Source organism: Salvia splendens, chromosome 1, assembly GCF_004379255.2.
Source record: "Salvia splendens isolate huo1 chromosome 1, SspV2, whole genome shotgun sequence".
Classification (NCBI taxonomy): domain Eukaryota; kingdom Viridiplantae; phylum Streptophyta; class Magnoliopsida; order Lamiales; family Lamiaceae; genus Salvia; species Salvia splendens.
This window is the reverse complement of record NC_056032.1, coordinates 35,042,404-35,108,879: the sequence shown is the minus strand read 5'-3', so window position 1 is coordinate 35,108,879 and position 66,476 is coordinate 35,042,404. Positions and strand designations below refer to the sequence as shown.

Sequence of the window (66,476 nt, the reverse complement as noted above, 5' to 3'; positions counted from 1 at the left end):
TAGAATGATACTATGAGTTGATAAAATGATACTTTTGACTAACTAATAAAATGATAAAATGATATATGTTAGGTTTATTGCATAGAATGATAGTTTTTCCGGATAGAATAATACTCTGATTTGATAAAATGATACTTTTGACTAACTAATAAAATGATATATGTTAGGTTTATTGCATAGAATGATAGTTTTGCCGGATAAAATGATACTCTGAGTTGATAAAATGATACTTTTGACTCACTGATAAAATGATATATGTTAGGTTTATTGCAAAGAATGATAATTTTGCCGGATAGAATGATACTCTGAGTTGATAAAATGATACTTTTGACTGATAAAATGATATATGTTAGGTTTATTGCATAGAATGATACTCTAAGTTGATAAAATGATACTTTTGACTGACTGATAAAATGATATATGTTAGGTTTATTGCATAGAATGATAGCTTTGCCGGATAGAATGATACTCTGAGTTGATAAAATAATACTTTTGACTGACTCATAAAATGATATATGTTAGGTTTATTGCATAGAATGATAGTTTTGCCGAATAGAATGATACTCTGAGTTGATAAAATGATACTTTTGACTGAGTGATAAAATGATAAAATGATATATGTTAGGTTTATTGCATAGAATGATAGTTTTGCCGGATAGAATGATACTATGAGTTGATAAAATGATACTTTTGACTAACTAATAAAATGATAAAATGATATATGTTAGGTTTATTGCATAGAATGATAGTTTTGCCGGATAGAATAATACTATGAGTTAATAAAATGATAATTTTGACTAACTGATAAAATGATATATGTTAGGTTTATTGCATAGAATGATAGTTTTGCCGGATAGAATGATACTCCGAGTTTATAAAATGATACTTTTGAGTGACTGATAAAATGATAAAATGATATATGTTAGGTTTATTGCATAGAATGATAGTTTTGCCGAATAGAATGATACTCTTAGTTGATAAAATGATATTTTTGACTGGCTGATAAAATGATAAAATGATATATGTTAGGTTTATTGCATAGAATGATAGTTTTGCCGGATAAAATGATACTTTGTGTTGATAAAATGATACTTTTGACTCACTGATAAAATGATATATGTTAGGTTTATTGCATAGAATGATAATTTTGCCGGTTAGAATGATACTCTGAGTTGATAAAATGATACTTTTGACTAACTAATAAAATGATAAAATGATATATGTTAGGTTTATTGCATAGAATGATAGTTTTGCCGGATAGAATGATACTCTAAGTTGATAAAATGATACTTTTGACTAACTAATAAAATGATAAAATTATATATGTTAGGTTTATTGCATAGAATGATAGTTTTACCGGATAGAATGATACTATGAGTTGATAAAATGATACTTTTGACTAACTGATAAAATGATAAAATGATATATGTTAGGTTTATTGCATAGAATGATAGTTTTGCCGGATAGAATGATACTCCGAGTTTATAAAATGATACTTTTGACTGACTGATAAAATGATAAAATGATATATGTTAGGTTTATTGCATAGAATGATAGTTTTGCCTAATAGAATGATACTCTTAGTTGATAAAATGATATTTTCGACTGACTGATAAAATGATATATGTTAGGTTTATTGCATAGAATGATAGTTTTGCCGGATAAAATGATACTCTGAGTTGATAAAATGATACTTTTGACTCACTGATAAAATGATATATGTTAGGTTTATTGCATAGAATGATAATTTTGCCGGATAGAATGATACTCTGAGTTGATAAAATGATACTTTTGACTGATAAAATGATATATGTTATGTTTATTGCATAGAATGATACTCTAAGTTGATAAAATGATACTTTTGACTGACTGATAAAATGATATATGTTAGGTTTATTGCATAGAATGATAGCTTTGCCGGATAGAATGATACTCTGAGTTGATAAAATAATACTTTTGACTGACTCATAAAATGATATATGTTAGGTTTATTGAATAGAATGATAGTTTTGCCGAATAGAATGATACTCTGAGTTGATAAAATGATACTTTTGACTGAGTGATAAAATGATAAAATGATATATGTTAGGTTTATTGCATAGAATGATAGTTTTGCCGGATAGAATGATACTATGAGTTGATAAAATGATACTTTTGACTAACTAATAAAATGATAAAATGATATATGTTAGGTTTATTGCATAGAATGATAGTTTTGCCGGATAGAATGATACTATGAGTTAATAAAATGATAATTTTGACTAACTGATAAAATGATATATGTTAGGTTTATTGCATAGAATGATAGTTTTGCCGGATAGAATGATACTCCGAGTTTATAAAATGATACTTTTGAGTGACTGATAAAATGATAAAATGATATATGTTAGGTTTATTGCATAGAATGATAGTTTTGCCGAATAGAATGATACTCTTAGTTGATAAAATGATATTTTTGACTGACTGATAAAATGATAAAATGATATATGTTAGGTTTATTGCATAGAATGATAGTTTTGCTGGATAAAATGATACTTTGAGTTGATAAAATGATACTTTTGACTCACTGATAAAATGATATATGTTAGGTTTATTGCATAGAATGATAATTTTGCCGGTTAGAATGATACTCTGAGTTGATAAAATGATACTTTTGACTAACTAATAAAATGATAAAATGATATATGTTAGGTTTATTGCATAGAATGATAGTTTTTCCGGATAGAATGATACTCCGAGTTTATAAAATGATACTTTTGAGTGACTGATAAAATGATAAAATGATATATGTTAGGTTTATTGCATAGAATGATAGTTTTGCCGAATAGAATGATACTCTTAGTTGATAAAATGATATTTTGACTGGCTGATAAAATGATAAAATGATATATGTTAGGTTTATTGCATAGAATGATAGTTTTGCCGGATAAAATGATACTTTGTGTTGATAAAATGATACTTTTGACTCACTGATAAAATGATATATGTTAGGTTTATTGCATAGAATGATAATTTTGCCGGTTAGAATGATACTCTGAGTTGATAAAATGATACTTTTGACTAACTAATAAAATGATAAAATGATATATGTTAGGTTTATTGCATAGAATGATAGTTTTGCCGGATAGAATGATACTCTAAGTTGATAAAATGATACTTTTGACTAACTAATAAAATGATAAAATTATATATGTTAGGTTTATTGCATAGAATGATAGTTTTACCGGATAGAATGATACTATGAGTTGATAAAATGATACTTTTGACTAACTGATAAAATGATAAAATGATATATGTTAGGTTTATTGCATAGAATGATAGTTTTGCCGGATAGAATGATACTTTGAGTTTATAAAATGATACTTTTGACTGACTGATAAATGATAAAATGATATATGTTAGGTTTATTGCATAGAATGATAGTTTTGCCTAATAGAATGATACTCTTAGTTGATAAAATGATATTTTCGACTGACTGATAAAATGATATATGTTAGGTTTATTGCATAGAATGATAGTTTTGCCGGATAAAATGATACTCTGAGTTGATAAAATGATACTTTTGACTCACTGATAAAATGATATATGTTAGGTTTATTGCATAGAATGATAATTTTGCCGGATAGAATGATACTCTGAGTTGATAAAATGATACTTTTGACTGATAAAATGATATATGTTATGTTTATTGCATAGAATGATACTCTAAGTTGATAAAATGATACTTTTGACTGACTGATAAAATGATATATGTTAGGTTTATTGCATAGAATGATAGCTTTGCCGGATAGAATGATACTCTGAGTTGATAAAATAATACTTTTGACTGACTCATAAAATGATATATGTTAGGTTTATTGAATAGAATGATAGTTTTGCCGAATAGAATGATACTCTGAGTTGATAAAATGATACTTTTGACTGAGTGATAAAATGATAAAATGATATATGTTAGGTTTATTGCATAGAATGATAGTTTTGCCGGATAGAATGATACTATGAGTTGATAAAATGATACTTTTGACTAACTAATAAAATGATAAAATGATATATGTTAGGTTTATTGCATAGAATGATAGTTTTGCCGGATAGAATGATACTATGAGTTGATAAAATGATAATTTTGACTAACTGATAAAATGATATATGTTAGGTTTATTGCATAGAATGATAGTTTTGCCGGATAGAATGATACTCCGAGTTTATAAAATGATAATTTTGAGTGACTGATAAAATGATAAAATGATATATGTTAGGTTTATTGCATAGAATGATAGTTTTGCCGAATAGAATGATACTCTTAGTTGATAAAATGATATTTTTGACTGACTGATAAAATGATAAAATGATATATGTTAGGTTTATTGCATAGAATGATAGTTTTGCTGGATAAAATGATACTTTGAGTTGATAAAATGATACTTTTGACTCACTGATAAAATGATATATGTTAGGTTTATTGCATAGAATGATAATTTTGCCGGTTAGAATGATACTCTGAGTTGATAAAATGATACTTTTGACTAACTAATAAAATGATAAAATGATATATGTTAGGTTTATTGCATAGAATGATAGTTTTTCCGGATAGAATGATACTCCGAGTTTATAAAATGATACTTTTGAGTGACTGATAAAATGATAAAATGATATATGTTAGGTTTATTGCATAGAATGATAGTTTTGCCGAATAGAATGATACTCTTAGTTGATAAAATGATATTTTTGACTGGCTGATAAAATGATAAAATGATATATGTTAGGTTTATTGCATAGAATGATAGTTTTGCCGGATAAAATGATACTTTGTGTTGATAAAATGATACTTTTGACTCACTGATAAAATGATATATGTTAGGTTTATTGCATAGAATGATAATTTTGCCGGTTAGAATGATACTCTGAGTTGATAAAATGATACTTTTGACTAACTAATAAAATGATAAAATGATATATGTTAGGTTTATTGCATAGAATGATAGTTTTGCCGGATAGAATGATACTCTAAGTTGATAAAATGATACTTTGACTAACTAATAAAATGATAAAATTATATATGTTAGGTTATTGCATAGAATGATAGTTTTACCGGATAGAATGATACTATGAGTTGATAAAATGATACTTTTGACTAACTGATAAAATGATAAAATGATATATGTTAGGTTTATTGCATAGAATGATAGTTTTGCCGGATAGAATGATACTCCGAGTTTATAAAATGATACTTTTGACTGACTGATAAAATGATAAAATGATATATGTTAGGTTTATTGCATAGAATGATAGTTTTGCCTAATAGAATGATACTCTTAGTTGATAAAATGATATTTTCGACTGACTGATAAAATGATATATGTTAGGTTTATTGCATAGAATGATAGTTTTGCCGGATAAAATGATACTCTGAGTTGATAAAATGATACTTTTGACTCACTGATAAAATGATATATGTTAGGTTTATTGCATAGAATGATAATTTTGCCGGATAGAATGATACTCTGAGTTGATAAAATGATACTTTTGACTGATAAAATGATATATGTTATGTTTATTGCATAGAATGATACTCTAAGTTGATAAAATGATACTTTTGACTGACTGATAAAATGATATATGTTAGGTTTATTGCATAGAATGATAGCTTTGCCGGATAGAATGATACTCTGAGTTGATAAAATAATACTTTTGACTGACTCATAAAATGATATATGTTAGGTTTATTGAATAGAATGATAGTTTTGCCGAATAGAATGATACTCTGAGTTGATAAAATGATACTTTTGACTGAGTGATAAAATGATAAAATGATATATGTTAGGTTTATTGCATAGAATGATAGTTTTGCCGGATAGAATGATACTATGAGTTGATAAAATGATACTTTTGACTAACTAATAAAATGATAAAATGATATATGTTAGGTTTATTGCATAGAATGATAGTTTTGCCGGATAGAATGATACTATGAGTTGATAAAATGATAATTTTGACTAACTGATAAAATGATATATGTTAGGTTTATTGCATAGAATGATAGTTTTGCCGGATAGAATGATACTCCGAGTTTATAAAATGATACTTTTGAGTGACTGATAAAATGATAAAATGATATATGTTAGGTTTATTGCATAGAATGATAGTTTTGCCGAATAGAATGATACTCTTAGTTGATAAAATGATATTTTTGACTGACTGATAAAATGATAAAATGATATATGTTAGGTTTATTGCATAGAATGATAGTTTTGCTGGATAAAATGATACTTTGAGTTGATAAAATGATACTTTTAACTCACTGATAAAATGATATATGTTAGGTTTATTGCATAGAATGATAATTTTGCCGGTTAGAATGATACTCTGAGTTGATAAAATGATACTTTTGACTAACTAATAAAATGATAAAATGATATATGTTAGGTTTATTGCATAGAATGATAGTTTTTCCGGATAGAATGATACTCTGAGTTGATAAAATGATACTTTTGACTAACTAATAAAATGATAAAATGATATATGTTAGGTTTATTGCATAGAATGATAGTTTTAACGGATAGAATGATACTATGAGTTGATAAAATGATACTTTTGACTAACTGATAAAATGATAAAATGATATATGTTAGGTTTATTGCATAGAATGATAGTTTTGCCGGATATAATGATACTCCGAGTTTATAAAATGATACTTTTGACTGACTGATAAAATGATAAAATGATATATGTTAGGTTTATTGCATAGAATGATAGTTTTGCCGAATAGAATGATACTCTTAGTTGATAAAATGATATTTTTGACTGACTGATAAAATGATATATGTTAGGTTTATTGCATAGAATGATAGTTTTGCCGGATAAAATGATACTCTGAGTTGATAAAATGATACTTTTGACTCACTGATAAAATGATATATGTTAGGTTTATTACATAGAATGATAATTTTGCCGGATAGAATGATACTCTGAGTTGATAAAATGATACTTTTGACTGATAAAATGATATATGTTAGGTTTATTGCATAGAATGATACTCTAAGTTGACAAAATGATACTTTTGACTGACTGATAAAATAATATATGTTAAGTTTATTGCATAGAATGATAGCTTTGCCGGATAGAATGATACTCTGAGTTGATAAAATAATACTTTTGACTGACTCATAAAATGATATATGTTAGGTTTATTGCCTAGAATGATAGTTTTGCCGAATAGAATGATACTCTGAGTTGATAAAATGATACTTTTGACTGAGTGATAAAATGATAAAATGATATATGTTAGGTTTATTGCATAGAATTATAGTTTTGCCGAATAGAATGATACTCTGAGTTGATAAAATGATACTTTTTTACTGATAAAATGATATGTTAGGTTTATTGCATAGAATGATAGCTTTGCCGGAAAGAATGATACTCTGAGTTGATAAAATGATACTTTTGACTAATAAAATGCTAAAATGATATATGTTAGGTTTATTGCATAGAATAATAGTTTTGCCGGATAGAATGATACTCCGAGTTGATAAAATGATATTTTTGACTAATTGATAAAATGATAAAATGATATATGTTAGGTTTATTGCATAGAATGATAGTTTTGCCGGATAGAATGATACTCTGAGTTGTTAAAATGATACTTTTGACTTATTGATAAAATGATATATGTTAGGTTTATTGCATAGAATGATAGTTTTCCCGGATAGAATGATACTCTGAGTTGATAAAATGATACTTTTAACTGATAAAATGCTAAAATGATATATGTTAGGTTTATTGCATAGAATGATAGTTTTGTCAGATAGAATGATACTTTGACTGACTGATAAAATGATAAAATGATATATGTTAGGTTTATTGCATAGAATGATAGTTTTGCCGGATAGAATGATACTCTGAGTTGATAAAATGATACTTTTAACTGATAAAATGCTAAAATGATATATGTTAGGTTTATTGCATAGAATGATAGTTTTGTCAGATAGAATGATACTTTGACTGACTGATAAAATGATAAAATGATATATGTTAGGTTTATTGCATAGAATGATAGTTTTGCCGGATAGAATGATACTCTGAGTTGATAAAATGATATTATGACCCAGTGTATCGAGTAATGTTCATCGCATGGGCTATCGTCTACAAGAAACAAGAGGAAACATTCAAAGGTCATTGTAATGGAATTTTTTCTCATCTTATAGATGAAACAGTATATAGTACCAATGACATCCAGCCGCCGTATAAACATGATTCAAAAACAAGAGAAATACTATCTTTAAAGAAATGAACAAAATGTTTCACTAATTTAAGTTACGACATAACCATTTAGCGAGATCCATAGTTAGCTATCATATTTTCTACGTTGATCTTTTTTTTCTTGTTGTCCTTTGCATAATGTTTAGATTCCGCCTCTTTATTCAGTAACGCACTATGATTATTTCATGCCACCATTAACACACGGTTGTATTTAGCTCTTAAATACTGAAGCACACCTTTGTTTTTAGTCGATAGTCCACAATTCCATTGACCCTCTCTTTCACTCATGTAGACTTCAAGGTGTCTAAGCAAATAAACCCTGTTGTCATCAACATTGTTTGTCATTCTCCAACTCATCTTCAACCTCTGAATAGGTACGTTGATCACTGATTTGCATTGATTGTGACAACCAATCATTGCTAAATATTTACAAAAGAACCTCCTATGTAAAACATGCAATGTGTTAGATCTGTTTACGTATGTCATAGATCTGCAATAATAATTTCTACATATCGTACGATAATACCATTATAGAACCCTATTTATAGCATTAATCAATAAACGTAAAGAATTATTACACAAGAATTACCTTGTTTCCTCCAGCATGTGGTGTAACAACACAATTTTGTAATTCATTTATGTTAGTTCTGTTTCCTTGTTTCGCTCTGATTCTTCTTGCGAGACCACCTTGCAATTCACTATGTTTGTCGAACCGAATACTTTGGATAATGGTATCAAACATCAAACTAAAAAAGCAATTATATAATATATATCAGATAAGCTGGTCATGGGTTCCAAATAGTAGTACGACTGAAGAATACACTGACAATAACCACAAACATAAAATATGCTTTTGGGTCATACTAATCGAACATTTGAGTCATGGAAACATATGGTTAAATCGGGTCATAACAAGCTGGAACTAGGTCATACGACCAAAGCATACATCCAAAAACTGGATGGTGAAATCTATTTACCCGTATGAGCTTTAGGGATCCGCTGTGGTTTTTTTGCAGTGTTTGTTCTCTGATACACTAGGTCAACAAAAAAATGAAGTTAAAATTTTGATTGATTTTGTGGGATGTAGGTCATGGTTACAACATAGAACTAACCTTTTCCGTCATGAGTTGAACTTCCAGATGCTCTAGTATTCACCATTGTTGAATTTGATTGTTGGCTCCCTTTGTTCGTCGCCTTCAACAAACGGGATAGGTTTTACTGGGATGAACCGATTTTTGTGAGTGGGCGATTTTATGTGAAGGACTCTATGAATCTGTGGTCGATACGATTAATTGTTGGAGTTTTGTAGATTTTTGGCGATTCAGATGCCCAGATTTTGTGGGTGATTTAGTGCCTAGGGTTTTTGTTTTTGAGTGAATATTTTGGGGAGAGAGATATATTCAATGGAGCGGGAGCCGAAGAATCAGGTTGATGGCGTGTGGAGTAATGATCCTAGGAATTCCGCGATTAAAAATGAAACGGCGGTTTCATTACTTTTTCTTTACCTAAATTACCCTTGTATGCCTCAAATTGACCTTATTATGACCCATAAAAATCGTTGACAAGCTCAAATCGTGGCCGTTTAGAATCAGATCGTACGGTCCAATATTGGTCTGTATTTTTATACTTAAGGGCTTCCTTTGGTAGATGAAGACCCCATCCCTAGGGTTTTAATCTATCAAAAGAAGTCCCTAAGTATAGAAATACATACCATATATGGGTCGTTAGATATGTAGATGAATGGCCACGATTTGGATTGCAAACTGAATCTTTTGGGGCATAATAAGAACGATTTATGTCATGAGAAGGATAAATTAGGAATAGAAAAATTCATGAACCGCCGTTCCATTTTTTAAGAGCGGATTAAATGGGAGTCATTACTCCACACGCTAAGTTGGTGCTTGGGTTCTGGCGCCGTTCAATTTAACTCTATTTCACCAAAAATTCATCCCATTTTTCATCAAAAACCACAAAATCAGCTGTGACAAAAACCATAATCTATCAAATCAACGAAGAACAAATCACAGTTGATGATTCTGAAATCAACGAGAACGATAAACCTAGCGCCTTCTTCAGCAATGGTCGACACACGATCTTCTGGAAATGCGAGCATGTCGGAAAAGGTTAGTAAGATTGTGTATATCGATTGTCTGAAACTTAACTCAAATCTGACCCAATTTTTACTTCAATTGGTTGGATGTAACCTACTCTATCAAAGAATGACTGTGAAGAATAAGGTACCGCCAAAACCCAAAGCACAGAAAGGTATGTCGACTACATTTTCTAGGTTTTATTTGAAGGATTGTAGTTTTGGTTCTTTATGGGCACTCTGTTATTTAATTGTGGTTTGTTTTCATCAGCAATAGGTCAAAGTTCCACTCAAAACTCGACTGAACTGAGACATGGTATCGATGACCCAAAACAAGGTTAAAGTTATATGTATTTACCTTCTGAACCTCTGCTTTTGAAGTACTCATGAATTGAGATGGGATATGCTTTTATAATAGGAGACATATGGGAAACATGCTATGGAAAAAACTCATATTTTTTATGCTTTGTTTGTGTTAATGTTATACACTAATTTAATGTTCTTTCAGATACAACACTACATAAATATATTTGTGTAGAAGGTGAAAGAGGGAAGGGAACTGCTGAAGATGTTCCTATTTCTGGAAAAGGTCCTTACATTAAACAGAAATCATAACTTGATATGATTGTGATACTATCTCTATTACACAATTGTTATTTTATGACACTTATGTCTCTGTATTAACCTCGTTCTTATGCACAAATGCATTGATAGGGGATTTTGAGTATTTAAGAGCTAAATACAATCGTGTGTTGATGGTTGCAAGAAATAATCATAGCGCATTATTGAATAAAGCGGCGGCATCCAAACATTATGCAAAGGAGAGCAAGAAAACAAAGATCAACGTAAAAAAGATGATAGCAAACTACTGATCTTAATCAATGGTTATGTCATACCTAAAACTAAACTACTGAAACTTCTGTTCATTTCTTTATAGTTTACCACTATTTTAAGTAAACGATGTTTAGACCTTCTAATTCTCAAATTTTGAACCATGTTTTATAAATGTCAGCTGGATGTTAATGTTACTTCACTATATATATTATTTCATCTGTATTTATTTTGGAGTCTCTATGTACTAGTAATCCACTGTAATTTACCAATTAATAAAAATACAGAGCAATCAAAGCTCTTCGTCTGTCAAATTATTCTATCCGGCAAAACTATCATTCTATGCAATAAACCTAACATATATCATTTTATCATTTTATCAGTTAGTCAAAAGTATCATTTTATCAACTCATAGTATCATTCTTTCCGGCAAAACTATCATTCTATGCAATAAACCTAACATATATCATTTTATCATTTTATTAGTTAGTCAAAAGTATCATTTTATCAACTCAGAGTATCATTCTATCCGGCAAAACTATCATTCTATGCAATAAACATAACATATATCATTTTATCATTTTATTAGTCAGTCAAAAGTATCATTTTATCAACTCAAAGTATCATTCTATCCGGCAAAACTATCGTTCTATGCAATAAACCTAACATATATCATTTGATCATTTTATCATTTTATCAGTCAAAAGTATCATTTTATCAACTCAGAGTATCATTCTATCCGGTAAAATTATCGTTCTATGCAATAAACCTAACATATATCATTTGATCATTTTAGCATTTTATTAGTCAAAAGTATCATTTTATCAACTCAGAGTATCATTCTACCCGGCAAAACTATCATTATATGCAATAAACCTAACATATATCATTTTATCATTTTATCATTTTATCAGTCAAAAGTATCATATTATCAATTCAGAGTTTCATTCTATCCGGCAAAGCTATCATTCTATGCAATAAACCTAACATATATTATTTTATCATTTTATCAGTCAAAAGTATCATTTTATCAACTCAGAGTATCATTCTATCCGGTAAAACTATCATTCTATGCAATAAACCTAACATATATCATTTTATCATATTATAAGTCAGTCAAAAGTATCATTTTATCAACTCAGAGTATCATTCTATCCGGCAAAACTATCATTCTATGCAATAAACCTAACATATATCATTTTATCATTTTATCAGTCAAAAGTATCATTTTATCAACTCAGAGTATCATTCTATCCGGCAAAGCTATCATTCTATGCAATAAACCTAACATATATCATTTTATCAGTTAGTCAAAAGTATCATTTTATCAACTCAGAGTATCATTCTACCCCGCAAAACTATCATTCTATGCAATAAACCTAACATATATCATTTTATCATTTTATTAGTCAAAAGTATCATTTTATTAACTCAGAGTATCATTCTATCCGGCAAAGCTATCATTCTATGCAATAAACCTAACATATATCATTTTATCATTTTATCAGTTAGTCAAAAGTATCATTTTATCAACTCAGAGTATCATTCTACCCCGCAAAACTATCATTCTATGCAACAAACCTAACATATATCATTTTATCATTTTATTAGTCAAAAGTATCATTTTATTAACTCAGAGTATCATTCTATCCGGCAAAGCTATCATTCTATGCAATAAACCTAACATATATCATTTTATCATTTTATGAGTCAAAAAGTAGCATTATATCAACTCAGAGTATCATTCTATCCGGCAAAACTATCATTCTATGCAATAAACCTAACATATATCATTTTATCAATCAGTCAAAAGTATCATTTTATCAACTCAGAGTATCATTCTATCCGGCAAAGCTATCATTCTATGCAATAAACCTAACATATATCATTTTATCATTTTATCAGTCAGTCAAAGTATCATTTTATCAACTTAGATTATCATTCTATCCGGCAAAACTATCATTCTATGCAATAAACCTAACATATATCATTTTATCAGTTAGTCAAAAGTATCATTTTATCAACTCATAGTATCATTCTTTCCGGCAAAACTATCATTCTATGCAATAAACCTAACATATATCATTTTATCATTTTATTAGTTAGTCAAAAGTATCATTTTATCAACTCAGAGTATCATTCTATCCGGCAAAACTATCATTCTATGCAATAAACATAACATATATCATTTTATTATTTTATTAGTCAGTCAAAAGTATCATTTTATCAACTCAAAGTATCATTCTATCCGGCAAAACTATCGTTCTATGCAATAAACCTAACATATCATTTGATCATTTTATCATTTTATCAGTCAAAAGTATCATTTTATCAACTCAGAGTATCATTCTATCCGGCAAAATTATCGTTCTATGCAATAAATCTAACATATATCATTTGATCATTTTAGCATTTTATTAGTCAAAAGTATCATTTTATCAACTCAGAGTATCATTCTACCCGGCAAAACTATCATTCTATGCAAACCTAACATATATCATTTTATCATTTTATCATTTTATCAGTCAAAAGTATCATATTATCAATTCAGAGTATCATTCTATCCGGCAAAGCTATCATTCTATGCAATAAACCTAACATATATTATTTTATCATTTTATCAGTCAAAAGTATCATTTTATCGACTCAGAGTATCATTCTATCCGGTAAAACTATCATTCTATGCAATAAACCTAACATATAAAATCATACTTTTACTTGATAAAATGACAGTAACCTTATAAAAATGATACTCTGAGTTGATAAAATGATACTTTTGCAGATAGAATGATACTCTAGGTAGATAAAATGATACTTTTGGCTTATAAATGTTAGGTTTAATGCATAAAATGATAGTTTTGACGCATAGAATGATACTCTGAGTTGATAAAATGATACTTTTTCCGATAAAATGATAGTCTGAGTTGATTAAATGATAGTTTTGCTTGATAGAATCATACACTGAGTAGATAAAATGATACTTTTGGCGATAGAATGATTGTTTTGCCGTATAGAATGATACTTTCAGACGATAGAATGATACTATCAGCCGATAGGTATTTTTGGTGTATAAAATGACATTTTTGTTTAAGAAAATGATACTTTTACCTTATAAAATGATAATCTAAGCGGATAAAATGACAGTAAGCTTATAAACTAATTTTGTCGGGTAGAATTATACTCTGAGTTGATAAAATGATACTTTTGACTAACTGATAAAATGATATATGTTAGGTTTATTGCATAGAATGATAGTTTTGCCGGATAGAATAATACTCTGAGTTGTTAAAATGATACTTTTGACTGACTGATAAAATGATAAAATGATATATGTTAAGTTTATTGCATAGAATGATAGCTTTTCCGGATATAATTATACTCTGAGTTGATAAAATGATACTTTTTGACTGATAAAAAGATATATGTTAGGTTTATTGCATAGAATGATAGCTTTGCCGGATAGAATGATACTCTGAGTTGATAAAATGATACTTTTGACTGATAAAATGCTAAAATGATCAAATGATATATGTTAGGTTTATTGCATAGAACGATAGTTTGCCGGATAGAATGATACTCTGATTTGATAAAATGATACTTTTGACTGATCAAATGATATATGTTAGGTTTATTGCATAGAACGATAGTTTTGCCGGATAGAATGATACTCTGAGTTGATAAAATGATACTTTTGACTGACTGATAAAATGATAAAATGATATATGTTAGGTTTATTGTATTGAATGATAGCTTTGCCAGATACAATGATACTCTGAGTTGATAAAATGATACTTTTGACTGACTCATAAAATGATAAAATGATATATGTTAGGTTTATTGCATAGAATGATAGTTTTGCCGGATAGAATGATACTCTGAGTTCATAAAATGATACTTTTGACTGACAGATAAAAAGATAAATTATAAAACGATATATGTTAGGTTTATTGCATAGAATGATAGTTTTGCCGGATAGAATGATAGTCTAAGTTGATAAAATGATACTTTTTTACTGATAAAATGATAAAATGATATATGTTAGGTTTATTGCATAGAATGATAGCTTTGCTGGATAGAATGATACTCTGAGTTGATAAAATGATACTTTTGACTGATAAAATGCTAAAATGATATATGTTAGGTTTATTGCATAGAATGATAGTTTATCCGGATAGAATGATACTCTAAGTTGATAAAATGATACTTTGACTGACTGATAAAATGATATATATTAGGTTTATTGCATAGAATGATACTCTGAGTTGATAAAACGATACTTTTGACTGATAAAATGATATATGTTAGGTTTATTGCATAGAATGATAGCTTTGTCGGATAGAATGATACTCTAAGTTGATAAAATGATACTTTTTGACTGATAAAATGATAAAATGATATATGTTAGGTTTATTGCATAGAATGATAGCTTTAACGGATAGAATGATACTTTGAGTTGATAAAATGATACTTTTGACTGATAAAATGATAAAATGATAAAAAGATATATGTTATGTTTATTGCATAGAATGATAGTTTTGCCGGATAGAATGATACTCTGAATTGTTAAAATGATACTTTTGACTGACTGATAAAATGATATATGTTAGGTTTATTGCATAGAATGATAGTTTTGCCGGCTAGAATGATACTTTGAGTTGATAAAATGATACTTTTGACTAATAAAATGCTAAAATGATGTATGTTAGGTTTATTGCATAGAATGATAGTTTTTCCGGATAGAATGATACTCTGAGTTGATAAAATGATACTTTGACTGACTGATAAAATGATATATGTTAGGTTTATTGCATAGAATGATAGCTTTGCCAGATAGAATGATACTCTGAGTTGATAAAATGATACTTTTGACTGATAAAATGCTAAAATGATATATGTTAGGTTTATTGCATAGAATGATAGTTTTGCCGGATAGAATGATACTCTGAGTAGATAAAATGATATTTTTGACTGATAAAATGATTAAATAATATATGTTAGGTTTATTGCATAGAATGATAGCTTTGCCGGATAGAATGATACTCTGAGTTGATAATATGATACTTTTGACTGATAAAATGATATATGTTATGTTTATTGCATAGAATGATAGTTTTGTCGGGTAGAATGATACTCTGAGTTGATAAAATGATACTTTTGACTAATAAAATGATAAAATGATATATGTTAGGTTTATTGTATAGAATGATAGTTTTGCCCGATAGAATGATACTCTAAGTTGTTAAAATGATACTTTTGACTGACTGATAAAATGATAAAATGATATATGTTAGGTTTATTGCATAGAATAATAGTTTTGCCAATTAGAATGATACTCTGAGTTGATAAAATGATACTTTTGACTGATAAAATGATAAAATGATATATGTTAGGTTTATTGCATAGAATTATAGTTTTGCCGGATAGAATGATACTCTGAGTTGATAAAATGATACTTTTTGACTGATAAAATGATATATGTTAGGTTTATTGCATAGAATGATAGCTTTGCCGGATAGAATGATACTCTGACTTGATAAAATGATACTTTTGACTGATAAAATGATAAAATGATCAAATGATATATGTTAGGTTTATTGCATAGAACGATAGTTTTGTCGGATAGAATGATACTCTGAGTTGTTAAAACGATACTTTTGACTGACTGATAAAATGATAAAATGATATATGTTAGGTTTATTGCATAGAATAATAGTTTTGCCAGATAGAATAATACTCTGAGTTGATAAAATGATACTTTTGACTGATAAAATGATAAAATGATATATGTTAGGTTTATTGCATAGAATGATACTCTAAGTTGATAAAATGATACTTTTTGACTGATAAAATGATATATGTTAGGTTTATTGCATAGAATGATAGCTTTGCCGGATAAAATGATACTCTGAGTTGATAAAATAATACCTTTGACAGATAAAATGATAATTAAATAAGATTTTACATATTTAAATGAGCGAAATTTGTATATCATGGGAAATAAGATTTTACGTATAACTGAACCTCATACATACTTGTAACTAAACCTCATACATCTGTATATCATGGGAAATAAGATTTTACGTATTTAAATGAGCGAAATTTGGATACGTAAATTTTATCATGAGCGAAATTAAGAAATTAAATAATCGAAATGACATATTTACCCTTTGTACATTTTTTATGAATGAAAGCTATGTTTGAATCTAGACCACGTGATTTTAAAAATGTGTGGTCCAGATTTAGTTATAGGGTTATTACGAAAATTGGGGTTATCATTATAATGCACCCCTATATATATATATATAATGCACCCCTATATATATATATATATATATATATATATATATATATATATATATATATATATATATAGGGATGTATTCATTTCCTTTTTCCTATATTTCCTCCTTTTTCCTTCTTAATATCAGCCATTTTATTGCATAGAATGATAGCTTTGCCGGATAGAATGATACTCTGAGTTGATAAAATGATACTTTTGACTGGTAAAATGCTAAAATGATATATGTTAGGTTTATTGCATAGAATGATAGTTTATCCGGATAGAATGATACTCTAAGTTGATAAAATGATACTTTGACTGACTGATAAAATGATATATGTTAGGTTTATTGCATAGAATGATAGTTTTGCCGGATAGAATGATACTCTGAGTTGATAAAATGATACTTTTTGACTGATAAAATGATAAAATGATATATGTTAGGTCTATTGCATAGAATGATAGCTTTGCCGGATAGAATGATACTCTGAGTTTATAAAATGATACTTTTGACTGATAAAATGATAAAATGATATATGTTAGGTTTATTGCATAGAATGATAGTTTTGCCGGATAGAATGATACTCTGAGTTGATAAAATGATACTTTTGACTGACTGATAAAATGATAAAATGATATATGTTAGGTTTATTGCATAGAATGATAGTTTTGCCAGATAGAATGATACTCTGAGTTGATAAAATGATAAAATGATATATGTTACGTTTATTGCATAGAATGATAGCTTTGCCGGATAGAATGATACTCTGAGTTGATAAAATGATACTTTTGATTGATAAAATGATATATGTTAGGTTTATTGCATAGAATGATAGTTTTGCCGAGTAGAATGATACTCTGAGTTGATAAAATGATACTTTTGACTGACTGATAAAATGATAAAATGATATATGTTAGGTTTATTGCATAGAATGATAGTTTTGCCGGATAAAATGATACTCTGAGTTGATAAAATAATACCTATGACTGATAAAATGATAATTAAATAAGATTTTACATATTTAAATGAGCGAAATTTGTATATCATGGGAAATAAGATTTTACGTATAACTGAACCTCATACATACTTGTAACTAAACCTCATACATCTGTATATCATGGGAAATAAGATTTTACGTATTTAAATGAGGGAAATTTGGATACGTAAATTTTATCATGAGCGAAATTCAGAAATTAAATAATCAAAATGACATATTTACCCTTTGTGCATTTTTTTATGTATGAAAGCTATGTTTGAATCTAGACCACGTGATTTTAAAAATGTGTGGTCCAGATTTAGTTATAGGGTTATTACGAAAATTGGGGTTATCATTATAATGCACCCCTATATATATATATATATATATATATATATATATATATATATATATATAGGGATGTATTCACTTCCTTTTCCTATATTTCCTCCTTTTTTTCCTTCTTAATATCAGCCATTAGATTAGAGAAGTGGACGGTCAAGATCAACATTGGGTAATTAATCCCGTGTTGCATTATTTGTCCTATTTTGTGCATTATGAGGGTACAATAGTAATCTAATAATGGCTGGAAACCGCTACGAATAATGCACCACATGGTCACGAGTAATGCATATAATTGCCTATATAATGCACAATATGTGAACTGCAATGCATACGAACAAGATGTGCTGTGTTATGATGTTTGACACACGTTTCTTGTTTCCCCTAAGGGTTTAATAAGCTTAGGGGCTAGGGTATAGTACGTAGACATGTATGTAATCTTCACATGGTAACGGGTAATGGATATAATTGACTATATAATGCACAATTTGTGAACTGGAATGCATACGAACAAGATGTGCTGTGTTATGATGTTTGACACACGTTTCTTGTTTCCCCTAAGGCTTTAATAAACTTAGGGGCTAGGGTATAGTACGTACGCATTAATAACAAATTATAAAACGATACGAATAATTCACCAAATTGTCACGAGTAATGGATGTTATTAACTATATAATGCACAATATGTGAACTATAATGCATACGAATAAGATGTACCATGTTATGATGTTTGACACACGTTTCTTGTTTCCCCTAAGGGTTTAATAAGCTTAGGGGCTAGGGTATAGTACGTAGACATTACTAAATGCACGTATGTAATCTTCAATCCGTTGATTAACCCATATACACAATACCTCTAATAATGCATAATATACTGAGATAATGACAATTAACAACTACATAATGCACTACCTAAACCAAATAATGCACATACGTATATTCCAATAACAACAATTTGTTAGTAATGTCTACGTACTATACCCTAGCCCCTAAGCTTATTAAACCCTTAGGGGAAACAAGAAACGTGTGTCAAACATCATAACATGGTACATCTTATTCGTATGCATTGCAGTTCACATATTGTGCATTATATAGTTAATAACATCCATTACTCGTGATAATTTGGTGAATTAGTCGTATCGTTTTATAATTTGTTATTAATGCGTACGTACTATACCCTAGCCCCTAAGCTTATTAAACCCTTAGGGGAAACAAGAAACGTGTGTCAAACATCATAACACAGCACATCTTATTCGTATGCATTGCAGTTCACAAATTGTGCATTATATAGTCAATTATATCCATTACTCGTTACCATGTGAAGATTACATACGTGTCTACGTACTATACCCTAGCCCCTAAGCTTATTAAACCCTTAGGGGAAACAAGAAACGTGTGTCCAAACATCATAACATGGTACATCTTATTTGTATGCATTGCAGTTCACATATTGTGCATTATATAGTCAATTATATGCATTACTCGTGACCATGTGGTGCATTATTCGCAGATACCAAAATGTGGCAGTTATTTTTCCGTCAAATGTCAATAATAACCCTGTAATGCATACAACCACCTTTTATAATGCAACACGGAACCAGTTTTATAGAATCAATCTGATCCGTTGATGCCTTAGATCTAACGCGTAATATTAAGAAGGAAAAAGGATCTAAGATGTGAAAAGGAGAATAACGCTCCCCTATATATATATATATATATATATATATATATATATATATATATATATATATAGTAGTAAATAATAAATTTTAATTAAATGTTTTATCAATAAATATTATAGTATTATACATTTAATAGTATTATTATAGAAAACAAGTCTTGTACCAGTATATTAGAATATTTAATGACGTTAAGTTTAAATACAATAATATATTATAATACACAATATTAATAACTAGTTTTAAACTCTATGTATAATTATAAACTCCTATATTGTAAAATATTAGTGATTGTAAAAGTATAATTAACATATAAGAAATATATTATAATTAACAATTTCTTAAAAGAATATAAAATTAAAATGAATTATTAGTTTCGGTGGAAAAATAATTTCAGATTTAATGTATAAGGATAATTAATGTTCATAATATTTCAATATGACCATGTGGTAGAATGGTAAATGAGTAGGTACTTAGAGATGAGGTCATGTGTTCAAGTCCTACCAACAACAAATCTCAAAAAAGTATTTTGAAAAAGTGAAAAACCGGTTTCCGGTTCACGATCGGACCGGCATGTTCCACAGGTTCGCGGTGATTCAATGTGCTAGTGGTAGTAGGTATTTAGAGATGAGGTCATGTGTTCAAGTCCTACCAACAACAAATCTCAAAAAAGTATTTTGAAAAAGTGAAAAACCGGTTTTCGGTTCACGATCGGACCGGCCGGTTCCACCGGTTCGCGGCGATTCAATGTGCTAGTGGTTTTTAAGGGTGAACCGGACCGGATTGCCTGCCGTTTCGCGGTTGAACCGGACCGGATTGCCTGCCGTTTCGCGGTTGAACCGGTCGAACCGGCAGGTCCGGTCTGATTTTTAAAACACTGGTTAAAATCCACCTTGTCCTCAAGGTGGAAACCATGAAGCAACGAAGAGTTGAAAGAAGAAGCTTTGGCAATTTATCTCCTCCTAGATCAAACAGACACCATCGTTGTTTCAATCTCCTATAACCTACTATTGCATATTCAATGTAAACCTCTGACAAACACAGATTTTGCATGTTTTTAAGGACTAGATTTGACTTGTTTTAAATGTCAATCATGCAAATTATGTTCTTAAATTGCATATGTTATACATTTGGTATTTTTGACGTGTTTGTTGATAAATGATAGAAAAAGATAGAAAAATGTGAAAAAAATGCCAAAGTGAAGCAGCCTGTTCGAGCTCATTCTGGAAGCGATTTTGAAGTCAATCAGTGCCTACTAGATACCAGTCTCTTCGTCTTCGAAAGACCTTCGCGTGGATACCTTAAACATCTAAATCGGAGTTCTGTGGAGAAAGTTATGGCCATTTTACAAACATCGCGCAGTGTAGTCAAAATCTGGCGGAAATTAGGCGGAAATTCACGGAAGAAAAGAAATTATTATATTGTGAAGCCAAATCTCTCCTATTTCTTGTAGGGCACGAAATTTATCAAAAATAAACCTTTTTTCCAGCCTATAAATACCTTTGAACCTAATTCATAATCTTTATCTCAGAGCCTCCAATCCTCCCCCTTCTACACATTCTTCTATTCCATCTTCCACACATAATTCATCCATCTTCCATTGGAGCGGAGCTCTGCAGATCCAGGTAAGAGAAGACTGAAGATTGAAGATTCAACCTTGGATTTTATCAATTTCTTTCATGTCTAGTGCTTTTATTATTGTTTTTACTACTTGTCTATGAGTAGTTAAACATACTTTGTAGATTTTTTTTGGTGAAAACTTTTATACATGTGTTTTGATTTATTGAATTGAACCTTTTCCTAGCTCTTGTGATTATTTTGCTTGTTCTTGTGCTTTATTGTTCTTTTGTCTGGCCAACTTGAGAACTATGTTCGTTTAACTAGATTAATCGAGAGATAGCTAGTTTTACGTGGTAAAAGGAACGAGTACAACACATAGGTTTATCTGCACTCGAGAGAGGGGACCCTTTGTGAGGGCTTGAGTCTTAGGAACTTAAGGAGTTAGAATATAATCTATTGGAAGTAGACTTTGATAGTTAGAGTCTAATCTACTGGATAGGTGCACTTGAGAGAGGGCTTATCTGAAAATCGCGACTTTCCTAATAATCCTGGAGACATATAAAGGTAAAGGTTCTGTGAGATTAATCATCACTAGGTCGTAGTAGTTGGATCCTAAAACTCTACTTTCTTTAGCCTGATTTGTATTGTTTTGTTTTTATATTTGTTTATATTTATGTCTAGTTTATAAAACCAAAACCCAAAACTCCGTGTCTCTAGATAGTATATGACGCTTAGTATATGATAACCAGTTGCAATCTTATTCCTTGTGTTCGATATCCCGGTACTGATCTTTAGCTATACTAGTTCTACCCTGTAAACTTGCAGGTATTTTTTGTGCTAATAAATAGTGCATCAAGTTTTTGGCGCCGTTGCCGGGGAATATTATTGCTTTAAGCTGATATTGTAGAACGGTTGATAATACTAATTTAGAGTATAATATTTTGTATAATTTTATTTTGATTTTTTTTATATGTTTTACAAGGGTTGCTATTTGAGGAGAGCATGAAGCACAACAATGGATTACCATCCGCTCCGGTACAAAAGGCATCCCAAAGGAAGTCCCGAGAATGGGGACTAACTTATGAGCTTCAAATAACGTCAAGCTAAAGACGTTAACCAAGCGCTAGTTGGGAGGTAACCCAACATCGGTATCATTTTTTTATTTAATTTTGTTTTAGTTTAATGTGTTTTCTTAGTTTACTCACGTCCCTACCGACTTTACAAACTTATTCTTAACTTAGTTTTGAATAAGTTTGGGGGATGAAGTGGTGGACCGTGAGTTTAGTTGTTTTTTCTTATTTTATTAGTTTTATTTTATTTAATAAACCCGAGGTGAATCTTGTCATGAACATAACATAGAAAACTTAGAAATACTCATGTTTAAGGACATCAGACCGAGTTGCATATGATAAAAATTTTGTTTATGTGTTGGTTGAGTTGACTTGATACATTGATTTGAGAGTTTTGTAAAAAGGTGTATAATTAATGAATTGCTTGTTTACCTTGAATCATGCTTATACCTTGTGAGACTTGAGCTATATTTTCTTTCTTGTGTGATTTATCTGCATTCATGTATTTGTTTCTAGAACTTGCTCCTAGTCTGCCTAAGTTTATATAGTGTTTAAATGATAAAAGAGGACGTTAGGCCATCCTTCTCAGCTACTTTATATATCCAAAGTTATGACCTTATTCAAAATATTTTTCCCTAGCTAGCCACTTTGAGCCTTTAAAGTCTTTTTCTTTGGAAGCTATATATTTTGGGGAAAGAGTTGGAGAGATAAGGTAGAAAGAAAAGTAGTGTGCTTACTTGTGAAAAGTGCATAGACACTTGTGGTTTGAATGAGATATTTGGTTGTGCATAAAAGAAAAAAAAAGAAAGGATGTACCAAAGAAAAAAAATGAAAAGAAAAAAAATCAAAGGAATTTGGGAAGTGAGAAGAAATTTAGACAAAGTCTAGAATTTACTGCGATTTGAATTGTTGGTGGGGTGCTAAGTTTGATGTAGTAGAAATTGATCACTTTTGCTATGTTTGGGTTTAGTCACTTTTTAGCCATATTTCCTCACCTTACCAAAGAGCCTACATTATAACCGAAAATAAAGACCTTTCGGATTGCCTGCCGTTTCGCGGTTGAACCGGTCAAACCGGCAGGTCCGGTCTGATTTTTAAAACACTGGTTAAAATCCACCTTGTCCTCAAGGTGGAAACCATGAAGCAACGAAGAGTTGAAAGAAGAAGCTTTGGCGATTTATCTCCTCGTGGATCAAACGGACACCATCGTTGTTTCAATCTCCTATAACCTACTATTGCATATTCAATGTAAACCTCCTCAACAAACTTCCTCATGATCCTAACATGAAATGGCTTGTTATCAAGTTCCCCCATCCTCTTCACACCCATACGAGAGTATATTGACATGTCTTTTAACCCACTAACCGTATCTTCGCGAGCATCATGTAGCTCATCTTTATATCGATTATGGAGCTTCTCCGGTATTGAAGGAGACACAAGGGACCATGTATCTGCATTCACTCCCTTCATAGATGTCTTTGCGAGACAACCATCGAAATCAAATGTTGCAATTTTACTTGAATCATGAAGACCATCATCGTCATCAATTTTATCCACCTCTATAGCTCGTACTTCTTCATCTGCTAATTTCTTCTCATTGAGCCGCAAGTCAACTTGATTCAACGCTTTTGAATCACCCTCAATTCCCAAGTATTTCTCTTCACAAGAAACAAGCTTCATAGCGGATTGGAGGCTCGGTGGATGCAGGCAGGAGGGATGGTGTTGGAGCAGGGGCTGTTTCACAGTAGTGGGCAATTAGAGGCAGGCCTCAGCTGGACGGAGGTGAGTCGTAGGATGGCAGCAGGATGGCGATCGTTGCTGATCCATGTGCAGTAGTGGGGGCGGTGCAGCAGCAGGGGCCGGTGGCGCTGCTGCGCGGCGGTGACTTGGCAGTGGTTGTTGGTCGAGCACGTGCTGCAGTGGTGGCTTCTGGTCGAGAACAAGTTGTGGATGTGTGGGGGTACGGGGGCTTGGGAATGTGGGGTGCAGGTGCCGGTTCCGGTTTTGGGGCTGCTCTCGCTGCTGGCCAGTATACGCGCTAGGTGGAAATTGTGACGGCACGGCTGAATCAGCGTGAAGAAAGCCCCAGGGGCCGAAAGAGGGGCACGTCGGGTGTTTTAATGCGGGAGTGTCCGATGTTCCACGATGCGGCGGGCCATAGAACAGTTCTGGTACCAGCTGTGGCGGTGGTTCCGGCAGCGGAGGAGCGCGAATCTCTCCCACACGACAACCGGATGTTCGGAAGGGCGGATCCCAGCAAGTCCGGCGACGCCTAGATCCGGAATAGAAGTCCACATAGTCCTGTTGTCCATATGCTGCTCTTGACGCCTGCAATTTTGTCACACGTCGATCGATTGCTTCCCAACTTGATTCAAACCTGTCGAACCGAGCCATGATCTTTTCAAACCCTAGCGATGAGGCGTCGACCGTCCCTGCAATGTCGCGTTGCTGGTTGCTGCATTCCGGAGTGTCGCGCGGGGGTAACCGCGGATTGTTATCTCTGCGGCGGGTTACCATCGAGAAGCGGCGCGATGTATCGCCGCGAAACTCCTGAACGTTGCTTCCGGTAAGGAGCCTTCATTTAGTTTAGATATATTAGGGATTTGAATATCTTTTCATATATTTGTTTCTTGTTCATTAAGTAGGTATTCTAGCATTATAAATAGGATATGGTGTTTTCATTTTAGTTAGTCAATCAATCTATGAAATTATCGTTATTTTGGCTCAATTGAGTAGCAAACAAGAAACACATCCTAAGGTTGCCGACGAGGCTGATCTCGCGCTCAACCGCCCCTCCGTCGTTCACATCGCCGACCCAAACGCTTGGGCGCTTGACAACGACGGCTCTCGTTTCTTGATTGTGTGTGGAATTCGAACGTTGGGGATCGTTATCCTTAACAACTGGTGCTTTCATCGTGAGCTCACCCTCCACAACACCGATCGAACCATAGCTACGTCGCTGCCCGACGGGAATCCACCCGCACACAGCAACTAGGCACGCCGCTGCCCGACGGAATCATTCCGCACACCCTCCGCACCACCACCATCACCACCGCATCTCACCCTCCATATTCTATCAATAAAAAAAGAAGATACCTTCTTCACCAAAAATAAAGTACCACCGATCACTGTCGTGCTTCACTGCCACCATTCAACGTCATCATGTCACGCAATTACACCGGAGTTGGACGGAGGGTTCAAATCAGCAATCTGCCGTGCAACTTTCTGGGGACAAGCGAGATTTCCTCCGCCGGACTGGAGAAGATCATGGCCCGGTTCGGCAAATTGGAGTTCAGGCTGGATTCAACGGATTGGCGGGTCGACCATCTGGAGGCGCCGGCATCCCTGAGCCAAAACCACCCTACGTCTCACACCGCTTGGATCCACCTGATTGTCGCTCACGGAAGGGATACTTGCCCATCGGGTACCGCCATCGCGCGCAGGATGCGCGAGCTCGACCCCGCAGCGGCTATGCCGAGAGAAGCCACCTATTTAATCGCAGAGATCAACGAATCCAACTAGGGGTCGATCGCCACCCGATTCGCGCAACGCAGCCGCACCTTCTGACTTGCTGGGACCCACCGACGCAGCAGCAGGACCGCGGCTACCCGTCCTTTGATCACCTGTCCCGACACGCGGGGATGTGCTGGGACCGACCTCATCATCGAGAGGAAGTGCGAGCGCCGCGAGGCCAGTCCGCCTACCACCAGCCCCGCCACACCGCCGACCGGCCACCGCGCTTGATCCTCCTGCTGCGGGACCTGTACGGTCAGCCCGCGCGTGTGACCAATCAGACCCCGTACCCACCGCCGCGCTCGCCTACCTGTTGGGACACGTTGGGATTGCGAAGGAAGCCGGGATACCCGACAGATGACATATCTTTTGAGAGAGAAAGTGATAATCTATATTGGGGGAGAAGGTCGTCTCTCTTTCATAATAGGTATATTGAGTGCTCAATGTCAAGTCTAGTGATGAAGAAGAAAACTACTCCTGGTCTTCGTTCGTTTGGGAGTCGGTGTGAACCAGATTACAAAGTTAGTGTTGGAATGAGGGAGCAAGAAGGAGATGGAATGTCTGATTCCTCCAGTTTAGATGAGCAGATTGCATATTCATGTGTTGAAGCCAGAGTTTTCGATTGCGTTTGTGATTGTGGTATGAGCGAGGAGGAGCTTTGTGATTCAGAGAACTCCATATTAGAGAAAGCAGCAGAGAAACTCATGGATCGTGGCTTTCCTAGTAAAAATCGGGGATCTAGGGAAGGTAGAGATGGCAGACTCGAAGACCAACAAGTTTTATCTTTTGTGGAAATCTGCCCACCGCGCAACCCCGATATGAGTACAGAGAATGAGGAAAAGGCATTGTTGAACGATGTAGAGGAGGACGATTCCACTAATGAAGTGAAGAAGGTCGTCGCCTCACTCAATGTTGTTCAAGTGCCATCCAAAAATGTTGTTGGAAATTGTTGGAGCAAGAAAGGAGATGGTGCTTACACCGGTTTGCCCGTCATTGCTTGTGTCGGTGATGTACCAAGTATGAATCATCGATCAACATTGCTCGACACCGATGCAAGGTTGATCCCTCTGCGCAATGACACGCCATATTTAAGCATTATTTGAGGTGATAAAGGAAGATATTCAGTTGTTCGATATGTGTTTGATCCAGGAGGAAACGCCTCGCCAAAGCTTCTGCGTTCGACTCTTTGTCGCTTCGTAGTTTCCACCTTGAGGACAAGGTGGATTTTAACCTTGGGAGAGTTGATACGAGCCTTCATCTAGTTTAGATATATTAGGGATTTGAATATCTTTTCATATATTTGTTTCTTGTTCATTAAGTAGGTATTCTAGCATTATAAATAGGATATGGTGTTATCATTTTAGTTAGTCAATCAATCTATGAAATTATCGATTTTGGCTCAATTAATTGTGCATCAAGAAACCGTCTTTACCGTTGCCGTGCGATCATTATTGCGTGCGCTTTCATTCACCTCTCCTTCTTAACACAAGAATGCCTCAGCTTTTGTTATGAAGTTTTGAGCTGACGAACGATGTACCCAATAACTCAATGCAATAGTCGTGATATAATTATTGGAATACATGAATCTCACTTTTGCTGAAATTGCACTACTGGGCCGGCTGAGTTTTAAATAATTTTGTAGATAGTAATGCAATATTGTTGTATAACTAATATGCAAGTCGATACATACAATGTGTGGGATTTTGATTCAAACAATTCAGTTTGAGTTGAAACATGGAAACCAAAAGAGCAATCTGCATCACATACTGCGATCATAGTTGGTAGTCAGCTTTGGAAATGAATCTTTGCCTCCAAATCCTTTAGAAAGCGGTCGAAGTTTGTTCTGGAATATCCATCAGGTTCCACTGCATTCTTCATAATCTTCCGTACTCTTTCTGCATTCTGCTTCAATCTCTCCAAATCACCTCCGTTCATAAAGCTCTGAATCTTGTGGGCCACATTTTCCCTATCAAGAGATCCACCTTCACATAGATGAATCCCAATCTTCCAATCAGCAACCACCAATTTGCTATTACAAGGCTGATCAAATCCAATGGGATAGCAAATCATTGGAACTCCACACCACATGCTCTCCAATGTTGAGTTCCATCCGCTATGCGTCAAGAAGCCTCCAATGGCTGGATTCGAGAGAGTCTCGACCTGATCGCACCATCCAACGATAAGCCCTCTCTCTTTAACCGCATCTTGGAACCCGGCCGGCAACACACTGGCCGTAGCCCCATCGCCTAAAATACCTTGTCGAATCACCCACACAAAATCCACTTTGCTGAGGAGGAGTCCGTAGGCCAATTCCTCAAGCACCTGCTTATTTGTGTGAACAAAGCTGCCAAACGAGACGTATAGCACCGAACCAGGAGGTTTCGATCCGAGCCAAGTCGTGCAGTCTGATTTAGACCAGAGACTTGTGGTGACGGTGTTGGTTGAGATATTTTGAGAGAAGTTGAGAGGGCCGACGGCGTAGTTTGGTAGGTATCGATTGAGAGCTGAGAGGGTTTGAGGCTCAAGCTCTTCCACCGTGTTTTGCAGGACAAAATCAGCCATCTTGCCCTGCTCAAACAGCAACCGCGACGCTCTGCTAATTACGCTTTCACACTCTGATTGTTTTAGATAGGGCATTATATACTTGGTGTTTATCGACTCAACTCCTGGAACGTACTTAATTTCCTCCTCCACCTCATCTGTTGCTCCCAAAAAAAAACAAAACTTTTTAGTAATTAATTTGTTAGTATTTTAATAAACACGGTGAAGATATATACCTTTGCATGGAAAATGGCCATTTTGTTCAAGAAGATCCAAGTGATATCCCAAGCAATACACCAAGGCCGATTGCGTCCATAGAGAAACGCTGACAAGGTTGTATTTGCGGGCGACTGCGGCAGCCCAGTTGTGGACGGTGTCGGCCACCAAGAAATGGAGCATGTCCCGATCAGAAGCGAGTATGTTGCCCACAAATTCATCGACAAGAGGTGGGAAATCACGGACCATTGCCTCCCAATACTCTTTGAAGTTGGCATCCCTGTCGAATTCAAGAGGAAAGGTATCGGCCATGGTGGTGAAACGTATGTCGAGCCCTAACTCCCGAGCTTTACTAAACAAATCCACATCAGTTTTGTTGGCGTGGTGAGTTTGGCATAGCTTGCGGTGAAGGAATTCAAGATGAACGAAGGTAATGACGATGCCACTGGAAGCAAGCTTAAGAGCTAGATCCACGAAAGGGTTGAGATGTCCTTGGTAGGGAACGCATATCATGATACCATGAAGCTTTCTATGCCTTTCTCCCATCTCTATTTTACTTTTCTTTTTAGGATTAATGCATAATATATATGGAATACTCTAGCTTTGTAGATTATATTTGTGTGGTTAGTTCCATCGATTTCAACATGTAGAAAGAGCCAAACTATGCAGCCAAGTGGACCTGTGATTTTACATGGCGGAAGCAAATTTTAAATTGACAATATAAGGATGTATTTATCACTTATCAGGCCATTATAGTCATAGATGTTACTATTTCAGTTGCAGGAAAATTGAGGATCACATAGTGGATGATTTTATTTTTATTTTTATTTTTATTTTTTAGAAGATTACGTATGATTTTGTACCTATTTGAATGATTTGTTATTTTTATTATTTTTTTATTTTTTAGAAGATTGTATAATTTTTACCTACTTGAGTTTAAATGAAATGACACATTTTTAAATGAGATGGTGTAAAAATAAATTATTCTAAACAGGACGGAGTATATAGGAAAAACTAATGATGGTAGTAATTTGCTAGCTAGTTAACTAAAAATCACAATATCATAGAATTGTGATTGAAAATATATAATCTGAAAAAAGTTGCATAACTCAAATGACCCTGCCCTGAATACCTACCTATAAGCCCAAGTCCAATAGAATTGGCCTGAAATGAATTTATATTCATTATTTAATTTTCAACTTTCATTAATTTATTCAAATTTTTAAACTTAGTAGTATAATTTTTTTCAAATATACGTAAAATATTAATTTATTATTTGAATGTTATAATCATTTTATTATTTTTATATTAGTCTTACGTTTATCTTAGAAAAATGTAAATATTAAAAATATACTCTCTCCGTCTCCAAAGAATATGAACATTTGGTTCGGCACGTGTTTTAAAATTATTAGTGAAGAATGAATCTCACTTTATTAGAGAGAAAGAAATTGTCAAAATTAAAAAGTTCAAACTTTTCAAGACAGACTAAAAAAGAAATAGTTCATACTTTTCAAGGACAGATGGAGTAGTAATTATTTTGAATAAAATATATTCTTGTTTCTATACACATACTCCCTTCATCCCCAAAAATAAATACACTTGTATTTGACACAAATATAATACTATGTAATTAGTAAAGTAAGACAGAGCCCTAGCCATTGCCCTTGGACTTGGAATTGGACTTGGACTTGTACTTGGACTTGGCAATTGGTCATTGGGTGTTATTTGGGTAGCAGCCTGATCAACTTGACATGTTGCACCTTGATCAGCAGCCTGATCAACTCGGCCTGCTGTGCCTTGAGCGATGGCTTGATCAGTGTCTTGATCAAGTCACTTCACGAAGTCCACATGTGACGGTTGAACTAGGGCGTGTACAGAGTCTAGATTCAACGTCGACCACTCCAGCTTTCAAACTCGTAACGGCCGACGGTTACAGGCCCGCCATGATGACAGCCATCAAGGCTGAGTTGACCCCCGCAGTGGACCAAGCCTATAAATAGGCTAGTCATTCATTGCATTAGGATATAGAACAACATACGAACATACTCACAAGCATCATACTCTCTCTGCATTGTTTTTCTGTCGAAAGCTCTCCATCTCCTCCATCCAGTTCGCCGGAGCTCTGTTGATTGAGGTGCTGCTTCACCAGAGACGTAGCCGTTTTATCTTTGGGGACGACACGCCAAACCGAGAGCACTACCGGGGCGTATCTCGTCTTGCGGAAAGAGGCCTCCTCGACTCGGCTAAGTTTAATTTCCTTTGACAGTTTCGATTTTCGTGTAATTTTCAGTTTTTAGTTCTTCCTTCTTGGGTTGTATTATGCCCGGTATTGCTTATCTCTTGTAATTCCAGTAAGAAGGATCCCAACAGAGAACACAAAAGACACTAGGTAATACGTTGGAGAAATAATTTAGAAGAGGGGAAATGAGTGTGCGGGAGATGAGAGAGAATGGTAGTTTCTCCAGAAGGGAGAACTCGTAATGAAGAGAGTGATACAAGTAATTTATTCCTCATCTTACTTTTAATCAAATATTCCCCCACATATTTATAACATATGTGATCAAAAAGATATACTAAAATAAAGAAAATAATCAAATATTAGCAACAACTAAATCAAATCTAGTGAATACTTCCTCCGTCGTGTTTTAATAAAAGTTGGTGGAAAAAAGTTAAGGAGTCTCAAATATTCCCCACATATTTATAATATATGTGATAAAAAAAGATATGCTAAAATAAAGAAAATAATCAAATATTAGCAAACAACTAAATCAAATCAAATCAAATCTAGTGAATACTCCCTCCGTCATTAGGAGTCTCATTTTTTGACGGCACGAGTTTTAAAAAATGTTAAGAAAAGTGAGTGGAAAAAAATTAATGGAATATGGGTCTCACTTGTATATATTAGTTTTAAATGAAATGTGAGTGGAATGAGTTAGTGGAATGTGGGACTCTATTACCATTTATGGTAAAAGTGAATCGAGATTCGCGGAGTACTAAAATGAAGAAAATGGACTCCTATTCATGGATGGAGGGAGTAAATCATAATGTTTCTAAATACTACTACCTATGTCCATAAAAAATAGACTAATTTACTATTTTGGGGTGTCCACCAAAATTAGACCAATTCTAAATATGGAAAGTTTTAAACAAGTACTAACCTTACATATCATTCTAAATATGGACCCCACAATTCACTAATACTACTTTCACCATTTATTTCTCCCTCGCTTTTACTTTACCAATTGTGTATTAATCCCGTGTCATTTACAATTTTGTTTATTTTTTTGGAACAAGGTATATAAGTAATTAACTAAATTCATACTTGCAATATATATGAGTATATCCGTATCAGTTAGATGTGAAAGGATGTAGTGAGACATCTCACCGTGTGGTATAAATATCCATAACTACTTATTTGTGGGTTTTCCCAGTGTGTGATTTGAGCAAGGAAATAAATGTTCTTGGATGAAGTACACGTGATAATCCAATATGAATTCACAAAAAATTAATGGGTTTGAATTAAACTTTATTGGGAGTGGGTCCTTTTCATATCGATCCAATAAAAATCTGATAATTTTCATATTAGATTTGGATTATCCGATAAAAAAATAAAATCATTATTTTAATTATATTTATCAATTAAAAAAATATTATAATTTAATTTTATTATTTAGATTTAAATCGGGATAAAGTTTTAATCATATTTTATAGTGTAATATCAAGTTTTAATTGTGTAATATCGCCGTTAACTTACTAATATTAACGGGAGAATGACAATTTTTGACATGACATGATAACTCACACGCACGAAGTTAATGGACTGAGTCTCAATAAGAATCCGACTATTTTGGGTTGGCTTATGATTTCTTTATAGGGTTGGGTCGATATTGGATAGACCTTGGTCCAATCCACCTAATTTGTCGGTCCTACTAAAAGCCAATCCGATGATTAAATGTTGGAATGAACGACACAGTTCATTGATGCAAGGTTTATGACTTTTTACTTTTTTTTCTTTATTTTTTTTTCTTCTCCTGTAAATCAACTAGAAAAAGATTATAATTGGTTTAAGTGTTCACCGAAAAAGATCCATGGGCTACCACTTCAACAATCACCACCCTTTGCAGCCTCTCAGATGCACCATGTTAAGGATAGCCTTCCTTAACGTTCGAATTCCACACAATCAAGAAACCGAAGCCGTGGTCGTTGAGGGCCCAAGAGGTTTGGGTCGGCGAAGACGTCCGGCAGAGGGGGTGCTAGGCACGAGAGAGGTTCTCGTCGGCAGCGATAAGGACGTTTCTTGATGCACAATTAATTGAGCCAAATAAATAATTTCATATATTGATTGACTAAAATGATAACAACCTATCCATATTTATAATACTAGAATACTAGCTTATGGAACAAGAAAACAATATATGAAAAGATACTATGAATCAAAAGATAACTAAATAAAAGATATGGAAGATATGGCATTAATGTCTCGTATCAACTCCCTCATGGTTAAAATCCACCTTGTCCTCAAGGTGGTAACCACGAAGCAACGATGACAGTTGAAAGCAACGACTTTGGCGAGGCTTCTCCTCCTGGATCAAACGCAAACCAAATAGGCGAACGTCTCCCATCATCTTCATCAAAAATCAACAAATGAGACCTAATTTTGTCGGCAAAATTCCTTGCCAAATCGACAAGTTTGTCCATGCCTCCCAAAATGCTCAAACATGACATGTCATTACGCGGAGGGATCAACCTTGCATCTGTGTCGAGCGATGTTGATCGATGATTCATACTTAGAACATCACCGACATTCAATTCCACATAGACACAAGCAATTACTGGCAAATCGGTGTAAGCACCATATCCTTTCTTGCCCCAACAATTTCCAACAACATTTTTGGATGACACTTGAACAACATTGAGTGAGGCGATGACCTTCTTCACTTCATCAGTGGAATCGTCCTTCTCTACATCGTCTAACAATGCCTCTTCCTCCTTCTCTTTACTGATATCGGGGCTGCGCGGTGGGTAGATTTCCGCAAAAGATGAAACTTGTTGGTCTTCGAGTCTGTCATCTCTACCTTCCCTAGATCCCCGATTCTCACTAGGCAAGCCATGATCCATGAGTTTCTTTGCTACTGTCTCTAATATGGAGTTCTCTGTATCACAATGCTCCTCCTCGCCCGTACCACGATCATAAACGTAGTCGAAAACTCTGGCTTCCATTCATGAATATGCAATCTTCTCATCTAAACTCGAGGAATCAGAAGCTTCATATCCTTCTTGTTCCCTCAATCCAACACTAACTTGGTAATCTGGTTCACACCGACTCCCAAGTGAACAAAGACCAGGAATAGCTTTCTTCTTCGTCGCTGGACTTGGCATTGAGCACTCAATATACCTATTATGAGAGAGAGACAACTTTCTCCCCCAACATAGATCATCACTTCCAAATCTCTCTAAAGATATGTCGTCTGCCGGGTATCCCTGCTGCGTGCGCAATCCCGACGGGTCCCAACAGTTAGGCGAGCGCGGAGGCTGGTACGGGGTCTGATTGGTCCCACGCGCGGGCTGACCGTACAGGTTCCGCGGTAGGAGGATCAAGCGCGGTGGCTGATTGACAGCGTGGCGGGGCTGGTGGGAGGCGGACTAGCCTCGCGGCGCTCGCACCTCCTCCTAATGGTGAGGTCGGTCCCAACACGTCTCCGCGCGTCGGGGCCGGTGATCAAAGGCCGGGTAACTGCGATCCTGCTGCTGCGTCAGTGAGTCCCAGCACGTCGGGCAGTGCGGATGCGTTGCGTGAACCTGGTGGCGATCGAACCCTAATTGGATTTGTTGATCTCTGTGATCAAATAGGTGGCCCCTCTCGGCGTAGCCGCTGCGGTGTCGAGGTCGCGCATCCTGCACGCGATCGCGGTACCCGATGGGCGAGTATCCGTTCCGTGGGCGACGTATGGTGGTTTTGGCTCGGGCTGAGTGGGTGGACGGAGGTTGTCAATGCGCCGATCTACCGCGTCCATACGGGATTCCATCATGTCCAATAGACGATCAAATTTTGCAATAATATGGTGCATCTGGTGCGGGGGCTGATATTCGTGGTGAATAGGCATAATTAATTACGGAAAGAATGAAGTTGGAGTGGAGGGATTTGGGAATTTCTTGTTGTTCGGTGGTTTTTTTTTTATTGGTGAGTTTCTGGATGAAAGGGTTGATGAGATTTGTGGTGTCGGACAGAGGTGGATGATAAGGGGTGAGGGTGGTTCCCTTACCGGCAGCGGTGAAGCTAGGCAGCGGCTAGTTGTTGTGCACGGGTGGATTCCCGTCGGGCAGCAACATAGATGTGGCTCGATCATTGTGGCTAGTTGCTGTGCGCGGTGGTTTCCCGTCGGGCAACGACGTAGCTATGGTTCGGTCGGTGTTGTGGAGGGTGAGCTCTCAATGAAAGCGCCAGTTGTTAAGGATAGCCTTCCTTAACGTTCGAATTCCACACAATCAAGAAACCGGAGCCGTGGTCGTCGAACGCCCAAGAGGTTTGGGTCGGCGAAGACGTTCGGCAGAGGGGGTGTTGGGCGCGAGAGAGGTTCTCGTCGGCAGTGATAAGGACATTTCTTGATGCACAATTAATTGAGCCAAATAAATAATTTCATATATTGATTGACTAAAATGATAACAACCTATCCATATTTATAATAATAGAATACTAGCTTATGGAACAAGAAAATAATTTATGAAAGATACTATGAATCAAAAGATAACTAAATAAAAGATATGGAAGATATGACATTAATGTCTCGTATTACACCACCTCTCAACAATTCCAATCTCCCAATCACCAACCACCAGCTTCCGATCATAAGTCACCGGGAAACAGATCATCGCACCACATGCTCTCCATCACAGAATTCCACCCATCGTGCGTCAAAAACCCCCCAACCGCTGGATCGGAAAGAACACTAATCTGATCGCACCACGGAACTATCAATCCCCGATCTCCGACCTCTTCCACGAATCCAGCCGGTAATACATTGATGGGGCCGACAGCGTAATTGGGCTGGTATTTGTTGAGAGCTGATAGCGTGTCGGATTCTAGCTCGTCAAATGTGTTGTGAGAAGTCTGCCTTCTTCACTTCCTCCAACGCTTTGAACACAAAATTTCCAGTGACATTGCTGGTTTTCAGTAGAGACGTCATCAAATCGCTATTTCTTATCGATGTTACTCCAGGGCCGCATCATCTGATCAATTCATATACAGTTAACTTCATTGAAAATTTTAGTTATTGATTATGTCCTTTGAAGCTAGCTAGCTTCATTGCAAGATCAACAAACGGGTTCAAATTTCCCTGATAAGGCAGTGTGACCATTATAGTTGTGCTTTCATTTCACCTTAATTTCCTTCTTTAGATAAGAATGCCCGAGTTTTTCTTCCTACTTCCGTAATTAAATTTAAACTTATGAAGCTTTGAGCATGACGATGCATCCAATAACGCAATGCAAATATGGATATAATCGCCCAATCTTAACCTCTAATTTTTGGAATGCATGAATGTCACTTTTCTCTAATTCGGCAGAATTTTAACTTTGGAGCTGAAAAGCTTAAAAAGAAAAATATTTAAATTTCTTTTATTGAAGTACTACTACAAATTTGTAAATAGTAGTGCAATATTATACTCCAAATATATTGTAATTCATATGCAAGTCAATACATAGAATGCGTGGGAGTTTGTGTAGAAACATCGAAACCAAAAGAGAAATCTAGTTTGGTTGTCAGTTTTGGGCACGAATCTTTGCCTCCAAATCCTTTAGAAAGCGGTCGAAGTTTGTTTTGGAAGATCCATCAATTTCCACTGCATTCTTCATAATCTGCCTTACTCTTCCTGCATTCTGCTTCAACCTCTCCAAATCACCTCCATTCATAAAGCTTTGAATCTTGAGGGCCACATTTTCCCTATCAAGAGATCCACCTTCACAAAGATGAATCCCAATCTTCCAATCAGAAACAACCAGTTTGCTACTACAAGGCTGATCAAATCCAATGGGATAGCAAATCATTGGAACGCCACACCACATGCTCTCCAAAGTTGAGTTCCATCCACTATGCGTCAAGAAGCCCCCAATGGCCGGATTTGAGAGAGTCTCAACCTGATCGCACCATCCAACGATAAGCCCTCTCTCTTTAACCGCATCATGGAACCCAGCCGACAACACACTGGTAGCCCCATCGCCGAGAATACCTTGTCGAATCACCCACACAAAATTCACTTGGCTGAGGAGGAGTCCGTAGGCCAATTCCTCGAGAACCTGCATATTGGTGTGCACGAAGCTGCCAAACGAGACGTATAGCACTGAACCAGGAGGTTTCGATCCGAGCCAATTGGTGCAGTCTGATTTGGACCAGAGACTGGTAGTGACAGGGTTGGTAGGGAGATTTAGAGAGAAGTTGAGAGGGCCGATGGCGTAGTTTGGTAGGTAATTATTGAGAGCTGAGAGGGCTCGAGGCTCAAGCTCTTCCACCGTGTTTTGCAGGACAAAATCAGCCATCTTGCCCTGCTCAAACTGCAACCGCGACGCTCTGCTAATTACGCTTTCACATTGCGATTGTCTGAGATAGGCAATTACATCCTTGGTATTTATTGACTCAATTCCTGGAATGTACTTTATTTCCTCATCCACCTCATCTGTTGCTCCAAAAAATAAAATAAAATAAAATACAAAGGTCTTGATCGAGGTAACCACTTTCAGCACAACAATCAGTAGTACTATTATAACCTTTTTTTGGGTAGTTAATTTGTTTTTTTTAATAAATAAAATGGAATGATATATATATATATATACCTTTGCAAGGAAAATGGCCGTTTTGTTGGAGAAGGTCCCAGTGATATCCCAAGCAATAGGCCAAGGCCGATTGCGTCCAGAGAGAAACGTTGACAAGGTTGTATTTGCGGGCGACGGTGGCCGGCCAGGTGTAGACGGTATCGGCCACCAAGAAATGGAGCATGTTCCGATCAGAAGCGAGTATTTTGCCCACAAATTCATCAACAAGAGGTGGGAAATCACGGACCATGGCCTCCCAATACTGGTTGAAGTTGGCATCCCTGTCGAATTCAAGAGGAAAAGGATCGGTCATGGTGGTGAAACGTATGTCGAGCCCAAGCTCTCGAGCTTCACTAAACAAATCGACATCTGTTTTGTTGGCGTGGTGAGTTTGGCATAGCTTGCGGTGAAGAAATTCAAGATGAATGAAGGTGATTACGATGCCATTGGAAGCAAGCTTGAGAGCTAGATCCACGAAAGGGTTGAGATGTCCTTGGTAGGGGACGCATATCATGATACCATTAAGCTTTCTCTGCCTCTCTCCCATCTCTATTTTCTTTTTCTTTTTCTTTTTTAGAATTTATACATACTCTAGCTTTGTTTTGTACTGATACTCCGTATTTGTTTGGTTAATTCAAACTATGCAGGCAAGTGGACCGTGACTGTACATAGATAGTAGAAGCAAATTTGAATTTGACAATGTAAGATTTTTCTATACCTATCATGCCATTAAAGTCAAATGATATTAGAACTATTTCAGTTACAGGAAAATTGAGGGTCATATATATGTCTATTTAATACTCCTACATACTGAAAATTATATCTTGTCTTGGATTATTTGGTTTTATTTTTACATTGATTTAAAATGAAACGAGACAATTTTAAATGTGATAATAAAAAAAAACATGAATGACTCTAAACTGGATGGAGTCACGAAAGGATTATACTATATAGGAAAAACTAAATACGAATATAGGGAAATCAAAGCGAAAGTCACTGAATAGTCTACGGAGACCTCAAGGAGACATAATAGTGTTTCAATTCGTAAAGTTAAAGCACAAGTGGTGCAAGAAATAATAAGATGTAACAGTTTGGCCAATCGTTATTAAAGCGTGCAAGACATAAGTAAGTGCAGGAGAAGAGGAAAGAGTAAGATGGATAGAGAAGTGGAATTGAGTAAAAGAAGAAAAGATGGATAATGCAGTACTGGAGCTCTTAATCCCCATCTTAACAGTGAATCAATAGAAAATATGGATAATATAATGTTGATAATTTCGGAGAAACTTTCTATTTTGGATAAAATTATTTTTTTTGGACATCCCGAAATACTCCCTTCGTCCCACTCTAAGTGGAGCATTTCTATTTTGGCATGAGATTTTATGTAGTGTTGTTTTGTAAGTTAAGTGGAAAGAATAAAGAATAAAGTAAGAAAAAAAGAAAAAGTAGAGAGAGTGATGTTTTTATTTTTAAAAATGTTTCATTTAGAGTGAGATATTTTAAAAAGGAAAATGGTTCGGGAGGGAGCGAAAAATGGAGACTATTTTTCTAGATTTGAGTGAATATATATTCCATGTACATATGTGACCGTGAGATTCTGTTTTATGTGGCTAAAGTGGAAGTATGCTATAATGCAAATTAGCAATTGAATTGTAATTCAGATACAGTAGTAGAACATTTATTGTTTGGAATGAAACCCAATTAATTGACACAAAGTTTATTCTTTAAATCAACTATAAAACGATTAAAATTGTTGACCGAAGATCCATCGGCCTCCACTGCTCCACGCACAATCTGTTTAACCTTTGCGACCTCACTCCGCATCTTCTCCGAACCACCACCGCTTATCAAAACCCTAACCTTCTCCGCAACTCCTTCCCTATCAACCGTCGCCGCATCGCCGAGATCAATTCCAACCTCCCAATCACCAACCACCAGCTTCCTAACAGTCGACTGATCGAAATCCACAGGTAAACAGATCAACAAAGGTGACAAAATAGTGTCTACCTCCAAGTGACGGAGTCTTGGCAGGTCCCCACACATCTGAGTACACGTAATCCAGAATTCCCTTCGTATTATGGATTGCAGTGTCAAATTTCACTCTTCGCTGTTTTCCCAGAACACAATGCTCGCAAAAATCTAATTTGCAAGACTACGTACCTTTCAATAATCCTTGCTTGGTGAGAATTTGCAATGATCTCTCACCAGCATGTCTCAATCGCAAATGTCAAAGCTTCGTCACCTTTGCATCCTTCTTGTTACTCGAAGTTGCAGTTGCTACTGTCCCAACAACTGTACTACCTTGATAGTAATACAAATTGTTCTTCCTCACGCCTTTCAACATCACCAATGCTCCTGAAGTTGCTTTAAGAATTCCATCTCGCATTATCACAACTAGGCCTTTAGATTCTAAGGCCCCCAATGAGATGAGATTCTTCTTCAACTGGGGCACGTACCACACATCCTTCAAAATTCTGGTGGATCCATCCTGATTCTGTAGCTTGATAGAGCCTATCCCGGCTGTCTTACATGGACTGTCATTTTCCATGTAAACAAGTCCGCCATTGAGTTCTTCGAAATCAAAGAACCACTCACTGATGGGACACATATGATAGGTGCAACCTGAATCCAATATCCACTCGTCTGGATACGATGTTGAAGGTGAAACCGTCAAAGAACAATCAGACTCCGCATCATTTTTGCATTCAGCAACATTTGCATCTTGCGAAACCTTTTCTTTCTTCTTCAACTTTGGGCAGTTTTTCTTCCAATGTCCTTTCTCATAACAGAAAGCACACTCATCTTTGGCAACTCGCCTTTTCGATTTGGACCTTCCTCTTCTCTCCTTTGATCGGCCTTGTTGACGACCTCTTGCCACTAATGCTTCATCTGTAACTGCTTTGCCTTTCATTTTATCTGTCTTTCGCAATTCATGACTATACAAAGCAGAACATAAAGTATCTAAAGACACATTCTCTTTACCGTGGAGTAATGTGGTCTCCAAATGTTCAAATTCATCAGGTAGAGACGACAACAACATCAATGTCAGATCCTCATCCTCAAATTTCACATCTAAATTTAGCAGGTCTGCTACTAATTGGTTAAACAAAGTAATGTGTTCATTCATAGTGGTACCTGGTCGGTATTCAAATCGGAACAACATTTTCTTCATAAGGAGCTTATTCTGACCACTCTTCTTCAGAAATTTGTCCTCCAGTGTCTTCCACAATCTATGTACAGAAGTCTCATTCTTGACAACATATTTCTGCTCCCTGGACAGACACGACCGAATTGTTCCACAAGCTAACCGATTTATGGTACTCCAATCTTTATCATCTATATCTTCTGGTTTCTTTTCTTCAATGGCAATGTCAAGACCCTGCTGGAAAAGAGAGTCTAGAACCTCCCCCTGCCACATACCAAAATGGTCAGTACCGTCAAATATCTCCACCGTCAATTTCATATTTGACAATGGAAACCTCGACCACGATGACGAAGAACTAGCCTTGTTTTCTTGATCATTACCCGCCATTACAGACTCAAAATAAAGTATTCAATATTACAAACAAATATAACCAAGGACGAACATTGGCTCTGATACCACTTGTTGAAAAAACCGGGTAATTTTCTCTCAAATAGTGAAATGACCCGATTCAGTAATTTCAGAGTTAACCCAATGAGGTCTACTCGATAAAATTACTTCTCTAAATAAATTCTTTGGAAAGACTGGCGAGGACACTGTCCCTCTTAAATACCAGATTCCTAACAGAATTTATCAGTCGGTATATTTATCACAACATAAAAACACCCAAAAGAACCGTACAAAACACTAATACCAAACCCGCAAATAATATTGAATACAATATCCCAACAGAAAATAAACCAATAAATAAATGCGGAACAAAATAAATAATAAATAAAGAACACACCCGAAACTTTGATAACGGAGTTCGGCCAAATTGCCTACGTCTCCGAGCACCCTCTGCAGAGCCTGCTTATGTATAGACGGAAAAGAGAATACAATATTTAAGGATACTTTACATAATGGGGGGTGAGCTCCTTTTATAGGAAGCCACACCCCCAAACTATCTACTCCCCAATGTGGGATGGCAAATATTTTGCCAAATTTCAACACAAGTCATATACAGTTAGCTTAGTTACAAATTCCAATTGAAAATTTTAGCTATTGAATGTGTACTGCACCTTTTAATAGAAAATGACCTCTTTCTTTGATAAGATCCAAATGATAGAGCAGAGAAAAGACGAGAGCTGGAGAAGTATAGAAGGAGACATTGATGAGATTGTAGTTGCGAGCGATGGCGGTAGGCCAGATGTAAACGGCCTCGGCAACTAAGAAATGGAGGGAGTGCGGATCTGAGCGGGTCAATTTTCCGACGAATTCGTCGACATAAGGGGGAAATATCTGGAGGAGAGTGGGCCAGTATTGTTCAAGGTGGAGATCTCGGTCGTAGTCGAGAGGGAAACCGTCAGAGATGGTGGATTCCCTAGCATTGGAGAAGGGATCGGCCTTGTGGTTGGCTTTGGATAGTTTGTGGTGGACGTGTTCGAGGTGAAGGAAGGTGATCGTCATGCCTTTGGAGGCGAGCTTGAGAGGTAGGCTCACAAATGGGGTGAGTATGGCATTGAGATCATGATAGCATGCGCCTTCTTCTCAACATTTTCCGCCATTTTTTGTGTTTTGATCTTCAGATTATTGTTTGAGCTCAATCCTCTACTTGCATTCTATACACACACTCCTTCATTTTGAATCTATATGGAGTATGGAGTAAGAATTATTGAAGTCTATTTGTCTATTTCTGCCAGCTGCTAATGTCGCATTGGCTTTGTAAGGTCCTCCATACCATAACGAAGTCTGCAACTCCAGTCAAAACTCACCCACAACAAAATTTCATTTTTGGTCTTACAAATTTTATATATTTATCTCAATTGTGATATTGATAAAATAAATAAATGACTGAAAATGGAGTAGAAATACACTTGATTATACATAAAAATTACATTAATTAAACATAAAAAAATTGACATACTTTAAATTCCTAAAGGTACATCACTAACTATAAAATAAGCTATAGATTCCTAATTAGTTTGAGTATGTCAAAATTTGGTCGATGCAATTTTATTGGAGTTGCCCACGAGCAATGTGGTAATATAAGGTGGTACAAATAATGACCCTTTAAAACAAAGTACTGAAGTAGTAATATATTGAGATCCATTTGGAAGAGAATAACAGCAATCATCTATCGGGATTAATCTTTGTGATCGGGCTTGGGATGATGAACTCGAGGAGATGATCGATTATTTGATGTCTGGGCTCCCGAACAATTTGTAGCTTGTCTATTAATTAAAGTAATGGCCTAAATTAGGCCGATGGTTTAGTTTTTGATCTGTATGTGATAGGGACTCCATCATGCAGCAGCCCACGGAGACAGCAGCTATGCGTTTGTTGCAATAACATGGAACTATAGAAGCATCATGAAGAAAAAATAAAGGGCAAGGGCAAGGGCTTGGCCATCCATCTTGATAGTGTGTATACCATTTAAGTGCTCGTTTGGTAGGAGAGTCGCGATTAGTCATCTAAGTTAGATATGATATCTGTAAATTCTTCAAGTTCGAAAAATTCATCCCATAGCATACACGAATTTCTCAGATAACTGACGTATGCATTGCATTGTTCTGAAGTTTGTAAAAAGTGAGAGTGACCATTTTGTCCTCACCAACTCAATTTATTTTACGCATGTGTTCCTCTAATTAAAAGTTGATCTAAAAGATCAACATAACGGGTGAGTAGATCCCCTCTGATTTCTTAATAGTTTCTCCAATATTTTGATCTGTTATTTGTGAATTTTTCTTTCATTGCGAAAATGATGGGATCAATTTGGCCAAACCTTACTTATTCTTGGGGTATTGAATTAGGTTTGATTTTCCTAGGTTTTGTCTATGCTCTTGATCTTTCAAAAATGATGTCATCCTCTGTAAAATTCTACTCCACCAGATTCCACCAAGGTTTAGAAAAATGGTGGAAGAAACTTTTGAGGGGGAATTTTACCCTCTTATCGCGGTGGTGTACAACTACAGATAATGTATCGCACCCCTCCCTCCCCGACACCATATCACGGAGAATGGCCAATTTCCGATCGCCTTCAGCGGGCCGGAAGTCAAACACGGCCCACAGAACTTACCTGCAAAACACCCACATATCCCTGATTACTTATTTATCTGGCCATCTGGATGTCACCAGATCTACCAAACCAAATATAAGAGAGTTTAAAAAAAAGTGAATTTTGTCATTACGTATAAGAGAGATTCAGAAAAAGTGAATATAGAGAAAATGAGTATAGAATAACGTTAGTGAGAGAAATTTTATTTTGAATATCCCCAATATAGAATAATTAAGACTAATTTTTTTCTTGGATTGAGTGAATATATATAACTAAAAGTCATGTATGTGTGATTCAGTTTTGTATATAGACTATAGAGGATGTGGGTAAAGTAAGAGTATGCTTTAATGCAAAAAAGCGATTGAATAACATTTTGGAATGATACACAATTAATTGGGGTTACAGAGTTTGTTCTTTAAATCAGCTATAAAACGATTAAAATTGTTGACTGAAGAAGATCCATCGGCTTCCACTGCACCACGCACCATCTGCTTAACCTTTGCGGCCTCTTTCCTCATCTTTTCGGAAGCACCACCGCTCATCAAAATCCTAACCTTCTCCGCAACTCCTTCCCTATCAACCGTCGCCGCATCGCCGAGATCTATTCCAATCTCCCAATCACTAACCACCAGCTTCCTAACCGTCGGCTGATCGTAAGTCACCGGGAAACAGATCATCGGAACGCCGCACCACATGCTCTCCACCACCGAGTTCCACCCACAGTGCGTCAAATACCCTCCAACCGCCGGATCTGAAAGAACACTAATCTGATCGCACCACGGAACAATCAAGCCCCGATCTCCGCCCTCCTCCACGAATCCATCCGGTAAAACATTGGAATCACCGGAAGCAGTGAGATGCGCTCGAGCAACCCAAATAAAGTTGACCTCACTGAGACGAAGACCGTGAGCTATCTCTCCGATCACTTCCTTGCTAGTCTGAACCACGCTCCCGAACGAGACGTATAAAACCGAACCGGCCGGCTTGGAACCGAGCCACTTGGTTATATCTACCTCGGCGTGAAGGCTTCTGCCGACGGCGACGCTGCTGGCCTCGGATAAATTGATGGGGCCGATGGCGTAATTGGGCTGGTATTTGTTGAGAGCTGATAGTGCATCGGATTCTAGCTCTTCTACTGTATTGTGCAGTATGAAATCTGCTTTCTTCACTTCCTCAAACGCATTGAACAGAGAATTTCCAGTGATGTCGCTGCTTTTCGATAGAGATGTCATCAAATCCCTGATTTTCATCGAGCCTACTCCAGGAACGTAGTCAATTTCCGCCGCGTCATCTGATCAATTCATATACTGTTAACTTAATTGCAAATTCCAATAGTAGTAATTGATTGTGATTTGTATGTGTACCTTTTCGTAGAAAATGACCTCTTTCTCTGAGAAGATCCAAGTGGTAGAGCAGAGAAAAGACGAGAGCCGGAGAAGTATAGAAGGAGACATTGATGAGATTGTACTTGCGAGCGATGGCGGCCGGCCAGATGTAAACGGTGTCAGCAACTAAGAAATGGAGGGATTGTGGATCGGAGCGGATCAATTTTCCGACGAATTCGTCGACATAAGACGGAAATATTTGGAGGAGAGTGGTCCAGTATTTTTCAGGATGGAGATCTCGGTCGTGGTCGAGAGGGAAACCGTCAGAGATGGTGGCGTAGCGTATGTCAAGGCCGGATTCCCTAGCATCGGAGAAGAGATCGGCTTTGTGGCTGGCTTTGGATAGTTTGTGGTGGACGGATTCGAGATGAACGAAGGTGATCGTCATGCCTTTGGAGGCGAGCTTGAGAGCCAAGCTCACGAATGGGGTGATGTGCCCTTGGTATGGCATCGAGATCATGATACCATGCCCCTTCTTCTCAACATTTTCCGCCATTGCTTTTGTGTTTTGATCTTCAGATTATTATCTCTCTCTCTACTTGTATACTTCAGTTGGATTCTATATAGATCCAATAATTAGATGAATTATTGCTTTTCTTGTTATTATTTGTGGTCTAATATTACTGCTCGAGTATTAGTCCTTGGTTGACACGTTTGGAACCGTAGAAGAAAATGACAAGTAGAGATATGCGATGGCAGATGATCTTCTAAAACGCACTTTGCCAATCCAGTCAAACCGGCCACCAACACCTACAACCAAATTTCGTTCTTTTTTCCATTATTCTCCATTTTTATATACTACCGTCTACTGCTATTTTCAAATTGAGGTTTTTATAAAATAAATAAATTACTAAATATTAAAAATACACTTATTAAATTACTAAAATGAGTATGCCAAAAAAAATTCGATCAAATATTATTGGACTTGTCCATGAGATCCATTGGAAGAGAATAATAGCAATCGTCTAGGGGTAATAACCACTGGAAGATCAGGATTAATCTTTGTGATCAGGTTTGGGATGAAGTCGAGGAGAAGATAAAGTACTTCCTGCGTCCATATAAAATAGTCTCATTTTATCATTTTGTGATGTCCACATAAAATAGTTCCATTTCTAAAAATGAAAAATTTATCTCTCATACTTTATCCATTTTTTCTTCTTTTCCCTGATTTATCAATTTATCATTAAAATTTGTGCAGTCCATAAATAGAACTATTTTTTGTGGCCGGAGGGAGTATTTGATAATCGGGAAATCGAGTTGAGGAATGCAACCAAGGAGGTGAGTAGAAAATTAGAGTATGCGTAGGACAAGTGATGGATCTTCGGAGACAAATTTTAGCGTGTTTATTCAATACCAAATTTTTTAAAAAAAGGCAGGGTTGCTACAAGTCGAAACCATAGCTCATGTTTGGGCTCACAAACAATTTGTAGCTTGTAGAAAAGAACTAAAACATTTGCCTATTATTGAAATGAACAGGGTAAACATGCATATAGTAGGTCATCTCCAGATTCTGCCGACTTCTATCCCTTTGTTCCTTGATTACATTTTTATGTTTGCTATTTCTCATTCCATTTCTCCAATAAATTTATTATTTCTTCAAGTTGAAAAGTATGATTAACGTTCGGTTTCAGTTGTCTCTAGCTTCTGTTTTTATCACCACTTTCCAAATGATGCCGGCTGTCTTGTGTAAGCAACAATATTGCACCATATATAGAAATAGACTATATCGATAGTATGTACATTCACGTTCTTGAAAAAAGAAAAAATGTGGAAGAAAAGGCTACATGCCATTATGATCGGATTCTGCTACCAAGGCCATATCATCCCCTTTGTTGGAATGATGAAATCAATTAATTTGAGAACAAGAAGGAAAGAGATGAAGTTCAAAAATAAGAAGGAAATCAATTAAAGATTATGGAAAATCAAATAAAAGGATATTAGTATAATTAGAATATATTTTCCATGTATAGCTGGAATTAGAGCTTATAAAAGATTGTGTAACTATTGAGATAATCAATTCAAGTCATTCACACGGTAGTCTTTAAAGTTCTCCACATCTTTTACTTTTTGCAATAATCTTTTATTTTATGCATTATATTTTCTAACATGTTATCAGAGCAGGTTCGATCAAAAGGGATCGATCATTGTCTCTATATCAAAAAAAACCATCCTAACCAAACTCATATGTGTTGCGTAGTTGGAATTTGGATCTAATTTCTATCTTCCATGAAAACATTTACCAAACCTATACATCCCTTCTTCACAGCTACAAGTCTACAACCACCACCACGGCAACAAACTAGAAACCAAACCCAAGATCTAAACATCAACACTCCAATTTAGAAACTCAAACCGCCACGGAAGAAGACCAAATGTTCTCCCAAGGCAGCCTGCATCTAAAGTAGAAGCTCTCATGTGTCATAAAAGGAGTGGACGATAGAATAGTCGCTGACCCATGGGAATTCTCGACCCCACGAGGTGTTGCAGTTGGAGACCATGAGCAGATGGCAGAGGGGCGAGCAGAGGACATTAGAAGAGATCAAGTCTCTAAGATGGAGACACCAAAATGGGAAAAAGCTTCGTTGGTAGTGGCTGATGGAGCGACGCCGTCCAGCCCCTTTCAAAAGAAGAAAACAAAGGAGTCCACAGTTTGTTTGACCAAGGGAGAGAGGAAGTATCCGACCAAACAATCAGATCTGGCCTGAGAAAGTACCGCCGGAATTGCCCGTGAGAAGCTTGCCATGACCAGTAGCAGAGCATTCAGGTAAGGAGATATAGCAGTCGAAGAATTATCCTGCAGAGGGGGAGAGGTTAGCCCCAGCCGGATAATTATTCGAGATGATTGGAGCAGCGCCTATGCCATAGAAGATAGCTTCAGGCATAAATGGTCCGGAGAAGAAGAAGCAATCGAGAAAGGAAAATCTATTGCCGAAGAGGTGGCAGCCGTGAGAGGCTGTGAACTCACGTTATAATGAAGTGTTTGGTAGAGGGGAGATATCAACTACTACCAAACGATTCAATCTCTGAATTAAGAAGAGAATTGCTGAGGACAAAGGCAGAGCAGCCAACGTCTGGGTGGCGAGGGGGAGAGAGATAGTGTCGCCACACAGCCGCTGTGAAGTGTTGATGGGAATGGGATGCCGTCGAGAGGACGAGAACCTGTTGCCAAAAGACGATGTTAAAGGAACAACCTCTGGAAAAGCCAAAGCCAATGGGAGAAGATCCAGAGATGGGGGACGCACAATGGCCGCGAAGCGTCGGCTGTTGAAGAATTAGAAACCGGATTGAAGGAGTGACGGGAGAATTCTCACCATCGGGAGAGAGCAGACTTTGGATGGACGACCAAAAGTATTGTCAGAGAAGAGTGACATACGAATCATAGGCTCCACGGAGTTCGGCAATAACTCGGTGGAGGTGGCATGGTTTGAGAGTATGTCACCGAGGAAAAAACCCATGAAGAAACATAAAGAAGGTTGATAGTTTCACGTCTTCATTGTTAGGGTCTCCAAAAAGGAGAAATAAATTTAGGCCTAATGGTTATTAGGCTCAAGAAATAAAAGAAATGAATGGGCTCATAGTTTGAGCTAGAATGAGCCGAGAATGGTCTAAATTTGGCTCCTCGACATGAGTCAAAACTGTCTGAATTAGCTCCTCGACAAGAGTCAAAACTGTCTGAATTAGCTCCTCGACAAGAGTTAAAACCATCTAAGATGGCTCCTTGATATGAGTTAAAACTGTCTAAGATGACTCCTAGATACGAGCAAAAACTATCTAAGATGACTCCTAGATACGAGCAAAAACTATCTAAGATAGCTCCTAAATATGAGTAAAAACTGTTTAGACAAGCTCCCGGACACGAGTTAAAACTGTCTAGATTGGCTTCATTGGCTCCATGAAATGAGTCTAAACTTTCAATGATGAATGAAGAGCTCCTTGATAAGAGCCTAAACTTTCAATGAAGAAAAATTGAAGAACTCCTTGAAATGAGTTTAAACTTTCAATGATGAATGAAGAGCTCCTTGAAACGAGTCTAAACTTTCAATAACTCTTTGATACGAATATAAATTATCAATGATGAAGCTCTATGATACGAGCATAAACTATCAATGGAAATTGAAGAACTCTTAAATACGAGTATAAACTATTTATCAAACTAAAGATCGTGCAAGTTAAGTATCGAAAAACTCGATACTCAACTTGAGGGGGAGTGTTGGAATGATGAAATCAATTAATTGGAGAACAAGAAGGAAAGAGATGGAGTTATGGCAAAAAAAAAGAAGAAGGAAATCAATTAAAGATTATGGAAAATCAAATAAAAATGATATTAGTATAATTAGAATATATTTTTCATGTATAGCTAGAATTAGAGCCTATAAAAGGTTGTGTAACCATTGAGATAATCAATTCAAGTCATTCACAATGTAGTCTTTAAAGTTCTCCCCATCTTTTACTTTCTGCAATAATCTTCTGCATTATATTTTCTAACACCCTTCACCAATCTGGCTATCAAGCTTGCTTCAAGTGGATGCGTTGTCACGTTCGTCCACTCTGAGTTCGTTCACCACATGCTAGCCAAAGCTGACGGCGTTAACGTTGCAGAGGCCGATCCTTTCATCCGAGCTCGCCAGTCGGGTCTAGACATACGTTACACCACAATTAGTGATGGGTTCCCGCCTGATTTCGACAGGATACTCAACTACAAGCAGCACTGGGAGGCTATTTTCCTCGATTTCCCGTCACGTGTGGATGAGTTAATCGGAAACATAATCCACTCCGATGATGAGGCTTTTAAGCATTTCTTGGTTGCTGATACTTTATATTCTTTGCCTGCAACTATTGCTTATAAGTACAACATGTTGAACGTCTCCTTTTGGACACAGCCTGCTCTTGTGTTTACATTGTACTATCACTTGGATCTTCTCAGAGAGAAGGGCTATTTCCCAATACAAGGTAGTATGTGATGTGTTGTCTATTTTATTGCATTATTGCTCACTTAAAGCTTAATCAGTAAAGAAGAGTTATTGGGGTTTTGGCTTGATGAACAGGTGATGAGGAAAATGTGATCATAGATGCTAATGCTATACCAGGAATTGAGCCCATCAAGATTAAGGCTAAATATTTGACGTCCAATTTTCACGATTTGGACGAAACAAGCATCACCAGAAGGATTACGGTGGAAGCATTTGAGAAGGTGAAGCAAGCAGATTTCATCCTCATCAACACAGTAGATGAACTCGAACACGAATGGGTTTCAGCTATGAACCAAATGCAGCCTACTTATGCAATAGGACCTGTAAACTTCACCAAACTTGATGTTCCAAAGAGTCTATAGTCCGAGACAGATTGCGCGGAGTGGCTGGATTCAAAGCCTCGTGGGTCTGTTTTGTATGTTTCATTCGGCAGTCTTGCTCAGAGCAACCAGTAGGTAGCTGAGGAGATAGCTAATGGGATTCTCCTAAGCGGAGTTCACTTTGTCTGGGTGATTCGTGACGGTGCAAACATTTTGCCCTATGGTTTTGCGAATGACAGCAAGGACCGAGGTGTGATCGTTTCATGGTGCAATCAGAATGCAGTGCTCTCCAATCCTGCGATTGGAGGATTCCTAACGCATTGTAGGTGGAACTCGATTCTTGAATTCATATGCTGCGGTGTTCCCATGATATGCTATCCCTTTTTCGCGGACCAACCAACTAACAGGAAACTAGTGGTTGATGATTGGAAGGTGGGGACTAATCTTTGCGAGGGAACATCAGTTGATAGGAAAGAAGTTGCAGAGAAGATTAAGGAGTTGATCAGTAGTGAAACTTCAAATTCGTTAAGGGGTGAGATGAAGAGGATGAGCTCGGTGGTGCACAAAGCATTGGATGAAGATGGGTCCACGCACAAAAATTTTCATCGATTTCTCGATGATTTGTGGGCTAAGGCTGCTAGTGATACCCATGGCCGAAAATTTTTTACTTCTCAATACAGAGAGAATCGGTAACTGCAAAACAAACTAAGGTCCTGTCTGATGAATGTAGAATTGTATCAGTAAACGTTTTCAGAGAAGTATTGTACTTGTAATGCACTATCATCAATAGACAATAGTTGTTCTTTCCAACATAGGGGTGAAATAAAGAAATTTGTGATTGTATATTATGAATGATATAGTAACTATATAAAGGAGATCATGGTGTAGTTTAAGGAGTTTTTTTTCACTTTATTATAATCAATTAGAAACAGCTTACAGAGAATCACAGGCCATGAAATGACCATTGCAAGCAAGGAATGCCTATGCTTCAGTCTCTGTTTTCCACTTTAGAAAGTAAGAGTCTGTACATAGGATCACCACGACCTAACACATGCCTTTCCCAATCAGATGGCACTCCAAGTGGATTCTCTTTCAGCCATCCTAATTCTTCAGTTTCCATAACTTCGAGCTGTCCCTTACCATACATCAAGAACTCTTCTTTCATTTTCTTAGCAACAGCTTCTATATCTGATTGGAGAAATACCTGCAAACAAAGCAAGGAAAATATGTAATGTTTTTTTACCAGCTGACCTTTGCTCAAGTGCTTTCTTTGTTTTAGTTATCTAATACGGAGTAAATAGTATAGAACTGCCACTTAATGGTCAAAATCGAGTCGTGTAACATTTAGCTTTGGTTGGTTAATGAGTCATTATACATATCAAAATCATCCCTTCATTCTGGTTTATAGTTACGATCCTTATCTTACACATTTAAATATGAATTAGTATCAATCAGATAATTATAATCAATTTCTAATAAAAAAAGAGGGTTGAGCATGTTAATGATTTTGCACCTGCCCACCCTGCACTAGATTATCGGCTATTGCTTCCACTAATGACCTTTGCAACATTCTCCACCGGAATTGTGGTTTGTTGAAGTCGGGGTTCGGACACTGAGATCATCACAATAAAACATAAACCTTGCTTAGTGAGAAGAAAAATCATAAAATGTTCCGGTTCATAAAAAAAAGAGTATACTATTACCTGTATTGAAACAAGAAACAAATCCCCTGGGTAACTGGAAACTATGGACCGAAAAGTTGATGTTGCATTTGTTGCAATAAAGTGCCTAAAGACAAGATATAGACCATTTAAAGCATTAATATACTCCTCAGAGGCTCAGACCTAATACCAAATCCCATGCAGCACCATGAGTATATAGTGACAGCTTCATTCTTCAGCATTCAAACTTATGAGTAGTATACAACCGAAACATCAAATTTAATTTTACTACTGCCACGACAACTTTTGTTATTTAAGAGTGTCCTATGACAGAGGATCATCCTTCATGTTCATGATTTCCACCCACAATATAGCTATGGACCAAATTTGTAACATTAAAACCGAATACACAGTGAAAGCAAATAGCCATGATGGGAGGAAGCTACATACACATTGTGGGTGCCATGTAGATGAACATCCTCTAGACAACGGACCACCAGCTGAATTGTGATCAGAGCAAACAACTGTCACGTTAGTTCAGAATCAAAATTCAACTATCAATTTCTTTACAAGAAACAACAACCTTTGCATTCATTTCGAGCCCCAGAAAGTTCATATCATTTCTTCTCCTCCCCATTCCAAACAAAAACAAGCCATTTCCTGTAGCAAGCACATAATTGGGGTTATTCTATTAGACGTATAATAGATCTAGAGGAGATCCTAACCTCAATTGCTCAAAACAGAAAAGTTCAGCAAAATAACACCATTTGAGAGCAAAAATACAATTTTCCGGCATATTAGCAAGTGATATTACCACTCCCAACATCAACAACCAGAGGTCTCATTGGATCATCATAGACAACACTCCAGTCTACCACAAAGGGATACGCCTGCAAATTCCAATGATTTTATGACTCAAAAATAAACAAGAACAGAGTAAGATCCCAAATAGTGGTAAAATAATGGAAAATCAAACTAAATTTCCTGAATGGAGGCACGAGCTTGAATAAGATAAGTTCATAGTTAAGGAGGAAGGAATAATCTATTTTCTTGATCAAAACTTTCAAAGTAACATGCTATAACAAATCTTTTGAACACCTTTTTTGTTAGATAGTGTTTTAGAACTACATGTTGAATAAATCCATGAGATGACTTTTTCAGACATACCGTGATTATTCATTCCTCTTAATTTTATTCAGGACACTTTCCACTAAGCATTTATATGGATCGTTAATCTTTCTTTCATGCAGTTTTTCCTTTATTACCAAAAGACCGTACTTGATCAGTGCATTCACTCAAAGATGGAGAAGTAGATAGTAGATACATACTCTATCCAATGCCAATAGCCCAGGAAGTTTTCCTCCTTTTAGAACCTCCCAAACAACAGCAGCACTTTTGAGAAAATTATCATGTGAATAAGACTTTGATTTCCAAAGTGATTCTTCAAATTCCATTTTTCCAACGAAAGTTACATTGCAATTGCTTAGAGTACCAAGTGCTTCTGCAAGTTTAAAAGTCCCATCTTTGTCCTGCGTTCTAGAGCTAAATCTCAATGGGCCAAGCCATGTTATTTTCTGAAGCAAATGAAAAAAAAAATGTCAAGAGAAGCTGTAAAATTCACAGGATACTACTTATGCAGGGAAAACCTAGTCATTGCATTTTGCAAGCTCAAAATATATAAACTAAGCTACTCAAAGAATCGTTAAATATAGACCATGTTTATCAGTACAGAGCCATCACTCTAACTGGTGTGAATCATCTATCAGATATCTCATCTCCGCTTCAGAAAAATAGCTACAGTGGATTGCAACATAAAATGCGTAGTTGAAAGAAAAGATATTCTGTAACATTAGCACCTTGCTCACTGAAAGAAAATATGCCATCTCTTCTAATGATCTTGGTCCAATATCAACAGGTTGCCAACCTGAAACCACACAAAGTCTCATTAAATTATAGGATGCCCTTCACACACACAAAGAGAAAGCCAGCGAGGTGCTTCTCAATAACTTACCTTCAGGGATAGAATGAACAGAAGCTATCTGAATCTTCTCTGACACATCATCTGTGATGCACCAAACATCTTGAGGCAGAATAACTGCAATATTTCTAGATTTTGCAAACTCCATTATCCTAGCAGCTTCTTCTAGAGCTCCAGTTTCTACCAGTTTCATCGGAACGGGTGTTCCTAGAGCATGCATTATTTGAAAAGCCATATTTCCAACAAAGACTAAACCATCACATGTATTTTCTTCTTCCCCTCCCTTCCTTCCCCCTATCCCTTTTATCAACATCTCTCCATTTCTCCCTACTTCCCAATTGAACTAGATACTAAAGACTGCAAGGCTGCAGCTTTGTCTGCCAGTTTGCTTCCACCTATCTGTGCATGAAACGTTGAAGCCCTATGACTATTATAGAAGAAGGTTTAGAAGATATATGCAATTCTAGATACATTTGTTTAAGTTGAGAATATGACATTACAACAGCCATATAGGGCCTTTCACTGATTTTGATGATTTCCTTCAGCTTATATTGGCCCTCCTCAAAGTAAAACCCAGCGATGCAGGCATTGCAAAATTTAGCAGCACCAACTGTAGAAGCAAGAACTTTATGAGACTCCGAAAAGGCATCATTCACAATTATATCAACCCCAGAAGTAAGTTCTTTGGCAAACTCTGAACAGTTTGCTCTTTCCCCCTTGAAGCAGAAAAGATTCTCAACCAAAAGAATGCCGGGTTTTTTAATATCATCCGCATGTAAATGCATGAACCCTGAAACATGTTTCACCAGAACAACTTCAAGTTCAAGCATGGATGACAGGAAATCTGCAGCACACAGAAACATTCAACAAACGATGACTTGAGATTAAATTGTAACGCAAAACCTATGATGACCATTCACATTCACCTAGTAGAATTAGATGCGCACCTGCAACAGATTTTGTCGAGAGACTTCCTTCCATATTGAACTTAGGATTTGCACTTTCATTCCAGCTACCCACAAGAAAAACTTTTGCCCTTGAATTATACAAGTACCTAATGGTGAAGAAAGCACTTTCTGGCAATGGTTTATGTTCCTTCATCCCTTGAAGTAAGATCAGTGTATCAAACCTGACCATGACAACTTTTCCAAATAGCTCATTTCTTGGGAAGTTCCTCAGGAATTGTACATTCGGAAACACAGCAAATTTTCCGGAGTCATAATAATAATCCTAGAGAATGATGATAAAAAAAAAAATTATTTTTGAGTCTACACCATCAAGCTCCATCATAATCCATTTTCTTTCTTTGTGGGATGCAGGGGTTTAGGGGTGCTATTTTAACAACAACTAACTGATAAAATAGCCAACTTTTCTTTCTTCATTATATTTTGTATACGGTACAGTATACAGTTTATTTTGCAGAATAAGCAATTAAAAAAACTTTACTAAGTAATAACCAGCATGAGTCTATGTACCTCTTGTGCAAGTGAATGCTCAGTCTGATCAACCAGCTCTGTAAGTACTAATAATAGAAAATATAAAGGCGGTTAATAATTTGTTTTTGTTTCAGTGAATTCCAGTGATGAATTCACACGAATGCATAACGAGAAAACCTGGGGCTGGGGATGTAGAGAGATGAATGCTGCGTCTCCTTTTGGTATGCAGACTGAGATTTCTGGGATGAGAGCATGACTTACCCGGCGGGGCTTTCAGAGAATTGGAAGCAACAATTGGGCAATTAAAGTAGATATTTATTCGACGAAGATCGACTACTTCCATTTTTGCAACGAAACAGACTCAAACTCCTATCCTCTCTCCGTAGCTTCTATTGTACCGTATTTTTTTAATTCTAAGTTGATATAAAAATCATAAATAGTAATTCTTTAAAATAATTAATTATGGGAAGGCGAAAAGAAAAGGTAATTTAAAAAGCCCTAAACTGATAAAGGGATAGATTAGGATAAGGAAGAGAGGGTGAGGAGAAATAGAAATGGAGAAGTACTTCGGAAACGCTTATCGGGGCGACCCGGGAGTTCCTCACGCTGATCCGGAAAGGTTCGTGAACATATGGATCGGGTCCGCCGCCTTCTCCGCCCTTACCTGGGTTAACCCTTACATGTGGACTCTCTCCAACCAATTCAAGTATTTCTTCCACACTTACACTAGTTTTTCTATCAATGTCTCTCTGTAACTATGCATTTTTCTTTTTATCATGTGGTTATGCATTGTAGGTTGTTATGTCATCTATGTATGTGTTGTTTGTGTTCTCTGGCTACTGAATTGTGCATAATTCTGGTTGATTGATGGATTTTAATGCTGTGTTTACATCAAAATCTGTAGGATATTATGTGAAATGTTAGCTGATATTCTCACAATACAAAATGCACAATGTTTTCCAACTTATTTTTCACCAAATGTCTTTTTATCAACCGTTATTATTGTATGAATAAATGGGAAAACAAGTACTCCATTGTTAAACTTCATTGTCTTTCTATCAGTACAGTGCTACAACTTGCTATACATTGAAGATGACATCATAAATGGATGAATTACTCTTTACTGTTGCGCTTTGAGCCTTTCCTGTATCAACATCTTATTCTTGTTAGCACAGCTTGCTTATTCCATACATGAACATCTATGTATCTCCATCCATTGTTGGATAGTTCTTGGATGGGGCTTTATGTCCTGCATTTTATATCAAGCACTTTGGTTATTTTTTACTGTAATTTTCCCAACTCCAAAGTCCATAAATTTGACCTTGAATTTGGAATGCTTGCATGAATGTGCCTTAATTAGCATCTCAAGTGTGTAACAGTTCCAATTAAGTTGAGACTTTGAGTTTAATGTAGTTATGGTGAGAGCTTGGAGGCTCACTACTTCTAAAACATACTGATAATCCCAGTCTGGGTGGTTCGGTTGGTTTGGTGGTTTAGTTGTCATTTCATTTTCAGATTGATTTGGTGTCAGCTGGATTATTGATTCTCTGATTACCCAGTCATTTGTACTCCGTATCTTCCTTTAGATGTTACTAGAATAGAAAAGGGCATTCTGTTTCCTATTAGTCTTTGCTTCATCTTACATGTTGCTCTGATACAAGCAAACACTTTTTATCTCTTCCATTTTGACCATTGTTATTAAATATCTGCCATTGCACCACACGTGACGATGTGTGGCAAATTTTGATGCCTGGCCACCATGTCTGTGTCGCCGTGGTGGTTATGGCGGTCGTTTTGTTATTTTCAGCCCATTAAACTGCAACCAGACCCCTTTTACCAATTTAAAATAGAGTTTTTAGTCTCCAAAACAGTAAAACCTGAAACCTCATCTCTGTCTCCCTCTCAAACCCTATCCATGCTGCTCAGTAACTCACTAACTAGTAATTATGTATGCTATTTTGTTGTAAATTACATTTGTTATAACTAGTGAATAGTTTCTGCAACTTCAAAGCCAAACTTGTAACTTGTTATACAAAAAATTTGTAACTGTAACAGTGTAACTTCAAACTATAAAGAATATGATATAGTAAAACAATATGATGCAGATTGCAGTAACAATATGATCCAGTAAAATAATATAATGCTGTAAAACAACATTTCTGTAACAATATGACTTCAATATGTTGACTTGTTGAGGATGACTATATTGAGGTTAATGAAGATTGAGGATTTGAATATAGACATAATATGTGGAGTATTGATGTATGACTGTACACTTTAACTATTTTGCTAAGGCCTCAATTATTAGACATATTATGTAATTGTTTGTCTTTATGTATTAATTGTTGTTATAAGGTTTGAGATATTATGTTTTTATCATTTTCTAAACTTTTGCATTTTATATTTCATATTTTTTATATACTTATGTTAATAATATTATTATTTATTTATTATCGACCGCCATATTCCGCCATGCCGACTGCCATAACCTTGTGGCAGGTTTTTGGTCGACTGCCATATGCCATTAATTACATCTATTTTGACTTGCTACTTCAATTTCTTTGAGGTTCACTTTCTTGCTGTTTTTGCATCTTTATGGATCGTTTTAGTTCATGTGCACATTTTCTTTAACAATGCAGCTGGCATGACAAGGCAATGCTTTTTGAACAATATCACTGGAAGAAAGCGCGCGCCAAGAATCAACCATATCAATTCCAGGTACTTCCTTCTCAAAGTTTCAGACGTAAACAATGTCTGGGAACTCATACTGCTACATTTGGCTTCTGCACCTCTCTAGCCTGTTGTTTCTTACATATGATTTTGATTTTCTTCAACAGTGGAATCAAATGGACAAAAAAGTGCGAGACTCGTACTACTTCAACTGGCCTGTCTACTTCCCATAGTCTTCTTCAGTACCATATGCTCTTCTTCTTTACTGGAGGTTACTATCTTAGAGAAGTAGGCATAAAATCTCCCTCCTTTTAAAAGAATACAACTGTAGTCCGGATCATTGTCTTGTTAAATCCCCTTTTTAAACTAAATTCTTATTTGGTGTCTGGTTATGGTTCCATCAACTTTATGCTACATCCAATCTTTAGCCATTAATACAACCTGGATTCTATATTCTGCTATGTATGTCTCCCTTGTTCCTGTCTAATTTAAGAAATGGCCTATAAGAGCCCGAAACAATTCACATACCATGACCATCAACCAAGATGGGCTGGAACTCTTGATAGTACTATAATCTGTGATGGGGTTCGATTTGTTATACAAGATGAGTGTGTGTGGTGTGTGCGCTATGTGTGCAATTTTATAGTAACTATATAGAATTCCAAATATCTACTTTGGATATTGAAATTGTAGAATTGAGAGGATTTGATTATTTGAAGTTGTTATTTAATTTCAAACTCAAATATTTTGTGGTACCAAATAGGATTAGAATGGAATTCAAGACTCCAATTTTACATCCTCGATTCCATGGTACCAAATAAAATCTAAAAAAAATTAAAATATTTGACATTTGCAAAAAGAATGAAATGAATCGTAATAGCTAAACAAATGACTAACATGATTCGTAGTCTCTTCACTACAATAATTACAATGCTAAATTATTGTGATAAAAAAATGTGCAGTAGGAGTATAACGCAAGTTTTTAAAATTCATGGGGCCTGGGTGAATAGAAATCTTTTCTTTATTCGCTATAGAAGATTGGTTCTTTGTTAAAGACCTAAATCTCTAACGAAGCAGCAGAACTGAAAATAAAGACAAGTACGAACAATCCGGCGCCCGTGAGGGTCGACGGAGATAAGAATCTGGGCGGCCGTGCGCGCTAATTCCCCGTCGGGCAGCGGCTGCAGATTGATTGCTTAACACGCAAGTATTAGGGCAAAAAGTATATTGATTGCTTCTTGAGAAACAGAGTTTGACCCTATTTATAATTCTAAAACCTCAGGGTTGGTTCGACCTAACGTAGACATTCGGGAAAGAATCAACAAAGAAAATCCGAATGGAGCTTATAATTTCTTGACTCAACGATAAATAAAAATAACCATAATTGTCTTCCAAAATTAAAACAAACACGGAATAAATAAAGCAATAACTAATAATCCAATTACGCCCCTATTTGGCAACGTAGCGCTGGAACTTCTCTGGCGGTTTGAGCTGCGCGGGAGGCCTCAGGTTCCTCGCCTCGGCCACTGTCTCTTTCCTTGGCTCAACCACCGTTGCTGTCTCCTCTTCCACGACTGCCCTTGTTGCCTCTTCCGTGGTTGCTGCGGTGTTGAGCTCCTCCGGCTGGTTAGGAACGATCGTATCATTCTTGTATGAACAAATACACAGATTTGTTTTTGTATAAGTAAATTCAATATGATGATATTACTATTTACTTGTTGGATTCAGTCAAAACACTACTACTCTACTGGCATCATCTTCTTAATTTTTGAGTTGGTTGAAGAATGGAGATGTTTTTCAGTACAATGGTACAGATTGAATTAAAAAGGAAGGTTTTGAATATAATAGAGTACTACGTAAATTTCTTAATTGATTATTTGTACGCACCGATTGATAACTAGAACTAGAAAACCTTGGACAAGATACACATGCAAATCCTTGAAAAATACGTAGATAACAATCTCTTCACTTCCTCCCAATTACAGACTGAAGAGATTATGTGTGCATGGAATGACGAGAATGCCCATCTGTCCAAAACCGAACTCTTGCTCCGCTTGCTCTAACAGCTTCAGAAATCGAGGGTCGGATAGGTAACTCAGCTCCACAACTGACCTCCTCAAAGTGTCATCATCAAGTGTATGGACTGCAAATTGGCCCTCCTTAACATCTACGGGCAAGGCATCGTCTTCTTCTCTAACATCTTGATCAAGCAGATTATCATACCGTGTAAGGAATGTCCTCAGCATTCCCCTCATAAGCTTGAGGATCACCAACTCTCCTTTCATGATCCAGTAAGAGAAGATGTTGGGTAGCTAAAAAGATGATGCAACATGAGATCTGGTTTCAGAAAGATGTATGCAATCATGGATTCATGTGCACCAGAAAACCTAAGTTGGAGACGGGGACCCTGACTTATGCCCGTTCAACTGATTCCATATCTTTGTACAATTGAACTACTCCACAAAAGTTAGTGCTACCAGAACTCCATTTACTTTTAAAAACGACTATCAAGCTCAAAGCCACAAACTCTCCCTGGGAGAAGATTGCAGCAATCCCAGAAGAGTAACGGAGTCAATGATTTAATTAATCAATGATAATCAAATGAAACTCACACGGACTGGGAAGGGAAATGCATACGGACTGGGATTCAAAACATCCCATCACCTAAATATGGAGCAGCAAATCGCTTGATGCAGATATTCTGTGTTCCAACACTAGCACAATCTAAGCACCAGTTCAAATATATCCAAATAGCTGACTGATTCTGCAACAAAGCAAACTAACTTGACAATCTTGTTCCAGTCGACCTAATATACAAAACCACAATAGATGAGGTATTCTTAGTCAATAAATTCACCTAGGCAGAGAATGAGGACCTGGGAAGAGTGCTGGGAAGAAGCAGTGTAGGATCGAAAAGGATAACAAAGGTGGCTGGAAGAAAACTATTGTTGCCTGGCTGGAGGTGGGGGTAGAAGAAGAGAGTCAGGTAGGGTGGAGACACTGAAGCCTTTGAAGAACATGATTGTGAGTTAGGGTTTCAACTTTCCTCTAAGATAGTATATTAATGGTATATATAAATACTGCTGTATACAAAATTATGATGTTTGCCATAATTTTTGGTATATAACAAATTTGCAGTATGCGCCAATACACAACAGTATATGAAACAAAAAAATGAGACAAGGAGTGTGTCAAGAAGTCATTCGAAATCATGGCATACTGTTTAGATCCCATAATAAATGTTTAGATCAATTCTCATTTAAAATAAGTTATGGAAGCTATGCTTGGAATTAATTAGGATAGCCAGAGATGGTGGAATTAGGAGAAATAAAGGAGAAATTATGAGTGAATTTGAAGATAAATTATGAGAGAAAATATAATGACTTAAATGTGCTAATGGAATTTTTCAATGTTCCTTTATACTAGTACTATTAGTTTCCTAAGGAAGGGAACAGTCAAATGGAGTTAGGCAAACACTGCAATGCCACATATTTCCAAAACAGTATTCGTAGATGTTATTGCATCCTCGGAGATACAGGAAGCGAATAGCCAATCTGTAGCACTTAAAGAAACAAGTAATACTGGAAACAAACCAACTCTAAACCATTGATTCTAATATGAGCCTGAAATCGTATTTTCTACAAACATCGTACAGCGGAATAAAATAAAATCAAAAATCAAAAGCAATAACCACCAATTTTACGTATAATGAAACAGAGTAGGCATTAATCCATAAAAAAAACATTAATTCATACGTTCAACTGGTTTATATCCGAATGCAGGGTAGCAAAGTAGTGTTGCAAATTGAGATTATCCAAAACGAAATTAACACCAAACTTAACTAGAAAATATTATAAATGGACAAACTACTTGGATCTCTGCCTCATCTTTCGGCGCTTCCTCTTCAATCTCCTCATACGCTTCTTCTTCCACTGTTGAAATTAATCCAAAAAGTTTTAATAAATGCATCACAAAATCATGAATTGTGTGATAAAAACATAAATTGAATAGCGGATTGAGAAGTAATACCTTGGCTCTCATAGTGAGTGAGAAATCTTTCTCAGCCTACGGCGCTTCCTTGCTTGCTGTGTAACACTGAAAAAAGGCGTAGGTTTTGAGCTCCTTTAATGGGAGTACCAATTTTAGGTTGAAAATACTTGGGCTAGGCTTTTCAGATTTGGGCTTTCATCAATTTTAAAAGCTCAGCATTCAGCCCAGTTAGAAATAAAGCCTCTCCTTAAAATTTACAGAAACAAAAGAGTACATAATTTCTTCAATAAATTGATTTCAATTGCGATGCCTTGAAGGTTTCAAGGAGATAAGGCAGCGATGAGGTGAACGAGGTCGGAGCAGAGGAGTAAGAGGAGAAGGAGAAAGATGAGAAGAACGACGAAGCGAAAGAGAAGAAAAAAGAAGAGGAGGAAGATGATGCAGTAGAGGAAGAGGAAGAGGAAGGTGGGGGAATCATCCACCACGTACACAAGCATCGTGATTTGTGTGTAGTTGCTCCAAAAATGTACTCCAAATTATTTTGTTTGTTGAAGTCATTTTCAGTTTGAAATATTTATCACCAAATCGAGTGTTCTAGATTTGGTGGGAAATCTGAGATAAGTCTTGCAACTGTCTTCGTTTCATTAGTGCTCTCGACTGTGGCGATTAAAAGCACGTAACTTTGATACCTCACCTCCCAAAAAACATGTATTCTTTCCTTTTCTTTCTCATAAGCATTTTACAAATTTCAAAATTCTTATCTTTTTTTGTTGAGGATGGACAAATTCTCCACTAACAATAATTTAATTAGTTTTTCTTTCTATTTTTAACTTATTTTTTAAATTCTGTATTAAAATTTATACTCAATCCAAATGTATATTCTTGTGAGACAGTCACAAAGAAACTAGTACTTCACTCAAAACTCAAATAATTTTTTTCGTATTCTCCTTTAAATGTTGGTCGCATTTATTAAGGTTATAGAATTAAAAAATTTCCATGAATTTGATTTTCCTAAATTAAATTCAAACTCGGCATGTTAAATTATGTATAGTAGGTGCATAAATCGTCAATATAAGAAATATTATTTCGTGCATTGAATTTATAAATTTCTCTCAAATTTAGTCAAAATTACAAATAGTGTGATATAACGAAATTCACTCCAAAGGCAAAAGATCATACTTTTTGCCATCAAATTTTAAATTACTAGTACTCATAGAATACTAAAGGTCACTCGAAATTTGCAATTTTAAGAATCAATATCCTATATAATAATTGACATCACTTTACTAGAAGTAGAAAAGTTAACATCGCATTCTTAACGATTTTTTTTAAAGAATATAATTATGATTTATGAGAGGTAGTGACTGAAGACTTAGTTGGAGCCAAGTAAAAGTAACAAAAAATTAATGAGTATCGATAGAATGTTGAACTATAGGGAAATTCATAAATAAAATGTTAAAATTATTAGTTGTAAATATATTATATTAATAATAATGAGGAACCAACATTTTTAGTCCTTATAATTTGCCATTTATACAATTGCGTGCGGTTAAGAATTATTAGTTGTAAATATATTATATTAATAATAATGAGGAACCAACATTTTTAGTCCTTATAATTTGCCATTTATACACTTGCGTGCGGTCCCTTAATTTTTTAAAGAGTGAACTACATAAATGGTACATGATCTTTTATAAATGCTATATGATCTTTCACTTTCGCATATAAATGGTATCTGATCTTTATTTTATATCATTTTTTGTATCTATAAATAACATTTTTGGTACCGGATAAGGTTTTCACCCCAAAATGCCCCTAAACAAATACATTTTGCCATTTGTATCATGGAGGATTTTTTGGTCATACACAAAACTAGTACCAAAAGTGATATTATAAGAGCATCCGCAACGGTGTCCGTCCGTGCCAGCGGCGCGGCACCGCCTACTCGCCGTTGCGCTCTTGCCGCTGGCGCGGCTCTGCTCGATGCATCTAGCACGTCCGTGCCAGCGAGCAGCTGACGTGGCGTGTTCTGATTGGTCAATGACATTTCCGTTGGAAATTCATTTTTTTTAAAAATATAAAATAATACCACAAATTTAAAAAAAATATTTTCAAATTCCCAGAAATATGGCAGCTTTTTTTACCGTTTTTATGGAATTTTTTTGATTTTTTTATTTTTTTATTCCCAAAATCATCTAAAAATACACACATTTATCATCCATTTTTCACATCAAATCATCTCTCATTCATATTTTTTCATACAACTTATCTACATCTTCCTCCCTCACTCAAACTCTCTCAAATGGATTTCACCAATCTCATTGCGGAAGCGGAGCGCGAAAAACATTAATACTATGAACAATATCGTGCCGCCTATGAAGCCTATCTCACCACGAATACCACCGCCCCTCCTCCTATACCAACTAGATCAACTTGCCGCTACATCCATCGTGACCGGGAGGTAGCCAACGAAAGGCTCGTTGCCGACTATTTTTCCGACCAGCCGCGGTTTCTGGAAGATTACTTTCGGCGTCGTTTTCGCATGTCAAAACGCTTGTTTACGCGTATTGTCAACATTATCCGCCCGTGTTGAATACTTTCAAACAAGTACAGACGCAACCGGTCTGCAAAGTCTCTCGGCATTGTAGAAGTGTACGTGTGCCATCCGACAACTTGCTACTGGGCAAACGGCAGACCTCTTCGACGAGTATTTGCATGTCGGTGAGTCAACTGGAATCCTTTGCCTTAAAATTTTTTGCGACGGCGTTCGTTCAGCTTTCGGTGAGGAATTCCTTCTGGCACCCACCACCGATGATTGCCAACGGTTGTTTCGTCTTCACGAAACAATCCATGGTTTTCCCGGTATGCTTGGCAGCATTGGCTGCATGCATTGGAGGTGGAAGAATTGCCCGACTCCATGGAGGGGCAACACTTAAGAGGTCACAAAGGCGGCGGCCCAACACTTATCCTTGAAGCGGTCGCCGACTACCGCCTATGGATTTGGCATGCATATTTTTGTATTGCCGGATCAAATAACGACTTGAACGTGCTCTATTCTTCACCACTCTTCAATGATGTTTTGAATGGTGTAGCACCGGCGATCGACTTCACCGTCAACAGAAATGCATACCACATGGGTTACTATCTCGCCGATGGTATCTACCCAAGGTGGTCGACTTTCGTGAAGACGCTCAGCAACCCGTAACGTAAGACCCGAGACGGGTTCTTTTTGCGCAGCATCAAGAGTCCGCTCGGAAAGACGCCGAAAGAGCTGTTGGAGTCCTTCAAGCCCGATTCAACATTGTGAAGGCCCCGTCTAGGCTGTGGTACGTGAAAAATATCGCCGACATCATGTACACGTGCATTATCTTGCACAACATGATTATAGCTGACGAATGACCGATGGCGGCTAGCTTTTACGACAATGATGAAGCCGGAAGCTCAACCGCGAGGTCTCCCCCACGCCGAGGTGTGCATACGACGGTGGGCGAGATGATCGAAACAAGGAACACAATGCGCGATACCCGAGCCCACATTGAGCTACAAGAAGACCTAATCAAACACATTTGAGCGAAATTCGGCCACGAGTAGTGGGTTTTTTTTTAATTTTATGAATTTAATTATATAATTTTTAATTTTTAGGATTTTAATTATGTACTTTTTAATTTTTAGGATTTTAATTGTGTAATTTTTAATTTTTTTATAATTTGTAATAGAATTCGGATATTTTT

General features: G+C 36.1%; 5 protein-coding genes, 1 long non-coding RNA gene and 1 pseudogene across 7 annotated transcripts; 2 read left to right on the top strand and 5 right to left on the bottom strand.

Moving 5' to 3' along the window:
* Positions 1-28,280: 28,280 nt before the first annotated feature.
* LOC121799019 (UDP-glycosyltransferase 86A1-like) lies at positions 28,281-29,917 on the bottom strand. The gene is made up of 2 exons (XM_042198330.1): positions 29,375-29,917; positions 28,281-29,296 (listed from the first exon to the last, which is right to left on the bottom strand). The coding sequence occupies exons 1-2, from the start codon at positions 29,898-29,900 to the stop codon at positions 28,383-28,385; spliced, it is 1,440 nt and encodes a 479-aa protein (XP_042054264.1). The 5' UTR covers positions 29,901-29,917; the 3' UTR covers positions 28,281-28,382.
* A 7,024-nt stretch (positions 29,918-36,941) lies between these two features.
* On the bottom strand, positions 36,942-38,810 carry LOC121799011 (UDP-glycosyltransferase 86A1-like). The gene is made up of 2 exons (XM_042198318.1): positions 38,181-38,810; positions 36,942-38,023 (listed from the first exon to the last, which is right to left on the bottom strand). Exons 1-2 carry the CDS (start codon positions 38,704-38,706, stop codon positions 37,113-37,115), a joined length of 1,437 nt encoding a protein of 478 aa, XP_042054252.1. The 5' UTR covers positions 38,707-38,810; the 3' UTR covers positions 36,942-37,112.
* Positions 38,811-44,678: 5,868 nt separating this feature from the next.
* On the bottom strand, positions 44,679-46,340 carry LOC121799003 (UDP-glycosyltransferase 86A1-like). The gene is made up of 2 exons (XM_042198307.1): positions 45,700-46,340; positions 44,679-45,626 (listed from the first exon to the last, which is right to left on the bottom strand). The coding sequence occupies exons 1-2, from the start codon at positions 46,214-46,216 to the stop codon at positions 44,725-44,727; spliced, it is 1,419 nt and encodes a 472-aa protein (XP_042054241.1). The 5' UTR covers positions 46,217-46,340; the 3' UTR covers positions 44,679-44,724.
* Positions 46,341-47,485: 1,145 nt separating this feature from the next.
* Positions 47,486-51,703, top strand: LOC121779434 (annotated as a pseudogene).
* Positions 51,704-51,895: 192 nt separating this feature from the next.
* On the bottom strand, positions 51,896-56,429 carry LOC121748208 (phosphoglycerate kinase, cytosolic-like). Its single transcript, XM_042142439.1, has 14 exons — positions 56,263-56,429; positions 56,125-56,171; positions 55,597-55,879; positions 55,150-55,493; positions 54,994-55,048; positions 54,683-54,919; positions 54,528-54,595; positions 54,000-54,245; positions 53,486-53,561; positions 53,255-53,331; positions 53,122-53,171; positions 52,714-52,798; positions 52,524-52,622; positions 51,896-52,214 (listed from the first exon to the last, which is right to left on the bottom strand). The coding sequence occupies exons 1-14, from the start codon at positions 56,426-56,428 to the stop codon at positions 51,999-52,001; spliced, it is 2,049 nt and encodes a 682-aa protein (XP_041998373.1). The 5' UTR covers position 56,429; the 3' UTR covers positions 51,896-51,998.
* A 193-nt stretch (positions 56,430-56,622) lies between these two features.
* Positions 56,623-59,216, top strand: LOC121748199. Its single transcript, XM_042142430.1, has 3 exons — positions 56,623-56,791; positions 58,725-58,803; positions 58,923-59,216. The coding sequence occupies exons 1-3, from the start codon at positions 56,640-56,642 to the stop codon at positions 58,986-58,988; spliced, it is 297 nt and encodes a 98-aa protein (XP_041998364.1). The 5' UTR covers positions 56,623-56,639; the 3' UTR covers positions 58,989-59,216.
* Positions 59,217-60,629: 1,413 nt separating this feature from the next.
* Positions 60,630-63,414, bottom strand: LOC121798995. 2 transcript variants are annotated; one of them, XR_006050130.1, is made up of 3 exons: positions 62,785-63,342; positions 61,613-62,687; positions 60,630-61,519 (listed from the first exon to the last, which is right to left on the bottom strand). It is a non-coding gene; the product is annotated as an uncharacterized LOC121798995 (long non-coding RNA). The 2 variants fall into 2 exon arrangements; XR_006050129.1 differs by lacking the exon at positions 60,630-61,519 and having other exon boundaries at positions 62,481-62,687; positions 62,785-63,414.
* Between the last annotated feature and the right edge of the window lie 3,062 nt (positions 63,415-66,476).

Coding starts and splice junctions, on each gene's coding strand:
- LOC121799019 (XM_042198330.1), bottom strand. CDS start 29,900: ATGGGAGAAAGGCATAGAAAGCTTCATGGTATCATGATATGCGTTCCC. Junction 29,297..29,374: donor TGGCCATTTTCCATGCAAAG/GTATATATCTTC, acceptor TGGGAGCAACAG/ATGAGGTGGAGGAGGAAATT.
- LOC121799011 (XM_042198318.1), bottom strand. CDS start 38,706: ATGGGAGAGAGGCAGAGAAAGCTTAATGGTATCATGATATGCGTCCCC. Junction 38,024..38,180: donor CGGCCATTTTCCTTGCAAAG/GTATATATATAT, acceptor TTGGAGCAACAG/ATGAGGTGGATGAGGAAATA.
- LOC121799003 (XM_042198307.1), bottom strand. CDS start 46,216: ATGGCGGAAAATGTTGAGAAGAAGGGGCATGGTATCATGATCTCGATG. Junction 45,627..45,699: donor AGGTCATTTTCTACGAAAAG/GTACACATACAA, acceptor TGAATTGATCAG/ATGACGCGGCGGAAATTGAC.
- LOC121748208 (XM_042142439.1), bottom strand. CDS start 56,428: ATGGAAGTAGTCGATCTTCGTCGAATAAATATCTACTTTAATTGCCCA. Junction 54,246..54,527: donor ATTTTCTTTCAGTGAGCAAG/GTGCTAATGTTA, acceptor CATTTGCTTCAG/AAAATAACATGGCTTGGCCC. Junction 53,332..53,485: donor GGTTGTTGATGTTGGGAGTG/GTAATATCACTT, acceptor TGCTTGCTACAG/GAAATGGCTTGTTTTTGTTT.
- LOC121748199 (XM_042142430.1), top strand. CDS start 56,640: ATGGAGAAGTACTTCGGAAACGCTTATCGGGGCGACCCGGGAGTTCCT. Junction 56,792..58,724: donor ACTCTCTCCAACCAATTCAA/GTATTTCTTCCA, acceptor TTAACAATGCAG/CTGGCATGACAAGGCAATGC. Junction 58,804..58,922: donor ATCAACCATATCAATTCCAG/GTACTTCCTTCT, acceptor TTTCTTCAACAG/TGGAATCAAATGGACAAAAA.